This window comes from Centroberyx affinis, unplaced genomic scaffold (genome assembly GCF_046629955.1).
Source record: "Centroberyx affinis isolate AG114_WGS23_722 - 3 ecotype Tasmania unplaced genomic scaffold, CSIRO-AGI_Caff_v1 ptg000827l_1, whole genome shotgun sequence".
Lineage (NCBI taxonomy): Eukaryota > Metazoa > Chordata > Actinopteri > Beryciformes > Berycidae > Centroberyx > Centroberyx affinis.
The window spans coordinates 131,309-192,256 of NW_027279426.1; the positions used below are offsets into that span (position 1 = coordinate 131,309).

Consider the following 60,948-nt stretch of genomic DNA (forward strand, 5'->3'; position numbering starts at 1 on the left):
GCTTGTATATCTCTCTGTTTCATGGAGTTATATATCATACTTTGGAGACTACATGTCAAAGCCCAAAGCATCTGTGATTAAATATTTAAAAAGATACAAGAAAAATAGCAAATGCAGGTTCAACACAGCTCTAAAGAATATCCATCGAAAATGGTGGTAATTCCCGCAAGACCAAAAGATTCATCACTGAATGTGAGGGAAAACTACAACCAGGAGGCAGATTTCTTAACTCTTCCCTGCTTCTGTTAACTAATTAAACTTTAATGCATTAACACATTGCTTTGCATTCCATTCATTTCCATCACATACTGAGAGCAGCAACATAAAAGAAGCCACAGGGCACAGTATTGTTGTATCTCACTGTCTGTAGCCCTGCGAGTGTCACAGGCATAGCATGGAAAATAGGACATCCATTGAACACTTTCAAAATCCACTGTAACAAAAATGAGTCACACAGATTCTGTTCAAAGCTGCAATCTTTACAAACTTCTTTTATAGATGATCTCATGTTAAAAAGAAAAAGATTTAAATGTTTTTTCCCCAATAGATGGTTCCACAGCCAATTAAGTAGATGCTGATTTTGCCTGGGTAAGTTAAAAAGGAGGACAAGGAGAGTGTAACTAAACTATCAATGGCAGCCAGCATCTTGGAGTGAGCACCTTATTTATGGCTGCTGCATACTCCTGTGCTATAAAGCTGCACATACAGTCAAGCCAACACAATTAGACTTGTATTTCATGGTTACAACTCCTTGATACAGTGCCTTGTGTGTCATAAAAAGGCACAGCAATTAAAACCTACTGTGCCACTGTTGAAACATGCGCAGCACATGTCTCATAGCATAATGATCCTGGATTAATGGGCCAATATGCTCAATGTACAAATCATTATATTAGCTCTCTGGAGAAAGGCGGGTGGGCTGTGTGTGCACCATCCAGCAGAGTGGGTATGTACAGGACACAAGCATGTTTCTGCACATACCCATGAACATTATGTATGTGTGCCTGTGCCTGTGTTCAGTTTAAATGGAATCTTTATACATGTGTGGAATTGAAAGAGTGAATCACCTTGTTTCAAACTTGGAGGTCTGGCTGGAGAACGGGGGACACACAAAAAATGAACAAGAGCCTCTGGCTATCTCCGCAGGCCACACTACCCCTCCTTGTCTTTAACTGAAGAGGGAGGGATGTGGCTTAGCCGGCGAGTTGGAGGGAATGCAAATGCAGGTGTAAGGGGTTAGTTGGGGTCCAGAATTGTCATTTAGTGCTGCCCCACATGTGGCTGGAAAAGGGGGCGTTATCAGAGCCAGAGACACTCTCCTCCTGCAGACGGAAAAATAAGCCTGCGAGAGCGTAAAGGTGGCGGGGTGGCCTTTCCTTGATTGAAAGACGAAACAGAGAGTCACTCTTTGGGTCTGAAGCTCTTATCTGGAATTGAGCAAAGTGTTCACTTGTGCAGTCAATCCCCGGCACAAGACCGAAGCGCCAATGTGTGTCCACTTGGAGAAAGACCTTGCAAAGCACTTGGTGTGTTGTTGGAGGAAGCACTATTCTACCACACAACAGGCTCTGACTCAAGTCCTCTTTGAAAACAAACATCACAAACACTAAAAAAAAAAAAAAAAAATTTATTCCACTGAGCACACTGTACAGCAGGTAGGACGGACAACAGAGGAGCACAGAAGATATGTAAGAATGAAAGCAGAAACTACTTATGACTGGGCCTCCAAAACATTCATTAGTGACCTTTCCCTCAGCAACCTACCTAACATATCCAGGTTGGTCATTAAAGCTTGACCTTTTCTTCCAATTTAATCTGTCGAGCCATTTATGCCACCGTGAGCACGCTCAGTAGCGGTCTCTCAGTCAAGCTTTGAGCAAGGAGCCTTTGTACAGTTGTTTGGGAGTATCAGGAGCTGTCATACCGTTCTGACAGGGTCAAAGACAGAGGTATGGCAGGTCAGATAGAAAATCCAGGGGAACCACATGACATGGCATCTGTATAATTCTCCATTAGCCTATATATATATATATATATCACTGTGGCACATTTCATCTGATGCAGGTCTTCTGGAGAGATTGCAGTCCTGCTGAGCTCACACAGATTTCTTTGTAATTATGTGTCAATCAAGCCAACAAAGCTGTCTGGTTCACTGCATCAATGCAAACTAAAGTCAGAGCCAGTGCAGTGAATTAATGTGCAGCTATTATAAATATATTGTTATTTTCCTACTCTTTAAGATGCAGATGTAGGCCTATGTATGTTCTACGATATCACTGCCTCATTATGGCAACATGGAAGAGATCCTATAATTAAAACATTCCCTTTCTAATTTTCAGCACACTGTGTGTGACCTACAGCTCTCATCATTATCTCCTGTATGTTATTTTCTGAGTAAAAGAGAATACAGAAATATACTCCTATAGAGCCTTATGAAGTGCTAAAGATCAAACTTAAGATAAAGTCACTTTGAAGATGTGGAAGCAATCGCAAGAAAAATATATTTAAAAAGTTGTTAATGAGTCAATGTTTAACGCTGTGTTTCAGGCTGATTTTCATCATTTGAATCACACACACACACACACACACAAAAATTATAATAAGATGAGTTTCTAGACCAAAATACAAAGAAGTACTGGTGGCAGAAATTCCTTTTGGACATTTTGTTTCTCCTAAGTACTTTGAGGCTGAATGCTTCTGAGTGCAGGGTTCAGTGACGTGAATTGCGTGCTTATGAATCACAATAGTTTTCAGTTTTTGATTACCACCAACAAGGATAACATGCAGAGCCCATATATTGTTCTAAACCTATTTTGACACTGTACTCTTCCAATATTTTGGCAGACTGACATAATGAAATCTGTATATGCCTCATCATTTGCCCTGTGGCGACCATTTCCCTCTGTCAAAGCCTATTGGCTTTCTGTTGGATGGGCTGTCTACTTTAGCTGGCTGTACAAATTGAATGGATGCTTTATGCTTGCAAACTCACGGTCATGTCTGTCCCTGTGGATAATGCCTTTACTCTATACATGGGCGGGGAGCAAGAGAGTGTTATCTCTACATAGGTATGTCTACCAGGGGAGAATTCATCCCAGTGTACCTCATACATGTAATCAAGTGATATAAATATAATATTTAGAAAGCACTTTCGCTTTCAAAAAAGTTTGCCTTAAGCCAAGTTTTTCGAGCTGAAAATGTGATTGGACAAGCGGCAAAAGGCCATGAGGATTAGGTTGAAATGGGTTGAGTGCTATATTTATGTATGAGGAGGTTAGATATGACCAAGCACGTTCTTCATTGAATGGTGGGGTATTTCCTTGAAAAGGTTTATCTCTATATACCTTTTAGAAAACCTTTTCAGGTTTTTTCTCTCATACTGGTCTCTCACCTGGTGTCAAGGTGATAATTTATAACGGTTACTTATAAATGCGTTATTTGATTTGATTTTCATCTTTATAAAGGTGAAAAGAAAAATTAATACATAACAGGATTCTCCTCTTAAAGACACTTGCATATAGACAGAATGTTAAAAAACATATATATATACAAATATATAAAATGAGAGGTAAAAAGGAGAGCTAAAACAAAAAAGGAAAACAAACCAAACAAGCCAAAACAATATCAAAATACAACCGGCAATTATGAAAATTTAATGACTATATGTGTGACTTGATAGGTTCATGATTTTTTTAAGGTGCATATTGTGTCTTAGTATAGATGGTGTTTCTATAGTCTATTGTAAGATTTGTGTCTCTCTGTGGCCCATCTCTATCACTTTAAACGTTGCATTGATTAAGTGTCTTGCTCTCCGCTCTTATTTGTTTGAAATGATCTTGTCATCCAAACCTCTGCCTTGCTAAAGTGAAATCTCTTTATGTATACTATTGATTAATAGTTTAACATAAATAAAACACGCATATAGATTTGTATGTCACCATGACAACAGTTACTCAGAAGAAATGATTTGTACATGATCCAGCTGCGATTCTCTCCCTCCTCTCCCATCATTTTTCTGAAAATGGACATCTTCAATTGTGATATGTGGCCAATACTGTCTCATGATAGGAGGATAAAAAAGATGTTGATATATATATGGATGAAGGAGGAGAGCCTTGTTACCAAAGTCCTATCAAATCTACACAGCTAAACTACTATCAGAGAGGATGGCACCTTAACCTTGTCTCCATGTAAGTTTCTTTAAACATTGTGAGGATAATCACCTCTTTAGGCCATAAACAGCATGGACCGCTGCACAAAGCTTTCTGTATTCAGCCAAACCAACAGCCATAAAGAATGTTATTTACTCTGCAGCTGAGGATAAGGAAGAGGTTAGGCCACAAACAGGCTACTGCAGCCACAGGTCAATCCCCCAGAGGAGGGATCTAGATTGGGATTTTGTGCCAGGGTGAGCAGCCATTTCTGGGAGACTCAGGGGGGTGAAAACCTTCTGAGGTACAACTTAGCTGGCTAAGAATGGATAGCCGATAGTCAGAGAATTAAGCAGAAATTTTGGAGCAATTACCACTGAACACCTTGGGTAGATTTCTAGTCTAAATCATGCTCTCAGTGGTTTCTTCCTATCTCTTTCTATTGTTTCTTTCTTTCTTTCCTTTACCAGACTACAGGTAAAAAAAACAAGCCTGTGATGTCATGCAGGGGAATATTATGGTCACTTAAATGCTGTCTCCTCAGGGCACCATGTCAAAGGTCACATTCGGTATGTGACCATGAATAACCGCATGGTTCTATTAAGGTAAGGTTGGTCAAAGAAGACTTTCCATTTTGCTGTATGGGTGAGAGGAAAAAGTCCAAGAGTGACTGCTACAGCTGGAATCTGACCTTTCAACCCATTAACCTGCAAAGTTGATATGAGGGCAGGGTTAAAGGTTACGGACTGATGGTCAAGTAAAAGGGTTGCCCAATTTAGCATTCACTGTAGTGATCGCTTAGGTGGCTTTATAACAGCTAATTTTCTTTTTAAAAATTCTACAATTGTTTACAATAATGTCGCGAACTTGAGAAGGAATAGTTGGCTGCTTGATCGTTGAGCAGATCATTCAATATCACCAGAATTATGTTTTCCACTGTTTTAATCTTTGGATGTCGCCCCAAAAACCCTTTTACCATGTAAGTTTACCCATACAGAGCTTTAAGTTGCAACAAACTCACATGGAACAATTCATGACTTGATTTGTGGCCAGGTCTCAGCTAGCCAATTGGGCATCTGACCTTAATATTCGCCCATATTTGGTGAGCACTGCTTTCCCCCATCAAAATTGTCTCTGCTGGGTGACAGATGTCTCCCTGGCCCCGGATGTCAGCACTCCTGGTAGGGAGTGGAGGGCTCCACTGCCGGCCAACAGCCTAGGTGAGCAGGCTGCAGCTCCAACCCCAGCCTCCACTGGACTTGGGAAAATGATGCTGTCAGATCCATGTTTGATAAGTGGTGTTGCCAACAACAACAGCAGCCCTCACCCCCTCCTTTCTTCTCTCTCTCACCACCATCATGTCCACATCCACTCACCCCATCTCCACCTCCCTCATCCCAACATGCTCGCTGCCCCTCCACCCCAGCTGGCGTCCCTGGTTTCCGCAACTGGCTGAAAATAAAAGGAAATGCATGATGGTAGCAGCACGGTCAGAGCATACATCGCTACTATTTCAGGTATCAGAAATGCCAAAACAGAAGCACTTCTGAAAAACTATTTCAATAATTGTGATATTTCACATCTCTTGACTACTCCAGTGATGAAAATGATGCCTGGCAGCTCATCTTTGTGGGTACTGAGGAACCAGAAACAAAAATTACATTTGCAGAATTTGAACAATGATGAGACAATTGGGGTAATGATCATATTCAAAAGGCAGACAATGCCATGGGTGAAGAGAGGGAAGAACCTTGCGATTTTCCAGTCACTCATAAGAGCAGAGAAATCTAATACATCTTTAATAACCAGGCTTCGGTGAAGGAGGGACAAGGAGATAGAGTAATTCCATAAGGTTGAGGTTAATCTGTTGTGTTTTCCCACCCAAATAGAATGGAAAAGAGTGAGACCTTTATCTGCTTAGGAAGCACTCGGTCTGCTTGTCGGAATCCGCTTGGGAAGATGAACGACTGGAACAGAGGCAATTTGATGGTCAGACCCTGTGAGTGATATGTCATGTTGTACTGCTGCCCTTTGATCTCTAATTTACCGAGCCTTTAATGGATCCTGAGAGCATGAAGACACACTGAGTGGCAGGGCTAAGCTGAAAAAAACATCTAGCGGGGTTCATATTTGTCTAACCAAACCACATATGTATATGCATATTTAGCTTAACATCTAATTTGTATTTTTGTTGTCTTTTGTGATGCCAGCTATGTTTACTTTTACATATTTGTCTAACTCAGATGTTATCAGACTGTAAAACTGTAATACCACAAGGTCCATTATCAGACATATTAGTGTAGAGCTGGAGCGTATGCAGATTAAAAAAATTTAAAGTGTCTGGCATATTTACAGCATGGGATCCACATGACCTGGAAAGGTGAAATTGTAAATTTAAATTCTCATAAATTCACATTTGTGTTGTTTTTTATTCATACTCACTTTATATTTGGCCTAGCCTATTTGTTTTAGCTTAGTAATTTGTAGCATTTCCTACTTTTGTACTGTTAAATAGGTCAACAAGTGACTCATAAATAACCGAATCTCATTAAAGAGCCATACTTTGCAATACTAGTGTGTTCAGCCCAAAGGAGCAGAACTGCAAAGAAATCAACCAGTTTAGAAGCATCGTCCTACTGAATGTGGAGGGGAAGATATTCTTTCCTGTGTCGGACTCCACAATGATCTGAGATCAGATTCAGTCAGCCAAGCGTGAGAAGGCCGACCTCCATGTTGTCTGGCTTGATCTTGCCAGCGGGTATAGATCAGTTCCACATCAGCTCATCACCTTTGCCTTGGTGTTCTTCTATGTGCCAGACTTCATAAAGGGGTTGATCACTAGATATTTAAGTGACCTATAGCTATGCTTTGCACTATAAGACTTTACAACAGCGTGGCAGCAGCTCGAGCTTAGGATAACAATGGAATGCTCTATCTCTCCAATGCTGTTTGTGGCAACCTGTGAGGTCATCTTAACTGGAGCAAGGCAGATGGTAGGAGGAGTGTGCCTATGTCCAGGCCAAAGGCTACCCCCATTGCAGTACAAACAGCAGCGTGCACAGCCGGACTCCTGCAAAGGCTGGAAAAACTGGTGGCGTGGGCAAGAATGAAGATTAAGCCCTCCAAGTCGCACAGCCTGGAGTCAGAAGTGACCACACATACTTCACGGCAGGAGGTGAAAGGCCCACAACAGCAGAGCAACTCATGCAGAGTCTGGAGAGTCTGGAGAGCTCTCTGACAGACAGATGGGGAAAACCTATGGCTGGGCGATATATTGAAAATTTAGCAAAACCGACACTAGCACTCTCTCACCAACCAAATTTTTTACATGTCGGTATGTTCAGTAAATGCATGTCAAGCAGCCAACTTTGCATAAACAGTTCAATTTGTGTTGGTTCAGTTAAACTGAGTTGTGCTTCAAAGTAGCATAGCTAGTGAACAATTAGCCGCAACAAGCCAACCAGAGATGAACAGAATAGAAGGTTTTGCCTTCAAAATAAAAGCATACTTTTAATATTTATTATGCCTTATTGTTTCATTTATTATTATCATGGTAAGTGACAGTATATAGTGATATGAATCTCAGGCCATATCGTCCAGCCCTAGCAAAGCCATCCTGAAGCAATTCTCAGATGACCTGGCAAGAATAGATCAAAGCCAGCTCCCAGAGAATTACAAAGTGTGGTGCTGCTGTTTTTCCTTGTATCAATGGATAATGTGGCTTCTGAGGATGTGTCACTTCATCTCATCATCAACTCATCTGAAGTTGCAAAAATGGAGGCCAGAGCCAACAGATACATCCATACGTGGCTTGGGCTACCAAGATGCCTCTCTGATGCAGGCTCAGCTTCTTGATCAGGTCTACATATGACACCCTTGGCCCCGAAACATGCGACAGTTTGGCATTGAAGAGACCTGGCCATTCTGCTCTGCCCCCAGTGCAAGTCTCCAGCATATCCTGTCAGGCTACAAGACAGCTCTGCATCAAGGCCAATATCGATGGCAGCATGATCAAGTACTGGCAGAGATTCTGGAGGCAAGCAGGCAAGAGGCCAATAGAAGCTGTCCCCATCCACAGGATACCAGACTCTCTTTGTGAAGCAAGGAGAGAAGGTTCTTGTGGTGAAGGTGAAGAGTGGAGCATGAGTTGACCTTGGAAGAATGCTCCAATTCTCAAGTGACATCACTGCAACCGCTCTTCGGCCTGACATTGTGTTGTGGCCTGCTGCAGCCAAGACTGCGTTCCACTGAATGCAGGGAGGCAGGGTGGAGGACAACAGTCTACCCAGTGGAAGTAGGATGCAGAGGCTTCATTGGACAATCAACTCAACAATCAACTCTACGCCTGTTCCGAAACATGGAAGAAAAGCAACAAGAGAGATGGCTGAGGATTGTTTGGCTGTGGTTGAAGAGGAGGGACAAGAATTGGGAAAGGAACAAGGAACACCAGTGTGATGTAGAGCTGTACGGGGGTCAAAAATGGGTGAAACATCAAGGAATGGTGGTCGCCGGCCGATGATCCAGCTGATCAGTGGGCAGCAGTGGATGTGCGTCAAGCTTTAAAACAATGATTCAAACTCTTGTGACTTGCCCACTCTGTTGTCTCCTTTTGATTGGCTGTGTCACATTCAAATCAAACTGAATACCCAAAACCCAGGTTTATTGGGTATTTTACCCAATAAACTATTATTAATGCACTAACTAAAAATGATCCACCCCTATACCAGCCACTAAGAAGGAGAACTTTAGGTTTGAGGAGTCTGTAGTTTGCTAAAGATACATTACATAATTTCTGGGTAATGAACTCCTTCAAACTTTCAAATATTGAAACAATTATCTCCCGCTGCCACTAGGGGCACCAAAGGGTGTGGTTGCATTCTGCAGCTTTAATGTCACAATGGAACAGCATTTTGAGAGCACCTTGCTTCCTTAATTTGACGTATTTGATGGGAGGGGGGAACATAACATCAGGAAGGAGCATTCAAAAGAACCAATCGGTTAGGGAGAGAAAGGCAGTTTTTTTTTTTATGGGAGGGGTGGAGGGTGTGATGGTACTATTGGTTTATGCCTACAGGTACAGCATGAACCAACCATTAAACACACTGTTTTCCAGGAAGTAAATATACTGGATTTTGATATAAAAAACTACAAGAATTTGTGACATTGTGACTTTAGGGGCTATGATTTCCTTATCACTTTCCACCTGTAAGGAGGATGTTATATGTTTGTTGTGATGTTTCTTGTGTGTATGTGTGTGTGTGCGCGCGCGCGTGTGGTCTTGATTGTTTGATGTGTTGTTGTGATGTTATTTATCTAAAAAAAAAAAAAAAAAAAAAAAAAGTTCAAAAAATTGTAAAGGACAGCAAGAGTCCAGACTTTCCATCCCTTTTGCACTAACCATGAACTATAGTTAATCCTATAATAAGTATACCATATGCCCTATAGGAATATTATAGTGACTTTTAGTTCCGGTCCTTTGATGCCAACCGCACGCGCACACACACACACACACTTTATGTTTCTGAAGAATGGGCTACCTCCTCTCTCTCACTTCATCCTCATGGTCTCCTCCCACATTTAATTTTCATTAAAACAAGGAAGAATGGAGAAGTCTCATACTCCACATCGCCCTCAACCAGTCTACTGTTATTTAGCTCACACCCTCCGAGCTACAATTAGCACTCCCTCCATTCCCCCCCACAATTGAAGCTAATTACGATTATCTGGCGGCCATCAAAACAAATGCTACTGTTCCTTTAAATCTTCGCCTATGTTTAATTGCTGGAGCGAGGAATTGGTCATACAGAGAAAAACGAGAAAAGAAAATAAACAGACAAAACCACTGAAAAAAATCAACACTCGCCTTCACACATGCTTACTAACACACTGACTAGTGGTGTCCAGCCGCCTGAAGCAGAGAGCCTGCTGTGGATGTGTACAGCCCTCTGGACTTGGTGGGAGGGGAACAAGTTTCCCCAAAGACAAGCTTGGATCACTCAGAGAGACGATGCCTTCCTCCTCTAGCCCAGTCTCACAAGCCGCTCAGTGGATTTGGTGATTCCTGAGATTATTTCTGCAAGTTATTCAACGGGACTGAGAGAGATTTGAGCCAGATAATGCTCCCACAGGTCATTAGGATTCTGTATGTCTTGTCTTTCTGCTTTTTCCAAGGAGGCTTTATCAGGTAAGGTATACTGTACTTATAGGCTGTTTGCTATTCTCAGTGTGTTTGTGCGAGTTGTTTTTATTGCTTGTCATCAACTTTTGGACCGTTACAGTCGACGCTACTGGCTGTAACATCACATTTGCCATTTTATACTTTTAGACTTGATCATAATAAATAGCGGAATCAATTGTCGGATCAATTTGTCAATAGGCGCAGCTCTGAAAATTAGCCATTGTGTGTTAATTTCAAATTATAATGGTAACTAAGGCAAAAGGAGCAGGAAAGATTTTAGGCTACCATTAACTAACTGGTCCCTTAAGGTTTTGCTGCCATAAATAAATTGTGATGAAATGGGGGGAAAATGGCATTTATCAAAATACGGTACCTGCGAGCACGCTTCAATATAAGACATTATTTTAGGATTCTACACACAGAGCAAAGTCTTCGGCTATCTCTCGTTCCCAACTATTATAAAGAAAAACCAAAAAAAACAATTTAATAATGGTCGCTGACAGGTGTCCAGCTCAGGTGTCTCTTTAGGAATGAGCCGACATCAAGTTAAGTACTAAACTTAACATGCACAAGTTAACTATGGCAATAATAGTAATAATGACCTCAAATTAATGTGTCAAACCCTGTGGCCTTAGAGCTCAAAGAAAACCTGTCCTTGTCCGAAACTACCTGTGGAATTCCCGTTTGAATCACCGGGCTTTATCGGTGACTTTTTGAGGTGACATAAGGCACGGTGCTACCGGTGTATGATATTCATGAGGAGCAATTAATTATTTACAAACAATTGGTGAGCAAACATCAAGTTCATTGCTTATTGACCTAAACCTGAGAGATGTCATGCATAATAAACGCCTGCATTCGTGATGTTTCCAAAAATGGCAAGAAAGGAGTACAATATGCATCGCACATGTGCAGCGCTGATTAATTATTGTATGAAAACAGGGCCAGGCTCCAGTCACTGTGTATTCAGAGTGTCTGGGGACAGACACAACAAAAACATTTCCCTCCCTCTTGCCTTTCTCTCCTTCCCTCATTCTCTCACTTAGTCTATCTCTGCCTCCTTCCTCTATCTCTTTCTCTCTCTTTATTTTCTTCCCTCGTTCTCTCACTCACTCAGACAATCTCTACCTCCTCCCTACCCTGCCCCATCCCAGCTCCCTCTCTCCTCTTTTTCTCCCATTCTCTCACAGACTATCTCTACCTCCCACCTTCCCCACCCCCCCTATCTTTCTTTCTCTCTCTTTCCCTCTCTCTCTGTGTGTGGCAAAAACTTTTTTTTTTTACAGTGAACACTTTCCTTATTTCATGCCCTGTCAACCTCAGGTGTGAGCGGGAGGGAATTAAGATCTGCATAATCCTGGAGCGGAGCAGAGCCATGACTCCGTGACTCCGTGAACCCAGGGGCTAGGAGTGCAGCTCTTAGCCTGGAGAGCAGTCAACTGACAGCACCTCCTCTGAGAAATTTGATGCTCTCTACCCGCCACATAGGGAGAGAGCGAGGAGCAGGGGAGAAGGGAAGGAAGGGATTGAGGAGAGGGAGGAGGAAAAGGGGGGAGAATGGGCAGAGAAGGTGGGAGTAAGGGGTCATGTGGATAGATAGGGTTAAAAGGGGTACAGGCAGGCAAAGACCGATGGAGGTGTTGAGAGGTGGAGGGCGAAAGGGGAATGGAGCAAACCGGGAGCGAGGGCTGGAGGAGGAGAGAAATGCGGAGGAGAAACTGAGGGGGTGATTCATTTAGCTGGAGGGGGCAGGGAGATTAGCAAACTGGAAGGCAGCGCTGGGAGACGGGGAGAAATGGTGCAGATAGGGAAGGGGAGATGAGATGGAGAGGGGATGGTGGGGGCGAGTGGCAGGAAGGGTTTGTTAGAGATTTGCAGGGGCGATTGTAATGTAAAAGCAATGCACAGGCTGGATCAGTATGATGGGTTTTGGACTGACTACTTTTTGACAGGCGGAAATTTAAATGAGAGCGAGGAATGAAAAGGGTAATGAATAACAAAGTTCATATCATAGTCTGAGAGAGTGATGGGTGAGGGGGTAGGTCATATGTGAGTGTGCGTGTGTGTGTGTGTGTGTGTGTGAGAGAGAGAGGGAGAGAGAGAGAGAGAGAGACTGTTGTCTTTGTTGCAACACTGAAGGCCTGTTTCACTTGAATGTCAGGAAGCCCAGAATCAGTCTGGTTGCCTAAAGCGGGCCTGCTACCTCGCATACTGGAGTTTTCTCAGCAGGTTTTAACTTTTTAAATGAGCCTGTTTTCTGCTTTTTGTCCTTCCACACCTGACCTTCCTTTGTTTACGAGTTCAGTGCTATGAGGGGTTTTTTTTGGATTGAAGTTCACCTTTTTCCTAGAGACAGAATTACAAGCTAAAGTAGCTCACTGAGCAGTTTTCGTTCAGTCTATAATGAGCTGATTTGCTGTTGTAGTGTTCACCTCAAATCGATGACACATGCCGGGCCCACCAGTAGGCGAGAGGCTCCACAGTGGATACACAAATTGTGCGAATGTATGCACATCATCTAGTCTAATGTGTATCTGTACGATGGCAAATTGAAAGTGAAGTGCGGCAAATTTCATTGAGGTGAAGGGCAGAGAATCGCACCAAGGATCCCTGCTCTCCTTGCCTCTGGTCAGAGAGAGTTCCTTCTGACTCACAGCTGAACAGATCAGAGAATAAATCTCATCACTCAACGCTTTAGAGCAGGGTCCGCATGAGTCTGATTACTGGGTGTCCTCCTACAGTGTGTGTGTGTGTGTGTGTGTGTGTGTGTGTGATAGAGTGAGAGAGAGTGAGTTGGGGAAGGCCTAGTATTTTCCACTCTCAACTGCTCCCATCACATGCCTCAGCGAGTGAGAAGAAGGGACGCGCGAGGGGAAATTAATTAAATATGTACTGTATACTCGAAATGGGGCATCGAGTCAAGATGATGACTCAACTTGATCATCAACTTCAAGTCCAGCACATCTTCTAAAAGTGGGTCAGTGGCTGAATTATGGAAATGAGAGATATGAGTGAAGTTTGTAGAGATGAACATGGGCAAAAAAAATGCATAAACTGAGCTAGGGATATCTGAGATGACAGGAAAAGTTTGTTTACTGAGAGAGTCTTTATTGCTGCATGCTGCCACATGCTCTGTTTCTCATTCCTGAACAAAAATATTTGGTTTTATATAGATGGCATTGTTTTTCTGTACAGTCACTAGGCTTACAAGAACAATTCACCCTAAAACACTGTTAGAAAAGCAGCTATTGGTGATGTACCTTGCATTTCTGGGCCCATTTTGTTGTTGTTTTGTTGTTTGGTGTATTTTTATTATTCCTATGGATAACTGGCCAGACGTAGACAACGTGACATCACATCGAGATATTTCCAGCACAGCTACAATGGAGTTTGACAGCAGAACATTTGTCACCGATCTAAAACATCAACGATTAAGGTCAAGTTTTGGTGTCAAGCGAGGTCATCTTTCTAGACTCATCATTTTGTACCGACGTTCACAGAAGAGGCAGAGATGCCCATTTCTCCACCTAGAGTATGACTAAATAGACCAGAATGTAATGCCACAACTTTTGAGTTTGGTTTTGAATCAGGACTGCGGCTGTGATCATGGACACGCCCCATTGTTCACAAACTAGTAGGCCAGCTAGCTGTATTTATATGCCCATATGCCAACAGGTTCATGCCCGTTGTCTGGGGCTTGTCGAAAGGCATTCTGGGAAACAGAGGAAATCAGTAACTGAAGTAGAAGTAGACAAAGCAGGTTGAGGGAAAGTCAACACAAAATAAATCCTGGAACGCACTGAACATCACAGATTGATGATGTATAGCAGTGTAAGAGTATCCAAAGGTGGATTTTTCTCTTAGACCACTCATCAAAAAATCAGCTCACTAGATCAGTGGCATGATCTACTGTATATTATTTCAAATATGTCAGGTGTTGCCTTTGTTTTAGATAATTGTTAGATAACAACCTATTTTGCTAAAACCATGGTTTCCCATCTAGAGTCTCTGAAGATTATCTCACGTTCTGTCAACTGTATTTTTGCATTGCGCAGGGGTTTATTCTTTGTGCTGCTCTTTATTCTCTTTTATATGATAATTCTAGGGAGACAGAAATACTATCAGGTTTCCTATGGCTTTGACAGTTGCTCTTATAATGTTGTTGATCTAGGATTTGAAGCTTATTCCACTGTTGTACTCATTGTTAGCCACTCTGGATGGAGCATCAGAAATTTAAATGCAAAAGAAGAAGAAAGGTTAAGAGAGGCATTGCTCTAAAGAACTCAGACTAGGCCAATATGTGCTTAAAATGCTTGTACCGTTTTAATTACTAATATCAAAACGGTGGGATTTTCTTTTTAACTCAGTTCTAAGAAACACCTGTTTAACTGCAGAAAAACAAATTTCTCAGAGGAAACATTCTGGACTGAAGTAAACACTCATTAGCCAAGTCAGACTTCAAAAGCTCAGTCCTTAAGAGAGGACACAATCTTTCTGTGATAGCTTTTAATTAAATTCTGATGGCAGTCCCGGCTGGTATAGAAGCATCCGTAACAGCAAAGTAATGTCTGGAGGCTAGTAAACAGTGAAGGGAAGGGGACTGCAAGGAGTGTGTACCTTCACTTTGAATGAATCATAATCCAACTGGAGCAGAAAAATGTGGAATTGCCCTTACAAAAAAAAGTCACAGGTGAAAACCCACATGTGAATTCAAGGCACATGTGCTTTGTGGACACATGTTGGTTTTCATATTTGAACATGTGAAAATTCCCATTTCCCTTGTGAGAATTACATTTTCAACTAGAAGGGCACTCGGAGAGCGCAAACCTCCACCAAGGTTCGTGCTATTATTGCTTGTTCGTGAGTCGGATCCGGATCCGCTCCAAAATTTAATGGGCTCTTCCTTGGCCCATGCTACACCCTTCCACGAAGTTTCATGAAAATCGGGCCAGTAGTTTTTCTGTAATCCTACTAACAGACAAACAAACAAACGCCACCGAAAACATAACCTCCTTGGCGGAGGTAATTATGAATTGTGTCTGCATGTGATATTAAGTTTTCACAGGTGAAACAACTATTGTCATGTAATGACAGGTGAAAACGTGAAAATAAAATGCTCACGTGTGGGGAAAAAAAACCCACCTTTGACCTATGAATTGAAGTAAGTAAAAGCTGTCACATGATATCAGATTATGTGAAGAAATCCACATCACACACCAACCTGTGTCCAAAAATACATGTGCTTTGAATTGACGTGGGTTGTTCACACGAATGGAAAAAAAGCAGTAATTGCATGTAACAGAGACAAAATTTTGCCTTGAATTATTCTGTCACAGACACTTTGGGAGCTCTCTTGTCCTTGCCAAAAACCCTGGAAATCCCCACACACTTGGCTGACACACAGAGTAGAGCAATGAGGGGTGCTGACGAAAAAGCAAGTGTGAAAGGAGGACAGATGGGATGTTCACGTGAGTTAATGACTAAAAACTGAGAGCCAAGTTGGAGACAAGAGTCAAACAGACGGTTTGCTCTCCACAGCCAGCGCCACCTCGAAGTTTGAGGATAGACTCATGCGTGGAATATAAAGACAAAGGATACAAAGGAAATTTAATTGAGATAAAAACAAAGGATTCATGTTTTTTCACCGGTAAACCTTAAATGCCATTGGGAATATATTAAAGGCTTAATTTTCGCTAGGTATAAAAATTACTTGTAGTCATTTATTGTGCTCATTGTCAGTGCGTAGCAATGTCTGGCTCTTTTTACCACTGGTTCATCTTTGTTCCATAACCTGCTATGAAGCCAGACAAAAGTCACTGCACACACTTCTAAAAATATTTGTCAGGTCACTTGAGCAACTTTCAATAACAAAGGGGTTAATAAGCACAAATACTTGGACACACAGTCTAAGCCAAAAACCCTGACTAGAAAGCAGTGTCTGACACAAATCTGTCTAGTGCTTCAGTGGGCATTAGATTTGCGTTTGGATATATGGTGGAGGTGACAGCTTACTGATGGTCTCTAACAGCCAGCCAGCGTCCTGAGTGCTGGGCTGACACCTCCAGCCGGAGAGATGTGACTGATGATTCTCTACCCGTTTGACCCAACACCGCATATATGACACTTCCCTGTTTCTGTGAGATTAAATGCGCATAACAACCTCCTTTTCCCACATATGAAGGCAGCATAACTTCCTCTTGAGATGTTGAGACTGATGAGACTCGGTGAGTGTGAACGGTTATTTACGTTGGTCCAGTCAAATACAGATTGTCAGCCCTGAGTGATGCCACGAAGGGCTCCAAATCAAAACGGCTTGTATAATCACATGATTTTTAGATAAGGAAACTATGGTAAGGCTGGAGGAGTTTCAGATTTCGTATTTTCTCGGCTATTAGATGCAATGACCAAACTCCTTACATATGGAAGGGCAAGGAAAAAACAGTTTTGTACAATACTGAACCTTTTAAATCTCTAATCATTGGAGTCTTATACAATTACAATTCCCCATCCTTTTTTCAATTTTTTTTTTTTTTATTGTTAATATTGTGTACAATATTCAATGTTACAATATTACAGTATTACAAGGTACATCGCAGTTGTACAAACTATTGTTAGTGTTAGGACAAGTCATAGCACTATACGAACAACCAGAAATAAATAAATAAATCACAATAATTCAAAGTAAGTATGCACTTCATGTTCATGCAAATGCCCAACAATTCTATCTGTTGTTGCTCTTGAGCAGAGGCCCTGCACCCCAATATTGTCACATTTCCATCCGTGCCAAAATGTACAATGTTTCTCTCTGTGTATCATAGACCATGTTACCACCCCAAATCCAACGTAGTCCCTCGGAAATACATAGGCTTCCATGTGAATAGGAGATTACTATTAACTCCTAAATAAATAACTCTCAGGGTACAGGACCTCTGCCCAGCAGCAGCAAGCCTACCATGTTTGAGACTTATTGCAATTTTACATGATGCCAAAAATGGTTTCCTTCATTTTTCCATTACCATTGATCTCGAACATTTCCAATTGCGTAATATCATCCTAGCTGCTGTAATATTACCAATCATTATAAGGGTGAATTCATTATTGGTAACGTTTGGTATAACTGTCCTGTCCCCTAAAAGACATAATCATGGATGTAGAGGCAATGCTGATCCCAGCCATTTCTCCAAGGTTCCCAGCATCTTACACCAAAATGTGCAAACCAAAGAACACTCCCAAATCATATGTAAAAATGTACCTGTGTCCTTTTGACATTTCCAACATAAATCGTTAGTTACTAGTCCAGTTCTGTAGAGCCTAGATGGTGTCCAATAATATCTATGTACTATCTTGTAATGGATGAATTTTCCTCTGATTTCTTTAATATTTTTCCCAGTATTTGACAGAATTCCTAACCAATCATTATTCTTAATATTACACCCAAGATCTTTCTGCCATATTATTCTGAGGTTATTACATGAATCTCCAAATAACTGATTACATTTTCTGTAGAAAACCAATGCTTTTTGGGATTCACGTGGTAATTTTAAGTACTCCAACAAAAACATTTCCTCATTGAGGTTAAAATTAAACTTACTACTAATACAACTCCGTATTTGTAGGTATTTCCAAAAGTTTCCTTTGCCTTCAAACTTTTATTTCTTCATTAAATCAGAATATCAATAAATACCCCATTCACATACAAGTCACCTACAGTATTAACCCCTTTGGACTGCCACTGTTTCCAATACACCATTTTTTTCCCTATCCGTATTTCTGGATTGTGCCAAAGTGAGGCATAGGATTATTTAAAGAGAGATATTTTGCCTATTTTATGAATTTTACTCCAAATCTCCCTTGAGTGGGATAAGACAGGGTTTGAGTTTGACTTTAACTGATTTCCTGAACGCTGAGAAAACATCAATAGCGCGATATGGCAATAACAACTTTTGCTCTATAGTTACCCAGTCCATCCGTAAATCCTCTCCACAACAATGTTTGCCCAGTTTAGCTATTTCGAAAGATGTGTTATACATCCTCACATCTGGTAATCCAAGGCCTCCCCTTTCCCTTGGAGAACACATTTTACTCATTTTAATTCTGGGCCTCTTTCCTTCCCAAAGGAAATCCTTGATAATCTTATTGTATTGGTTGAAAACAAGATCTGGTATAGTCATCTGTAACATCATTGACAAATAGTTAAATTGAGGCACTACCACTTAGGGTTGGGTATCGTTTGGATTTTAACGATTCTGATTCCAATTCCGATTCTGCTTATCGATTCCGGTTCTTAACGATTCTCGATTACAATTCTTTGAGGGGCAGGGTCAAAACATGCTTATTTCACAGAAAAAACTGAAGAAAGGTATGTATGTTGTCTGTCTCCGGAGCTGTATGTGTGTGCGTACAGTTCAATCCTACCGCACTTGAAGTTGGTGTGGAATACGTGTTCCTTAGTTCACAGTCTTCTTACTGCAGGCATAACTCAATGGAGTTTAACGTAGCGAAATTAGCATCACGGCTAGCGGACTTTTAGATCGCTAACGCTTTTAGCATAACTAGACTAAACTGCATAACTAAGAAACAGGAAACTTCTTCTTCTTTGTTGGTTTTACTGGCGGACTACAAATCAAAGGTGCATGCCACCACCACGGAAACTGAAACTAGCGCGAGTGAAATCTGTTTAGGAACCGATAAGCAGAATCGAAATTAAAATGTCTTAATGATTCCTTTGGAATCGGAATTTTGGAACCGGTTCTAATTTGGAACCGGTTCTCGATGCCCAACCCTACTACCACCATCTTAATTGTTTTTCCCCATAAGGAGAGCCTTAGTTTTTTCCATTTATCCAAATTGATTTTTATTTTGTTTATTAGAGGTTCAAAATTCAACATCATCATTTCATCCAAATTTTGGCTTAATTTAATTCCTAGATATTTCATCCCAAAATTGAAATTAGTTACTGTATTTGAAAATTTGGATACTGGCATAGCCTCAGATTTACTCCAATTGATTTTGATTTTGAATATGACTGGATGGTATCCATTAATGAGGGTATAGAGTTTAATGGGTCCCTAGACAGTAATAAGATATCATCAGCATATAACATTAATTTGTGTTCCTTCCCCCCTCCTTCTACTCCTTTAATTCTCAAATTTGCTCTTATCGCAATTGCTAAGGGTTCTAGAACAATGGTGAAGAGTAATGGGGAGAGAGAACTTCCTTGGGGAGTTCCTCTTGATGTATTAAAAAATGATTAAATTATACCATTTGTTATTACAGCAGCCTTTGGGTTTTTATAAAGTATCGAAATCCATGTTTTAAAGCTATAGGGCCAAATCCAAAATATGACAGGGCAGTGGTTAGGAAACTCCACTCAACCCTATCAAAAGCCTTTTCAGCGTCCAGGGAAACAGCGGCGATTTGGAATTTGTCTGAAGAGTTTGTCGACATTAAGTGTAACAGTCGTCTCATGTTGTCAGCAGATGATCTTCCCTTAATGAAGCCTACCTGATCAGTGTGAATTATGCTTGGCAAGACATTTTCTAAGCGTGAAGCTAATATTTTAGTTAATATTTTACAATCTACATTAATGAGACTGATTGGTCTAAAATTAGAGGGTTCAGTTATGTCTCTGTCTTTTTTAGGGATCAATGTTATCAGTACCTCATTAAATGTGTTGGGTAGAAATACAGTTTTGAATGCCTCTAAATATACTTCGTTCAATATAGGAGAAATTATGTCATTGCCATCTACACCTTGTGATTTCCCTACTTTCATTGACATTATGGCAACCCTGATTTCATCCTGTGTAACTGGAGTATCCAAGAATCTGACCTGTTCTGGTGACAAGTTAGGCATATCTATATTAGAGAAAAAATGTTGCAACTGCTCTTGTTCAGGGCTAATTGAAGATGTATATAAATGATCATAAAACTGTTGGAAAACCTTGTTTATCTCCTTTGATGAGTATACCAATGAATCCCCCTTCTTTATTGCCAGAATAATATTAGAAGCATTCTGTTCTTTCAACTGTCGAGCAAGGAGTCTACCAGCTTTTTCGCCCTCTTCATAGTAGTTTGTTCTCAATCTAAATAATGCATATTCTGCTTTTGTATTATATATATTATGCAATTCAATTTGTGCAATCATTTTCCCTCTTATATATGCCTTGGAGGCTTCCCATACTATAGATAACTTTTCTGTAGTCCTCAGCCAACATTCTGCTAAAGGTGTCATCCTGTAATAGTATGGTATTCATCCTCCATCTTCTTTTCCTACTTGTTTCTGCATTTAAATTAATATAAAGTTCTACAGGCACGTGGTCTGACAATGCAATTGCACCAATTTTACAGTCTACTACCTGTTCAATCAGAGAGTTTGATATTAGAAAAAAGTCTACTCTTGAGACTTGTGACAATGAGAATAAAATGTATATTCCCTTTCACATGGATTCACCAACCTCCAAATATCAACTAAACCCATATCCTCTATTAACATGTGGATAGCTGTCCTGTCCCTTGGTACTGGTGATATCCTATATTTACTTTTATCAAGAGCAGCATCCACCACTTGATTAAAGTCGCCTGCTAATATTATTTGTCCCTCCATGTTTCCCAGAGTACTGTTTATCTTATTGATAAAATCAGAATCCTCTTTATTTGGTGCGTATATATTGCACAACACTACTTTAATACCATTGATAAGGGCTTCAATACAAATAATCCTTCCCACGTTATCTCTAAATTCTAAAAAACAAAACAATATTCAAAACAAACAAACAAACAAAATACTTAATTTTTGTCCGTAAGGCCACAAGTCAGCTTACCAACCTACTTGGTCAGCTGTAGTAGAGCAGCACACTGTCCAATGGGCCTGAACCCACCAAGCCTACATGACATATCCACATTAGTTGTTCTTATGTTCAGTTTGTGTACAGTTATTCTTTGCAGCCCAATGCTCCCGAATGAAGTTCTCCACCTCTGTATTAACCTTAAAACTTTTGTTCTTCCCGTTCCATGTGAAACGGAGAGTTGCTGGATATGCAAGTGTGTATCTCACGTTGATCTTCTGAAGCATTTTCTGTGCAGATGCAAATGTTTTAGGTCTTTGGGCCAACTCTCTGGACAGATCCGGAAAGAAGGAGAGTTTGCAGCCTTCCCATTCAATGTAATTTTTTTCTTTGGCCATTTGTAGCACTTTCTCCCTCGCCGATGATCACAGAAATCAAATTAGTACCAGCCTAGGTGGTTGATCCTTATCTGGTCACGGGGCTGGTGCGCGGTGTGCCCTCTCTATCTCAAATTCTCCTTCCACCTCAATGCCTAGTCCCTCTGTCAGTATGTTTTGCACACACTTAGTCATTCCTCCCGCTTCTATACCTTCTTTCCGTCCAATCAATCTGACGTTGTTGCGCCAGCTCCTGTTCTCTAAATCCTCGATGCAATTCCATAGTATCTCCATTCCTTTGTCATTTTGTTCACCGTCACTCATCAGCTGTGATATTACCAGGAAGAGAAATGGTTTCTCTCCCTGTCTTGTCTCTTCCCACACTAAACTGTGCGTGTGTGGCGGAGTGACACATATCTGCTGCTAGCTGAAATCAAAACCCTGAGCCACTGAATAATAAAAGCATCATGAAGTGTAACTGATGCGGATGAGCTCAGTGTAAACTTTTAATCTCTGCAGATACTCCCTAGTAACCAGCTAGCGCTCAGCTGGAAGGCCATTAAAATACAACATTGTCAACTGGTCATGGAATGAGCCGCTGCAGCCTTGGAGGCAGCAGAGCATGCACTCACAGAGGCTCAAATCAAATGTGTGTTCACTTGCCTCACACACATCCAGCCTAAATCTAAGTTATCCCATAGGTAAAAGAAAGCATTGACTCTGTTTTATCACCACATGCCCACAAATGTTGTCCTGTGTGTGTGAGCTGTGCTGCAACTAGACTTAATCCAAGATTAACAGAATAAGTAGGGAAGGGAGAGAGACAGAGTGATGTAGCTCTTTCCAAAGGCAAAGTTTCATCTAATTACATAGTGAGAAAGGTGAGAAATGTAGGGAAGACAGGTTCAAATGCAGTTTAAGTGAGATTGTCTTGCTACTTCACACAAATGCTCACCACAACATTTCATATGGGCAAAATCCCTCTCTATATGTCATACAGACCAAGACATGAGTTCAGAAGATCAGGAAAATGACCCTCTTCCATATATAGCTTACAAAATATGTGACACATTGGTAAGTTAATGCTACTTAAGTGGATCTCCTACTCTCTCCTTCTCTGGCCCTGGCAGATTAAAATGGCCACTTATTGACTGGAACAGCACTTTGGCTCTGAGGTTCATCGTTGTAGGTCATTATGTTCTCTGCAATTAGGAACATGAAGTGGGACCCATTATAAAACCCTCCATCATGTCATTAAGTCTGACCATACAGTTCATGCTGATTAAACTTCACTTTGGGAGGAAAGGAAATGTCTGGCCTAAGAAAACCGAGCCTCACAATACATAGCTGAACAAAAAGAAACAGTTGGCAATGGAGTCAAACTGTGGCTCTGCTTTGTAACTGAATCAAAATCTCATTAACTGAACACCATTCAGAATGACCATAGTGCAATTACTCGGTAATTACACAGAAGCTGTAATTTATCAGCCAAATATGGCAAGCTAGTGCCAGCAGAGGTAGAGCAAAAAAAACACTTAAATCGTTAACTCAAGTAAAACTTACACATCAACCTAACTCACCGTCTTGAGTTTTGATTACTGCTATAGCTGTTTTATGACAATTCAATTGTAATTTGCTATTAATTAATTAGTTATTAATTACCAATGTACAATACTGTGCAATTAACTAATTTAAGGCACTTATATGGATTTGATGGCAATCATGTGATATGACAGGAGCCAGTTCAGGTGCAGTCATACTAAATCTGACCAGGGATCAGAAGTAAAAGACAGAGAGAAGTGAAATAAGCAGCTTGACTCCTATGGACTAAGTGAGAAGTCGTCAGATCGGTGTGTGTTTAATGCAGAATTGGTTAAACATGGATTGGGCAAAATCAGTGAGAGGATTCTGAATCCATCTTTAAGCTGTTAATGGAGGTTGGCTCAGATACTTCATATCTGACATGGCAGTTTTGTAGAAAAAATAAATAAATAAGGTACAGTATTTAGGAAAAGTTGGAATGAAAGAGGAGGTGTTAGCTCATATTGCATTCTTTGCAACTGTGTGCTTACTTGAGTCACTGAAGACAGTAAATTCATCTGACTGTGTATCGCCACAGTACACTGATTAAAGAGCCATCATGTGGCTCATGCATATGTGACACTATCAGCGATGGCACATAGCATGATACCAAGGTCACTCAGATTAGGAAACGGAGGACTAGCTGGAGTGAAGGTAAAAGCCAAAACAACAAACAAATTTCTCCTTTTTCTCTTTTCCTTCCTCCTTTTCCAGCCTTTTTCACGCATGACCAGCGAAGCAGAATTTCTTGAGAAGGGGGGCGGGGGGGATCGTTGAGGGGGATTACAACTGTGCTCGTCAGATAACACAATGGCAGTGCGCAGGCCGCTCCTCTCCAGCAGCATGAAATGAGAGTGAGCCATGCTGGGATACGATGCGGGAGCCTGTGTAATTCCTCCACACGCTGTCTGGCGTCAAGGCACCCCTTGACTCCCGCCCACTACTGGAAGAAGCAAATTAAATCCAATAGCACTAATCACAGTTTCACCACCGCTAAGTAAAATAAGGCCTGACTTGTGTGCTGACCTCCATGGGTTGCCTAGTGTAAGAGGCAGAGTAGCTGCGGTATTAAATGTTTATCTTATTGACATTCTGCTCACTCCTCTGTTACAATAAGAAAACCAATGGGGTCTCCAATAATCAGTTTCCATAGAGATAGGGCTGTATTGATTAAATGGGTGTTGGTGTCCATTATCCAAGACTTTGTGATAGCATTGGTGTGTTGGCCATTAGTGGCCTACAGGTGATAATCTTTTATAAGCAGGGAGATGCTTTTTCAAGGGTAAAACACCACAGATCGAGTATCTCCACAAACCCAATGCACTCTGACCTCAGGTTCACTAGCAGATTCTCTTTTCCCCACATTAGTGAGATGACTAGTTGTCCTTGAGGGGGGAAGTGCAGTATTAAACTGTAATGTTATTGTGATGTGTTCAATTTGAGGAGACATGACAGTAGCCTGTATAAATTGCTGAATGAAAGCTTTTCTTAGTGTGAAATCTCAAAGGGGAATACTACAGAGTTTTAGCTTTGAAATGTGTTGTTCCTATGCCCTAGGACATTGTGGGTTGTATTGGTGTACAGCTCCACAGAGAGAATAATTCGGAAAGGATGGAACTGTGACTGTGACAGCACCAAGGATGTTTTCTGGGGATCATTGCTTTCTCCACTTTAGAACTAGCAGCACTCCTGTAATATAAACCCCATTTGGATGTAAAAGTTTAGACATTCTGGCTGTCTGCAAAGTCTCATTCTCTCAGTCACTTTCAATTTAGTATTTTCAGGGCAGGCGGAATATCAGTGTGACATCAGTTGCTTCTTGGGTTTTTAGCTTTGAGAGAGATATCCATGTTCCAAAATGCTGTTTGGGCTGTTGTAGATTATAGAAATAATGTGGGAATTGACTTGACACACAATAAAGAAAATTCAATACAGATCTGGTAGAACATAGTACTGGTAAACCAAATTAACAAAGCTAGAGAGCTCATTCAATTACAGAGCACATTTCCTGGACAGGAAATGTGGGTTATTTGAGACCAAAAAAGTATTGTCCTTGTACAAAAAGGTTGCGTTGTGCTGTCTTACTTTGTTAAATGCAGTTATGTTTGGTGTTGTGTTATATATACTATTACTAATGGTTTCAACACAGGGGAAAATATCTGGGGCGAAAGTTGACACCTTTGTTTTGCACTTCTGTTTGTAACATGGATGGAAAAAGCATATTAACCAAGTACATATCAATATGACAGGTTGCGCACAATGGGCCTCATGCAAGAACCACTCATATGAACAGATTCGTTCTTAAATCACTTGTACGAGCGATGGTAAGACTTTACAATAAGGGTACACTAAGGTTAGTTAATGCTTATTAAGCATTAACTAACCCTTAATTAATGTACCCTTATTGTAAAGTGTTACCCGAGCGATTTAAGAGAACTTGCCGCATTCACCAATTTTCTCGTATTTAGAATTTTCTCTTAGGTACGAACAAAATTTAAGAGTGGTCCAGACCTGTCGTACGAGTCACGTACAATCCTGCCGTTCTCCAAAGCAAAAAAAAACCTTTGTTGTTGACTAATGGATTGTATCTCTGTCACTTTGAAGAAATGTTGAGTTTGAATATATAAATTACACTGTAAAGAAATGTATAATCATGTTGAGATTAACCAGTACAGTGGTTATAGTCATAGGAAAAATAGCAAGGGAGCACTGTTGGCTTTTTCAAAAGAAGGTAGTGCGTAATTTATTTTACCAGAGCTGCAATAAATCTCACGAGTATCCATGTGGGTTACATAGTAGCCTATAAGTGTGTTCAATACAAAGACAAAACATTAAACACTAATTTGCCAGGTTATTTGACAAACATTCAGATAAGACAAAGGCAAGGTTAGATTTATCTCCCTCTATAATGTATTTCCCCCAATACAAATTGGGGGAAATACATTATAGAGGGAGATAAATCTGATTTCTAGGCTATTTTACTCCAGTTGATTACGTTAATGTAGGTGCAAGTGAATCTAAACTTTACAAAGAGAAATGGCTTTAGGTCTTACCAGGTTGAGATGCAAGTCGCTGTCCAGGGCGACATCGCTGAACACCTGACACTGCTATATCGGCAATTATGGCAGGTATAGGCCTATTCTTTCATCAGTCTGTGTAATGGAGAATTCCTCCTGGCCCCCTCCTGTTACAGTCTTGGATCGCCTTGCTTATTGCATCTAATTTCATGTCAAGCCATTTCTTTTTTTTTATTTCTGTGACGGTGCCCTAACGACAAATCACTATAGTGCTATAATATTCTATAATACCCCGATATGGACTTAGAGTGTCTGTGGTACTCAACAGTGAGTTTATAGTGACTGTGACTTTATGGTATTTTTGTCTTCTGTAGTATCACTATAATATTCCTATAGGGAATTATAGCTTTGTTGGGATATTTATTTAGTATTCATCTAAAATGTATATAATAGAGTTGTTTTTCGTAAAGGAACGCACAACAGACAACACTGCATTAACAGCACAAGTTATTTTTTCCCATTCCTTGGCTTTAGCAGGGCCTTTGATTCCACTATTGAATTATATTAAATATCATATGCTTTGGTTGACTTATTTCTGATAGTAGGACTTCAGTCTCAGAGCTGGTAGACTTCTTCTTAGTCCTCCGTGTCATTTTTATGAATGAAGCTTCCCGACATATGGGCCAGACGCATAACCTTATATGGCATTATTGGGCTGTCAATTATGCAAATTCACAATTCTTATGAACGTGCGTTCATTTAGAACAGGTGCCATTCATGATGTTTACGCAGGTCATTTACGACAGTTTTCTGAAGATACGAGCGTTTGGTGAATCTGACGTGGCACACTCGTACAAGTCATGAAAAAAGTACGAGAAATTTAAGATAAGAATACGAAAATGTTCTTGCATGAGGCCCAATATGTGGCAAATTTCAGACCCGTGTTTGACTGTCTGAGTCATACGTGGGGATGTTAAACTATTAGATACTGTCTATAACCTTTAATTGTTATTAACTCTGCCTGTAGAAAGCCTACGTGTTCCCTTTCCTCCATTAGGGAGGCACACTCCATTAGACATGCTTGGCCATACTGCCCATGGTTATCTCAGCCCACACACTAGGCCCAGAGCTTCCTAACCATCCATAACATGGCCGGAGACACATCTCTTTATCGGCTTGAACAGACACCGTTTGGGCTCCTAATGTTCGTCCTTGTATTCCCTCTCTCACCTTGATGTCTGACCACTGAGACTCCCTCCATTTGTCTGTGTCCCCACAAGACGCCCACATTGTTTCCTGAAATCAGGTGTCTGAATCCCACGGTCCTCGAGAAATGTTTGCTTTTCAATAAATGGGTGGCACGCTCAATAAACATGTGTCAGATGGACACTGCTTGTGGCACTGGGTTATGCTTCTGCTATTTCTTCCACAAGAGATTTCTGAGGCAAATACTTTGTCTTCACAGTTGGTTACCTTTGCATTGTCTCTCTGCAGTCTAGGACATATTTCAATCACAAAAACATTCCATTTACACTAACATCTAAAAAGAGTTGCCTCCCTCATGCAGATCACTGACTCCCAAGAGTCATTAAATCCACCTGATAGGAGGTCATGGGGAAAGCACAACGTATGTAAAACAGGATTAGTTCCTAGTCTGTCTGAACTTGTTTATGCTTAACAGGCTAAAGGCGAACCATAGCCATATGCCTTTGTTCTCTGTACAAATTGCATGACATGCACTGCCATGATGTGTGTCCAGCACACCAAGGGGATGATTTGTGAATAAGACATCACTCTAGAAAAAGCGCACAAAGCAAATGGAGCAGTGCCTGAGCTGGGCCTTGAGGCTATGTCAAGGAGCCAATGTTTGTCCTGCCTCTGAGTTTTCCACTTCTACTAAAAAGAAAACATGAGGACACATAACTTTATAACCATCAACCATATTTTAAATCAACTTTGCACTGTCACAGCTTTGTGCACCCAAACTTAATCAGCAGTATGATAATAACACCATGACAATGTAATTATTCAGTCAGACTGCAGTTAAAGCCTCCCTAGCGTTTTGTTGCATGGGTTGCATTGGTGTAATTCCAATTAGAGGGTGAGTTTGCGAGAACTGTCAGTGGGCTGTGCGGCATGCTGAGATCCATGTGTCTAGTGCTATCAAGCTGAGAGGGAGATATGGAATCCTTAGTCCTCTGCACTGGCTAAATAGTTTATACCATGATTCCCCTAAGCACTGCACACAGCAAAAAGAATTGCACATGAACAAATGAAAAAACAATGCACAAACACACACACAGAGCCTGGCTCTTATAGAGGTGCGCCTTCCAAGCACCTAAAAACCATCCATCCATCCATTTTCTAGTCGCTTGTCCGGGTCAGAGTCGGGGGGGCAACAGGGCGAGCAGAGCAGCCCAGACGTCCTTTTCCCCAGCAACTTCCTCCAGCTTCTCCTGGGGATCTCCAATGCTCCCAGGCCAGCTGGAAGATGTAGTTCCTTCAGCGTGTCTTGGGTCTATACCCCGAGGTCTCCTCCCAGTCGGTTGTGCCTGGAATACCTCCAGGCATCTGGGGAAGGAACCTTATCAGGTGCCTGAACCACCTTAACTGGCTCTGCTCAATGTGGAGGAGCAGTGGCTCAATACTGAGGTTCTCTCGGATCACTGAACTCCTCACCCTATCACGCAGTGTGAGGCCAGACGCCCTGCGGAGGAACATCATCTCGGCCGCTTGTGGACCTCATTCTTTCAGTCACTACACAAAGCTCATGACCATTGGTGAGGGTCAGAACTGCGTCTAAAAACACAGATGATTAAATGTGTTAAAGAGAGTTAATCACTTCAATAAGAGGAAATGAGTCTGAATTTCATGCTAGCAATTAATTTATACAATTATGTATATTATATGAATTGCAATGAGTTGTTTAATTTGATCCTGGTGGAATGGATTCCAAAATTTAAAAGGCTACCATGAGCAATATGACTACTGCTATTCAAGTTATTAGACAACAAAACATCTGACGGTTTGGTTTAAGACTTTATCTCTTATTAGAGCTGGTTCTTAAATAATTTATTGCTTGTATTGCTGATGCAGGACAATCTCTCAAAAAAGCAGCATGGCACTTTCCCAATGAGAAATAGAAAACATCCCCCCACAGTGAGGAAGAGCAAACATCTCTCTGTTGATGAGATTTTTCTTGATGGCGTACTTGATAATGACTAAAGTGGGTGAGTGCATTTATCTTGTGCTCAGGATTGTGGAATTACTGAAGATACAGTCAAATTAACACAAGCAATATCGCCACCCTGACTGTGTTTCCCTCCAAAATTTCCAGAATACATTCCATCCTTTATGGTGGCCATGAATACATCTGAACAATAACAGTGGACAAACTCCACAATATGTTTTTATCATCCCAAACCAACATGATCTCATAAAAAGTCATTTACGTGCTGTGGAGACGAATTATTAGCCTGGTAAGACCATCCTGATCACGTGACCTCACATTCTGTTTCGCTCCACGGATCAGTCTGGACTGCTAGCCGCCCACATCGATTTCAGTGGGCAGGAGTACTTGCCTTGACAGACAAACTCCTTCAGCCAATCAGCGTAACAAAACATGTGACGCCATCACGGTGCGCTGTTCAGTGGATACACGGGATAAACACGGTAACGTTAGCAAGGATTAAACAAGCTATGTCTTTTACAGAAGTGAACAATTTTTGAGTGAGTCTATTTCTGCAACAACTGCACTTATGGCTGTGTTTACTAACGTGAACGTTAACGTTACCGCTCGTTGCTTCGGGAGACGCCATTACTGCTTTGCCAGTGGTGGCCTGTATTTCACGTCATCAACTATGACGCAGTCCCTGATTGGCCCGGTTACATTGTAATTTCAGGAACAGGAAATCGATGTGGGCGGCTAGCAGTCCAGACTGATCCGTGGAGCGAAACAGAATGTGAGGTCACGTGATTCAGATTGGCTAACAGTTACGTTTAGGCAAGTAAAACAGGTTAAGGCAGGTTAAGGTTAGGGAAAGGCTTTGGTCATGGTTAAATAAGAAAAAAATGTGCTAAAAATTTTTGTTTCACTCACTGTAGAAATTTCATTTGTAGAAGCTGGAAACTGAACCTTGGTCGCTGGCACTGAAAGCAAACACATAAGCCCATCCACCACCCCAACCACAACACCCTTACTTTCCACTGCGATACTTCAATGTGAGACTACTTCTTGTTTATACTTGTGCCTAGTTCACGTAATTGTTTTGTGCTGGGAACACAGAATTTTAACATTTTACTTACCACCACTTGTAGTCATGTTCATTTCACATATTTGTGTGAGATCAGCTTGTCCCAAACATTGCACCTGTAAAGTTCTCATCAAGGGGGAAAACCAGACTTCTGCCAAACTTTAGATATAGTGAAATTCTGCATTAGCTGCATGAGTGAAATGAGAAACAGACAGTTCACGAAGCTTTGTTTGCCTGTCTCCTTCATGGGTATGATTCAGAAAATCCCCGGTAGACCGAGCTCCATGGTGGCTTTGTCATGACTCCGTTGATTCCAGCCAGCGGTCTGATCAAGCGAAACAGACCAGAGGCTATGCCTGAAACTTCTTTTCTCCTCACTGTCATGTCCAAAATATGGGTCATGTAGAGTGCAGTGACTATGTGTGTGAGTGTCTGTGTGTGTGTGTGTGTGTGTGTGTGTGTGTGTGTGTTCTGGGCACCACTTTTTGTGTGACGATCTGCTTCACCTCTCATGGGCTGAAACCCCTGTTCCCTAGAGATTGGCAGCAAACCCCACTGGCTCTATTCTTTGGTTTAAGGCACAGGTGGACCATAATTGGGGCCAAGTGCACGCTGACTCACCCGCTGGCAGTTGGCTTTCTCATGTCCCTCTTATACTGCAGTAACTGTGCTATGGTCCCCGGGGCGAAATGAGAAGAAGGCCACCTAACCTCTCTTCCCTCTAAGCAGCAACTCTAGCCAACCTAAGCAGCTAACAACCATGTTACTCAGCCGAGGGTGTAGCCAGAGAAATGTTACAACTGTGGAAGACTGACCAAAGCATCTATGGAAGGGAAAAGAGCAAGAGTAAGAGGCTTAAGGGACAATTTCAGTGTGATTTGAGTTTTTGCACATTTTTTTAACATTTTGCACCCCTTCAGTGTTAATTGTGTTTTTATGTGCATGTACCATCAGAATGCTAATATCAAGCTAGAAACGCTTACATTTTGAAAGAAGTTCCATTTCACCGTTTCATATTATGCACGCATTCCAGAAACCGGTCTCTGCTTGTAAACAAGAAGAGCAAAGATACTTCTTCCAGGTCACTATATGTATGATTTCCGTGTTTTCCTGGCCAAAATAAATCTTTCAACCAATAGCTAATCTGTCAATCATAACACATTCAAGCCAACAAAGCAAGACCCTTCTGCCAGCTATGGTCTCTAAAATTAAATGAAAAATAAAACTAGATCTTACACAACTAAGGCTTAAAATTGCCGCCCTCTTCTTTACACCTCGTAATATTTAGACAGCGTTTATTTCAAAATATTTACTTTGAAAAACAACTAAGATGAGGGAAAAGTAGCAAATATCTCATAACGTGACAAAAGCGCTGGAAAGCGATATACAGTGATCTAAAACAGTAAGGGAATGTCAAACTCCAATAATGCTGGAATTTTCCCTTAAACAGCTAAGAATCAAAAGACTATGACAGCTAGCAAAGAGCTAAGGGCAGCAAGGGAACAAGCATATGCTATCAGACAATGTGATTTATACTGAGACTGATGGCAGCTGACGCCTCCATCCATATTCATACAGGCACAGGTAGCAAATGGAAGACATTAATCATTACACTCAAGCAGACTACAGCTTCTAATTACACGTTTACTGTAGATGGACTGTAGTCTGTTTCTGTGGGAATCCAGCTGGAGAGATTTCCCAATGGGCTTTAAAATCAGAGAAGGATGGGGGTGGGGCAAGTGGAGCCCAAGACATGGAGGTGCACACAGCTGCTGAAACCCTCTCATTTCATACTGAAAACACACGCACGCAAACACACACATACACACGCACACACACAGGCGCACACTCACGAGTGCTTCATTATGTCACACAATTACCATCCCAGTTCAGCTGCATCGAAAATCCAATCTTACTCCTCTAATCACTGCATTTCATTACCATGACTAGATCAACAAGATGAGAGAGACAAACACGCTGCTTTGATCATGGCATTTATATCTCCTGCGTCTAAACACAACCATTCAGCTTACAGCGAGTTTCATATAAACAGCATAAACTGACATGCAGGCATCAGCTGTGATAGCTTCATGAAACCACGAGAAGTGTTGAATGTGCAGAAGATAAGAGAGACAAGACATGTAGGTTTTATTTGCATAACTCTAGATGTGCTGTGCTGTGAGTTTGATCATCCAACAGAACACAGTGGACAGTTATTTGAGGAATACAGTGCACAGCAACATGACAGCACACACCTGTACTGAGGCTTGCGGCGGGGGATCTATCCATGATGATAATGCCGCAGTCCATCTCAAGCCCTTAAACAGACACATCAAAGCAATCTTTTGCAGTCAGTACAGTCCCTCTCTCTATCTGAAGTCCTGCTAGCTGTGTTTCACAGAGACTGACAGGAAGCAATCCGTGCTGATATATCAGATCCAAGATGTGGAGAAGGCGGCCTGAATACAGAGAGGCTGGGAGAGACAGGAGACATCTGGAGGACGGGTAGGCCTGACTGTGTTCCATGCTAGATTCATCTCCTTTGGGGGAAAGGTCGATTCCACTCGTTTATTACTGAGATTTCCATTCAACCTGCCACTGTTAGAAACTTTGTAGCCTTGACTTGGTTTTCAGGGAGAGCCCTGCAGCAGATAAATACGAGGGGTGATCGGGCAAAACGAGTATCCGGTGCAGATATTGTGTTTTTTTGTCCGAGCATGACTGACATCATTTTGGGCTTACATCCGTGATCTGAGAAATTTTTCAGTTGGTCTCATTTGGGTACCTCTGCTGTTTGATACAATCGCTGCTGTTGTGCACACAATCACACTATTACCGAGATAGAAATGGGAATGGAATAAGGCAAGGCAAAAGACATAGAGGCGAGTTTCAAGTTATCAACAATCTCAAACACAGCTATAACCTCTGTGTTGTTAGAATAGCTCGATTCAGTGATGTTGTTTTGGCATGTTTTGTACTGATGTTAATGATGTAGCTAAATTGATTGAAATAGCTTACTTAGCCAGCTAGCTACTATATGAATAGCAGCCATATTGATATGAATTTTACTGTAAATTCTGTGTATGATGATTTGGTTTTCCAAGGGTTTTTGATCTCCCATCCCTCTCTCTTCAGTGCATTGATCCATGCGCAGCGCCTTTCATCATCCTTCGTGTAAACATTCCTATATTTGAGAAAACCCGACCACACAACAACACGAGCCACAGGATTTTTCAGCTATGATCTCCAACAAACTGAAGTTGTTTTCAACTTGAAACGAGCTTGCCACTTCCTAGTGTAAACAGCTGACTGGATGTGTACAAGGGTTTTCACTCCTCTCCTAGTAACACAAAAGCATTCAAATTAAACTTTCTATACTAAAGTAATCAATATAATGTACAATTATGTACTATAATTTAAAGCACAGGTAGTTTCAGTCAGCAGCAGTCTGTTTACGCAACTTCCATTGTCTGGTCATACGATCTTGAGTATTGGGGTTTATTGTATGGATCCAACTATGGACTATGAAGTGATTGGCTCTATCCTAATAAATACTTAACATTTTATACACAGTTGAATACATTTTTCATTCAATGTTCAACGTTAATGCACAGCCCTAACCAGGGATCTAGTCAAGACCACCAAGTCAAGTCACATTCAAGTCCAAAACCAGAGTAGGCTATTTAGTTGAGAAGATATACTTAATATTATGTGCAGTCCAATCATATGATTTCGGATTATGGACTAATACGCTTACTGGATGGAGAAAATATGGCTAAGCTATTTTTACATTTAGATGTGTAGATTTTGTGTAATGAAGCTTGAGGATAGACTACTACAATCCTGGTTACCTCCACCAAGGAGGTTATGTTTTTGGTGCTTTTTTTTTGTTTGTTTGTTTGTTTGTCTTTTAGCAGGATTATGGAAAAACTACTGGCCCGATTTTCATGAAACTTCGTGGAAGGGTGTAGCATGGGCCAAGGAAGAACCCATTCAATTTTGGAGCGGATCCGGATCCGACTCACGAACAAGCAATAATAGCACAAACCTTGGCGGAGGTCTGCGCTCTCCGAGTGCTGTTCTAGTTCTAAAATTGTTTGACAATTCCCACTGCTACAGTACAATGTGAAGTGAGGATATACAGTAAGTCTTATGACTCCTGAACCTTTGATCTTAAATTTAGAAACAGCGGATGCTTGACATTTAGGCTTGTGTCTATTGAAAATTGGAATCCAGTTCTTTTTAATTAGCTGTTGGATTCACAAGTTTCAAATCCAAGAAAAAGTAACTGGTGAGATGACTATTAAAAGAAAAGTATTTGCTAGATAATGCGTGTGGGCTGAACCAATTCACCCTCTGTCGTGAAATCTTGACAGCAGATGTAGCAATTAGGAGTTGGAGAAACCAATGTGGTAGGAGAGCTCCCTTCAGTTCTAATCATGGAGCATTCAGGAACCCAGCAGATAAAAGAATTAAATCACAAAGAGAGGAATACATCACATAAACAAAATTAAAAAAATGTAAGTCACCAGACTGAAACTGTATCAGAGCGCTGTAGATCAGCTGAAGCTGGACGGGAAAGGCCTGCGGTGGTGGTGGGAGTTCAGTCTAGTAGAAACGGGGGCATCATGAACATAAATCTGTCATCAAGCTGCAGCCCATTGTGCCCCTGTCTACTGTGGCACAAGCTTGGAAACATCATTTCTGCTGGGTACTCTAGAGATGTCAAGCCTCACTCCCACAAGATTAAAGATTGCATTACAAATTAGAATGCATGAGCGACGGTGCGGAGTTGGAAGCAGCGATTGACTTTGTGGGTTAGCATGGATTAGTCTAAATCATTAAACCCCAGGGTTCACAATGAGACAGCTAAATGTACTTTTCCGTGAAGCTAATTCTGCCATTAGCATTGGCTCGTGGCTAAACTAATTATTCTTTACCAAAAAACAAAAGATTAAAGTTAAGACTGACAAGAATATAAATAGTTCAGACAGAGGGGGGAAATTGAAAGCGAGCCCAGTAAACACCACAGCAAATTCTAACGAGAACGGGTGAAGTCCCACTTTGCTGCTCCGTAAAATGCACTTAATCCTGCAACTATTTTTGTTCTTCTATTCTTCCAACTGTAGGAGCTGATTTTTTTTCTATCTAAATTCATACTGAGGTTTGTAGAAGTAGTGTTAGTTTTGCAGAGCAAGATAACGTGTGTCCTTCTCAGCCCCCTGAACAAGCACAATAGGAGAGATAGTGTAACAAAGCAGTAAAATGGAGTGTAGTGCCATGTCTCCAAGCCTGTCTTTTTAACTGGATATGTAAACAGGATATGATGTCATACAAACAGAAGAAGTCTTTTGCTGGTCAACCTACTGCTGCATAATGGTAGATAATGCTCTACAGGTGGAGGTCATATGCAAAAATGTACTGCATGAAAAATTCACTGAGAAGTAATTTCAAATCCATCCATTTTACATTTTAGCTACATAGAATATGCATGTATGCCCTGTAGCTTTTTCCATGACATTAAAAACCTGTGGTACAGTTTCTAGTCATTTGCCTTGCAAAGGGTGCCTCTGTACTGAATGCTTAATTTTTATGCTATTTCTCATTCCATCCATGGTCTTAACTCAACATTGCCTTATTGTTGTTGACATAAGTTGTTCATGTACCAAGTATGTCACTATCTAAATTTTACATACAGTATGTCTCTGCATCTTTGCATCAATGCCCTCAAATGTGTGTTTCTGAGTGTGTGTGTGTGTGCGAGAGAGAGACACATAGAGAGAGAGAGGGAGAGAGAGTTTGTTGATGCTTTTTTTGGGGAAGATGTGCAATGTGGATGTCATGCACTGGATTCACCCCCTCTGAGACTAAAATCAATTAGCTAACAGTGATGAATCCGTCTGTCCAGAAAAAGTTAAACTGGGTTGAATTTTCTGTCTGTCAAAACGGATGGAAATCTGACAGAGATGGACGCATCATCAGTCCTGTCCGGACAACAGACAGCTCTCATTAAAAATGAATTGAAATGAACAGAGACGGACAAACACAACGGATCAGTGTGTCCGTGGCCTAAGCAGGTTGCCTTGGGTCTTCTTGATTTTTGTTGTCTGTGTAATGTTGTCATCAGCTTAGCCTAGATGCTGGGAATTATTGGTTATTGAATGTATAATTGATATACTTTGGTTTGATAGTTAAAGCTGTTATACTGGTCAGCTTTACAGACAAAACAGGTAGTGAGCTTGAAACTAGCACTGAGCTAGTTTTCACTCGTTCACCATACATCCAGCTATGGTTTACCAGGTGAGGTTATCCAGGCACAGTTGGAAGGCTCCTACTGTAGGAAGCTCCATCTCTGTATATGTTTCCATAGCCAGAGGTGTCACTGTACAGGAGTGGCAGTGGTCACATCACTGAAGATAAATGTGCAAGGGTAAATTGCAGTGTGCTCCAAATCCCACTCCCCCAATGAGGCTATTGATCATAAGGGGACAGCTGTAGCCATAGGCCATCATATACAGCACAGTAGGGTGAAGACAAGGTCTGCACAGGTCATTAAAGACAAAAAATGACATGTCAGTGTATTACCATAAAGCTTAGTGTGGTTGTATGTACATTGATAAAAGGCCTGTCAGTGGCATGAGTCAATTTGTATGGTTTGGTAGGCCAGTTGCCAATGGAAAGTTGTGTTGCCTGTCAAAAAGACTGGCATTCAACCTCAAAGTGAGAGCCTGTTATGGGAGTGAAATCTAATGCTCAACTGGACGTCAGGGGCAATTTCATTGGCGGGAGATTAGAGCAATGTGTTTCAACAGGCAGTTGAAACACATTGCTCGGTTTTTGTTCAGTCTCCCATTATGCTAATGACACTAAAAACCTGGTATGTTCATGCATGGATGTGTAATGGCACTGATTTCCCCCCAGTGCTTTCATGTAGGCATCCAAGTGACGGCCATTTTCCCAATTGATATGCTTTTCTGATCACCAGCTTCCTAATGAAAAAGCAATTACGAAGCATATGCTTGCACTCCATAGGCAGAACGTATGCATTATCTAACTAGATGTAATTTTGATCAGTGAGTTCTACTGTACACTGAGGCACAACAAAATTGAGCTATACACAGTAAAGTAATGGAGAACTTTACAAATACATTAAGTGAATACTAGTCAACCAGTTCTGTGGTTTGTGATGAAGATCAAGGTACATCCAAAGGCAATCATTTAACATTTAAGTGTGTCCACATCTGCAGTATCTAATGTCGGTTTAATGTAAGGAGAAAATAGAGCAAGAAGAAAATTTCATAGACTGTAAGGAATTGCTGGTTTCTCCCTGACCTTGCCTCCCTTCCCCCAGTCCATTTATGTCGTTATCCATTTCAGCCATATGTACTGTGTATGCAGGATGACAGCTCCTTTGCTTTTACTGTGTATGATTATATATTCCCTCAAACTAAGTGATGCACTACACTGGAAATGGGCACCACTTCACTAGTTCTGCTGCCTCTCATTCTTTACCTGAGCCTTCTGGCCACTGAAATTCAACATTATTATCTTATTACAGGGAAAACTTAAAGTGACATTTCACTTTGGAAGAGCATTTGCAGTTTTTAGTTTAGTTCATGAATCGTCAGTCACTATAATTTGCTGCTCATAGGACCCATTTACCCACATTGCGACTCGATCACATCACAGGAACTCAAAAAGCGTCTCCAACACTAGCTACTAAGTGAGTGAATGGTCCACTGGACCCTCTATCAGCCCTCCATGCCCACTGACCATCTGATGGTCTGTCAGTCACCTGCAGTAGCTTGCATTGTCTTAACACTGCAATCTAGAAACGCTATCCCACAGTACAAGAGGGTTGCTGTTCATGTTGTTGTTAAGCTAGATTTGCGTCTTTTTAGAATGTTGGTAATCTGAGTGTGTGCCGTCTAAAATCATAATTTAATCAAAACACAAAGGCAACAATTGACTGCTTTGGAATGATCAAGCTAAGAGGCTTGATCAATGTCAAGTGGCCAAGTATTTAATTGTAGATTTTCCCTTAAAATTCATACTTCTAACATGTACAAAGATCAGTCAATCCAGGTCACGTTATTTAAAACAGTGTCCCAGATTATACTTTTCAAGAAGTAGGTATCCTCATTTGCAATTATCAATATTGCGATTGGGAGGAATTCCCTGTGACGGTAGATCCACAGGACAGCTGATGTTGCTGGAGGCTGACTGCCCCCGAGTTTCTATGGAGGAATGTGTGTTGAAAAGTGAATGTTCTATCAAAGTGAAATATCTCTTTAACAAGACAAGTCAAGCACATGCAGTATATTATTATAGTGTTTTCGGGTGTCTTCTTTAAATTGATTATTGGCACTACAGGGCTGTGGTGTAGTCAGTCTCACTGATGCACATTTTATGCTTTTGGCTGTAGAGTGGTAAACAACACCTGTCTTCAAATAAACACTGTAGGCCATCAAGTCCAGTGTGATTCCAGTTTGAGCTGGCTGATTGCTAGCTATAGCACTAACATTGTGTCAGTGATAGGCAGGATATTTGGCAATGTTAGCACATGTTTGGGTGTTTATGGGTAAAGTTGTCCATAATTTGATGGACTTTTCCATGTGACAAACGAAGAAACAAGGCAACCATGGTCAATATTGGCCAATGCTTCCCTGAAAATTAATGCTGGCCAAGTGTGCACATGATAGGAGTGACCTTACTTTGACTAAAATTTATAGCTGGCTGAAAATTTTACCAGGGTGGATTGAATAGACCATAGATGACAAGCTGAAATTCAATCAAATGCTGACTAGCTCCCCAGATGAGTTGCCTGTGTTGTCTTCAGACGGTGGTTTACAATTTGCTGACGCCGCACTCCTGACAGGTTTGACATAACTCAACACAGTGTTTTCCTCTCATACCTGAGACTGTCAGCAGACTACACTGCCTTGACTTACTATGAGCAAAGGATGAGAAACCGCCATACAAACTCCTGTTGAATATTGTTCCATCCAGAAATTAAATATTGAATCTTTAATTCTGTGTTATTGCTTTGTGGCTCCATATTTGGAAAGGATACTAACATATCTACCAGGGAAGTTGAGTCTACAATGTGTATTCAGCAGTTTAATAGTTCAGAAATTTGAAGATTAAAATGGAAATAAAATGTTAGAAATGAATGGTTTATAAAAACAAAAAAGATGGCATACTGAACTTTTGAAGACAGGCTCTCGTCTTCACCAAAATGAATTCTCAGCAGCTGTGAAGTTATGATGCAATTCTCCTCCTTTTTTTAAAAACGACTTTCTTCACAGCTTTTGTAGCCTAGTACTTTTTTATCTTTACAATTGCATTTCAGCTGTGGAAATACATAGCTTTTTCTTTTCTGTGTGGAGGAGTTACAAGATTAACCACATTGCTTTCATTTTTCTTTTGGTGCAAGCCAAATAAAACTACTGTAAAACAAGATTCTGACTACCACAAATTGCTCTAAAATAAAAGAAAGAAAGAAAAAGAAAGAAAGAAAGAGAGAGAGTTGTTATGTATTCTCGACATCAATCTGGCACGGACGCTCGAATGAAAGGGATGTAGGGGCAGCCAAAAGGTCAAGCTCATTAAATGTCGCCAGCTAGCATCTTAATAATTGAATCCTTCAGACAAAGAACCACATAAGTGCATTTTGAAGGTTTTTGAGAAGCCAACACACTTGCAATTTTATAGTCAATAGATATAATTTGGAGTGTTGTGTGCATAAACTGAAAGTGCTTAACATCTGTTTTCTTTCATTATGAGTGTATGCAAATCTCCAAATGATAATATAAAACTACTAAAATTGGAAATGTTATTCATTTGACATATTGACAGCCCATGTTTCTTTTTAACTGGTTTCTTACTGCATCTTAAAACCTCTGTCAGGCGTCACAACCTCTGACACAACTGCAAAATCTTCAGAGGGTTATTTGTGTGCCAAAAAAAATATCAAAATCTTTCGACAAGCTTGTAAATAGGCCTGCTGATTTTTCTTGGGTTGTGTCTCTCTTCAACTTTAAGTCTCTGTGACATAAAATGGCCAGGACTCGAGCGCCGATGACACTGGCCAGAATAGTGAGGAGTCCTATTAGAAATGCATGAAGGCTGATGGAGAGGTGATGTAGGCCCCGAGGGTGGAGGCACACAAACCCCTCATCTCCTCCCACAGCCTAGGGTTAGAGATTCAGCTGTGAACCTCACCACAAATTGCAAGAGCTTACATGTCCCATGAACAACTGAATTGCAGACAGGTAAGAAATCAATGTAATGCTTCAGAGAATAGCATAAAAAAAATGCTTTTCGTCAGTATGAAGAAATGTCATCGGTAAAGTTCTTTTAAAGGCTGACAAGCTTCCACAGTTAAATTGGTTCCAACAATGGTAGCAGCTTCATAAAACTCATTTTAACAGCTGAGGAATCTCCTACTGAGCTGTTTCTTCAATGTTTATTAGCACCAGCAAGCAGAAATGACTCACACACAGTCAGCTGCACAGATCCAGGCTGTATTTCACCAGAATTTGCTCTGGAAATGTATGTCTTGGCTAATAGCTTTGGCTTCAGAACATTGACTCTTTGATGTATAGGGGGAAAAGAGCCTTGTCTTATGGGCTTGGCTTACGCTGTCTTGACAAGACTAGATTGATAGTTTTTTGACTGTAGTGAACCCTTTCGCGATTTTCTTGACAGGAACGTCATATAATGGACACCCTCCCGAGAATTTATGTTATGTTTTCATCAGTCAGTCTGCGAGCCCTGTCAGAAAGCATCCAGAAATCTCTGCCAACATGTGCAATTGTATTAAAGGAGACCCATTTTTCTTCTGTCAATATTTCTTGAGGACTAAATAGATTACTGTCACAGCCATTTGTTTTTGAATGCTTGTGGGCAAAATAAGTAAATAATCCACCGTTCAGAGAAAATCAGACTTGAACAAAATAGGATATTATACTCTTGTGCTTTGGTCTGCTTTAAAACAGGCACAACCCAGAAAGACAACAAGGGACTGACTTAACCATCTATCTAACCATCTATCCATCTCCCTGTGTACCTGTGTGTGTGTGTGTGTGTGTGTGTGTGTGTGTGTGTGTGTGTGTGTTAGTGTGTGTGTGCACATGGGCACGCATGAGAGAAAGAAAAAAGAGAGAGAGAGGGATGAAGAGGGGTACAACAATAGCAAAACTATAGAGTACACTTCAGCCAGAAGCAGTGGACTGAAGTCGGAGGAGAAGAGAGAGTTGAGTTTTAAAGTGTAAGAAAGACTGAGATATGGGCTAAGCTCTGCAGGGAAAATCATCAAAGGCACATATATGGAATTCTGGTGTGATTTCGTCAACTTTGTGTGTGAGAAAGAGCGAGTAAGGGAGACAGAGTGAGAAAGAGGACATGTGTGAACAGCGTATGAGTGTGTCTATGGGTACATATGTGAGTATGATGTAAAAGATGCATGTTTTGTGCCTCCATAAGCTCAAGAAATGGAAAACTTTGGAGCAAAGCAGTTATGTTTTCACCCGTCTGTATGTCTGTCTGTCAACAAGATATGTCAAAAAGTAAACTGATTTGGATGAGATTTTGTGAACAGATAGCCCTTGACCCATGGATCAGCTGATTCGATTTTGGTGATGATTCTGATCTGGGATCACAAGATTATTGTTTTTTCCTATAACTGCTATGCTGCACTCGTGCTGGTGGGAAGGTCAGACATCTGGGACTTCCAAGTCGGCAGCATTGCACTCCGTGCTTTTGTCAGAAAATCAAACTCAGCAGACTCAGAAGGTAAACAAACATGAACCGTTACAGAGGCTGCAGCTTTGCAAGCTGGAGAATTGTTCAGTGTTTGCGCTCTACTGAATTCCTCCTAGTATTATTATTGCAAGACAAACACTTAAAAAGATATTCCTTGATTTGGCTACTCTGTGACTTAATGTAACATTTAAATAGAAAGACGTATTTATCTATGCCACTGTAATATGCAACAGCATATTAAACCATAGCTTCATAAATATAACATTGTGAAGAAGTCCCAATGATTCCCATTCATCACCATGGTCTAATTTCCAAACTATAGTCACAAAGTGCACTCTTTTCTATACAATTACAAAAGGCAGATCTCAGGGGATCAGCACAACTCCACCCTTGAAGTCTTTAAAAATCTTCTATCCTGTAATCCTTAAGGACGTGGTCTGTGTGGCTTTACATACAGCAAAGAGGCCCTCGGATCGTTGGATGTGTGACTCCACACTCATAAGAACATAGGGCATCAGTAAAGCTCTGCCTTAGGGAGGGGATTGGACCCGCCATCTGTACTTCACAGAGGTCCGGATTATGACAGATCGTGAACTATTAACAATTGCATCAAAAGCATGTGGTGCAATCAGCTGTACTACAGCAGGGGCCAGTCAGAGAAGAGATCCATCACTGGCAGGGTCCATGGGCTTGAAGAGGGCTTGTGTTTCTCTCTCTCTCTCTCTCTCTCTCTCTCTCTCTCTCTCTCCCCCCCCCCCTCCCTCTGCTCTCTCTCTCTCTCTCTCTCCTTCTCCATGCCCTGTTGGTTATGCCTGTCAATGGCTGCCTGAGCCTCTCTGGAGCTGGTTTCAACACCTTCCTCTCCCTGGTGTGACATTCATAGCATTTCAATTGAGCCATCAATCTGTCAAGCCTTACACCTGCTAAGCCACAAGCAGGAGGAGGCACAGGGGAGGGACAAGTTTACCTTTGCTTCTATTCTGCCTCTCTGTAGTACGGGCCTAACAACCACAATAAGTCTCAGACATGATGTGAAATAGATGAGCTTTTAGTTGCCAGCTGAGGCAAGCCGTTCAATCCTCATTTTTCACCCTCATTTCCTCATCCACCGCTGGGTATTTTTTGCTGATGACTGACTTGCTGATGGCTGATGGCTGATGGCTTCTCATTCTCTCTTTTCACCACCCCAACCCCCTACCTCTCTATCTCACGCACACACACACATACACACACACTGCTCCTCTGCTCTGTTTTCTTCTTCTTCTTTCTTCTTCATTCTCTTTATATTGGTTCTCTCTCTCTCCCTCCCTGGGTAATGTCAGACTGAGCTCCTGTAAGGAGGAGATAAAGCCCCCCAGCAGGGCAGGACCGCAGCTGTCGCCTTCTGACTTCCTGGACAAGCTCATGGGAAGAACGTCAGGATATGATGCCCGCATCAGACCCAACTTCAAAGGTAGTGTATGTCGAGGCAGACCATTGCAGTAGCCCTCTAGAAAATCACTTTGAATGGTCACAGTATGAACATGAAGAGGCATTGATTTCTCTAAAACCAGGACTAGTGCATCTGTGCTGTGAAGGATAAATAGCCGTTAGCGCTCACATATGTGTATTTATGTTTATTTTATCATCCAAAGTAATGCAGACACAGATTTAAATTTAAAAAAAGCCACAGGAGATGCATAATAGTATTTTCAGGCTAAATGTGGACATACAGCAGTTTGTCTCATGAAATGCAATCCGATGGGAATGTTGTTTAATTTCTGTTGTTTTTTTTCCTCAGGCCCACCTGTGAATGTCACCTGCAATATTTTCATCAACAGCTTTGGGTCCATCACAGAAACTACCATGGTAAGAACATCCTGGGAATTTGAAATGAGGCACTGGGGAATGTTAGTAATTTAAGCATGGTTTCTTCTAAACATCATTATCATTACATTTAATAATCTTGTTCTGAGATAATACATTTTTGTGAGAAGATATGATTGTAGCTTTTCCCATGATTTATAAATGAAGTCTCGAAAAACACTCCCACCATCATCTTTCCGACTTTTTTGTTAATCCACTCAGTGCTGGAACCGTTCCCTCATTTCTGTTTTCTGGAGCATATCAGCGCAACCTTCAGAGACCAATGGGTCACTGACGTACTGATAATGAACTGTCCACTCTGCAATTAAAATGAAAAATTGAGAAAATGAATGAAAAGGGGGAAGCAAAAGAAGAAGAGAGGAGAAGGGGAAAATGGTTGCCCTGAAGTCTGCCTTTGCAGGGTTATAGCTGCTGGGTCAGCACAACACAGCAGTGAACTGTTAAAGAGTGTCCTAGGGAGGCCCAGAGGGCCAGACCTCCAGTCAGGTCAGCCCAGAGAAACACAACACTAATGATGTCATTGTAAGCTTTAGTGAAGCATGCTTTTTATTGTGATAAATGTGGGGAACAAGCCCTCGATTTGTTATTCCACATAGGATTCAAGCAAAAAAAAAAAAAAACTAACAATCTATAACACCCAAACATAAATCTGAATTAATTGCACAGAGTTACAAATGTATTTAAATTACTTTTGTTCAGCCCTTGGCCTGGCTTACATTGCTAATCCTTCGCTCACAAAAGCCTAAATGTTTTTCTTGATTTTGGCAACACCTTTGGTGATTAGCGGTCGTTGTTTTGGTGTTTTGTATGGCATTTGGGCACTGGCCAAACGATAAATGATAGTGAAGCCTACCAGTCCAAAAGAAAGAGCCACTGTACAAAAGAAAAAGGGTCACGTCTGCATCACTCATCATCGTCCCTTGTCATCTCGGAGATGTTAGTGTTCACTCTAGTTTTGGCTCGGAGATGGACACTTTCCTTTCCGAGCAATTAATCAGTATCTTTTCCTTGGAGTTGCTATTAACGAAGTTTGAGTTTATGTTGGTACTGATCTTTTCTTTGTCTGTTCAGCCATGGTGGATATCACAGCTCATGCTTTCCGGATGCTGTTGATGCATCCGGAAATGTAAAACGCAGCACTCATTTAGAATAGCAAATGCAAAAGTTTTCATGAACTTGGTAGGTTGAATCATTATTGTATGGTATCAATTGGTGATAGAGAGTAGCAAAATGGACATTTATTTATATGAACAAATTGCGGATAATTACTTCAAGTCAGTTCATGTGAACTCCAAGATCCCAGGATGAACATGACACAATATGTCATATAGTGGTATGCACTAGTACCTCTTTTGGATCATTTAGGGTACACTCACTGAGGGTTTACTTACTTACCAATTAGTTTAATTACCATTGTGATACATAGCATATGATACATAGGGTTACAGCATTCTACAACTCTGATGACGTACTTTCCACTAACTACCATGAGCCCTTCCACAGGACTACAGGCTCAATGTGTTTCTACGGCAAAAATGGAATGACCCTCGTCTGGCATACAGCGAATACCCAGATGACTCCCTAGACCTGGATCCCTCCATGTTGGACTCAATCTGGAAACCTGATCTGTTCTTCGCAAACGAGAAAGGAGCCAACTTCCACGAGGTCACCACTGACAACAAACTGCTACGGATCTTCCAAGATGGCAGCGTTCTGTACAGCATCAGGTAATGTAATGGCAATTCTCACAAAATCAAGGGTAGGGGAGCCACTGAGTGTTATTGTCATGGCTAGTTAGAGAATTGTATCAGGGATTAAAGGGCTTATTCGTAAAACACAAAAGCAGCTGCAATGACAAGTGGAAGTCATTCATAAATTTACCATGGCAGTGATTAATCTGACGTAATCACATTACTGTTGCCTTATTCTGAATAGTGATGCAAGTTACAGCCAATTAATTAAGTGTTCCATATTAAACATGTTTTCCACTGATTTTCCACACCTTCGTGTGACTTGTGTTCAGTTGACTGCATTCAAGATATGACAGAGTGTCAAAGAAAGACAGAGTTCTTGCCTGATGTGCTAGAAGAGAATAGGAGGTGGGAACATTCCACATGTTCCTAAAGAAACTGTGACACCCTGATGCCATATAACATAGTTTGTTTTTAAATCAACAACAAGAAACATCAGTAATATTGTAACTAAAACCACCGAGTAGCACATTTCATTTTTTGTGCTTTTATGAAGCATTTAAAACATTCGAAGAGTTCTATTCCAAAACATTATATATCCATTTTCTAAAAATATCATCACCTGAAGATCTTTTGAATATCCCCCAAAAAATAGAGGATCCAGTCTGTAAATGGTTCAGATGGTGGACACCTTTTGGAACAAAACTCTTCATACCCAAATGATAAATGATCAAGTGGGGTAGTGGCATTGATAAAAGTCCGATGGAGGGGATTGTTACAATTTCTCTACAATTTTCTCAACAGTTTTTCCAATATCTTCCAATGCCAATCACATTGATTAGTTGCTTTTTGTACTATTGTTATATCAGACGTACTGAAAGTGACATAAGAATTAGGAAAGAGAGGGGAAATGCAACATAAGTCATCAGTTGTACTCGAACCCACAACATTGCAGATCATCGCCTAATACTGCTGCATGTTTTTCTTGTTTCCAATTTGCTTGGTAACAGTGATTTCTAATCCTGGAGCAAACGTCACCGTGTGCTGTGAATACATGACACAAGTTAAGAAACATTAGGGGATTCAGTCATCAGGGTATTTGTGGTTTGCTCTTCGGTTGCTGAAAAAGATATTGTGTCATCATAACACAGTAGCAAGTGGGTGCCTGTGAGTATAGAGCTGGCGGCTCTTGTCTTGCCTCCGGGCGATGCATTACAGCAGGTAATTACACAGCTCTCTTCTACCCAGACTCCCTAATAGCTCCCACTCTTCTCTGAGGCTTCTTGAAGGCTTAGTGCATCAGCACCGCAATAAATAAAAGTTGGGATATCTTCACCAATTACTTTACTATTACTGTGGCGCTGTGTAATCAAATGGCACAGTAACTCACTGTATGCTTTCCAAGCTACCCTTTTCTGATAAAAGGGAAAACACTCAGGTTGTTGAACATGTTTCCAATTTTATTGCATTGCACACTGCAAAATAGAATGCTGTTGACATGCGAGTTGAAAATCACAGCTCTGTTCTGATAATTTATTTTGCTGTTCTTTTCATCTAACCTGTTTACCTCTACTATAATTTCTCCTTGTGTTTAGTTATTTTCCTTGAGCCCTTTTGTGCCTTTTGCCTTCACCTATGGCTACCCTTCTCTCTTTCAATCTGTTTCTCTATCTCAGGCTGACTCTTATCCTGTCCTGCCCTATGGACTTGAAGAATTTTCCAATGGACATTCAGACCTGTACCATGCAGCTTGAGAGCTGTGAGTCTCTTCCTCCTCTTCCTTTTGTCGCTTTCTCCTCTTTTTATCTCCCGCTCTTTCCTTTTTTCCTCCCTTGTGCATGCTTTATAAAGTGTCTAACCACGCCATATTCCAAGAGATAGCCACTGTATAACAACTATAAAGTTGTGACATTGTCGAGGTTATATTCTCAAAGTCCATACAGAAAAAATGTTAGCAAGAAACGTCTGGCCTCCCTCCCAGCTAGGAGTCTAGGAATAAGGTGGGTCCATCCACAAAGTGAAGGGTCCAATCACAGTTTTGGAGGCTGATCTAAGGGGGGTGATGTAGGCGAGGCGTGACACAGCAGAAACGCGAACAACTATGGCGGCGACAGAGTATGGCAGTGGTAGCTGTGTTAATGAAGCAATGTTATTTCAGAATTCAAGGGCGTAAAAGCATTTGGATCTGTAAATGTGCAAAACTGGGTATCACTGCCATCTCAGATATCATCCATGGAAGCTGCCAGATTTTTTTCGGTAGCCTGGACGCTTGGTTGCTGAAGGCGGAACATGGACTCATCTACACTGCATCAAGAAAATCTGATTAGGGTCGCTCTGGATGAAGTTCACGTCACATTCAAATAGTAAATATTGCTCTCATGTGCTAAGCTACTTAATATTGTTTACCAGCTAACCTAGCGGCGCACTGTGTCTACGTCATAGGACACATTGTTATGATTGGTTTGAACATTTAAATAATGCAAGGCTCCTGAGTGAAATCACGGGAAGCATCACCAACAAGTACTGCCCATTAGATGAGGCCTGCAGTGTGTGGATTTGAGAGGTGCTTTTATTTAGAGCGGGGATTAGACTCGTGAAGCTCGGCTAATTTAGCTAATGTTAGCCTGGCTTGCAGGCATCGTTCAGTGTTTACACTGCTTGGAATAATTGAAATCAAATACTCACCGGTTGCCCCCACCGCCAGGCTTACAATCTGCCAGACTCGACTTTTTACATTCAGGTTGTGATAATCCTTGTGGAGACTTGTTTTGAGTTAACTCTTCTGAGCATTTCTTTTTACTATTAATCTAGATTGCTTATCAAAACTTGATATTGGAGAGCCTATTCTTTTTCTTGTTGTTTGTGTGTGTGTGTGTGTGTGTGTGTGTGTGTGTGTGTGCGTGTGAAAATTATGAGATTGGGAATGTGATTGTTGGCATCAAGTTGGCCAGTCATTCATGTATTGTGGTGTCACAGAAAAAAAAACAAATTGCTGAAATTGCTTTCAGTCATACATATATATCGCTTCTACATTGTGAAATTCCTGTGCCATGAGTTAAAATTGGAGAATTTGTTCAAGAAATGTACATTATAATATGGCTCTGAAACATTTGTAACATTTTCTTTCTTATTACACAGATAAAATGTAAGGGAGAATAATATTTTAAAAAGTCCTTTCAGTCCCCCTTGCCTTTAGCACCGATAGCATCTGCCCTCATGAAACCAATTTCCAGGATATAAATAATAAAACTTTCATTTTGTGTCCCTTTTATTATGTGACCCACCCCCTGTGCCTAGAGGTGACCTAATTTCACCTCATGGAGACAGAAGAATTTAAGTCTAGCAAAAGGGGAAACAGATGGAGCACACATACTATGGAGCCACTGTACCTTTCCAGCGGCATTTCTCACAAATAGATAAGTCAAGCTGCATGCTGGTATCTCTATTTACCTCCTTATCTGATTCAGCAGGGACAAAAGGTGTATAGAGCGAGGGACTCCATCTTGGTACAGGAGGCCGCGTGTTTTATTTCTGCAAATTAGCACAGGCACATACAGATAAAATATCCAATAATGGTAGTGCAGCACTTAACGTCTGCCACTGTAAAAACACGGGACATTTTGCCCTTTAGTCTCCTATTCCTCTATATACTTCTTTGTGGTAGTCCAGTTCTAAAAGTATAATTAGCTGCAATAAAAACTGTACTTTTTTAAGTGTAGTAAGGGGAGAGCAGACATTCTGGCAAGCAGAGGTGTGCTTAAGGCAGTGGGGGGTGTGTGTGTTTGGATAGGTTTACCACCTGACACTGCCATTAGAGGAGACGTAATCATTTCTGATTAAAGGCCTAGTAGGGATACTTGGCCTTGTTTTGACAAGTGTTAGCACGCCACCCAAGGGTGTGATCACCTTGGCTGGGGCTGGATGTTAAGAGGACATTATAGGTTTTACTGCGACTACTGTAGCTGTGCCAACACTGTCCACTCAACATGAGAGAGAGGGAGAGAGGTGGGGGCTGCAAAAAGAGAAATGTCTTTGGGGTTTAAGAGAGCCAAGGCCAATGTTCTTTTCTGGCCTTTTATGCCATGGGCTTATATAGATATAAATAGAACCAACCATAAGATTCTGCCTTATTCTGACACATCAAAGTCATATATATGCAGTTTATCCCACTTCACATTGCCTTTAAGCCATCACTGTTCAGTTGCCCCAAATCCACTTTGTAACTTGGGCATAAGTGAAAAGCAAGCCTAAGACAGCAAATCTGAAGCATGACTATAGCTGCATTGAGACCGTAACTTTCATCAAGTGAACAAGTGAAAAAAGAAAAGAAGCTTCCACACCGCCAGGATATTCCAGACATTCTGCTTCATAAACTTCATTTTTATTGTACCTTGAATACTATGTCAATTACGTTTTGACACCTCTTAGCTGTAGCTGGCGGAAGGATAGAAGACCATTTCATTATCTTATAAAAACATTGGTATTCCCCTTGCTCGTTAGAGCAGGATGTGTGAATGACAGTGAATTCTCCTCAGGAACGAGATAAGTGTGTTTTAGTGGTGTTGTTTTTCAGGCGGGTGGTACGGGATAGGGGATAACATCTTGAATAATTGATGTCTTTGTAACTCAGGCCCCCTATGGGTCCCGATAGACATCAGTATTATTCAGATGTGTCAAGAATTGTGTATTGTTGTTGCATGCTCCATGCATTTTTAATGTACCTGTAATCAGGCGCCTGTGAGGAGGAACAGAATCATCAAAAGTGCAGGCAAATCAACAAGGGAATTGGTGGGTTTGGTGTGTGTGTGTGCGTGTGTGCGTGTGTGTGTGTGTGTGTCTAAGTGTGAGAGCATAATAATTATGCCCTCTTTCTGAGTGGTCATTTCCGACTGCTTTGTTAAACTGTGTGTGTTCTCTTACAAATATAGCCTAAAATATAAATACCTCGCTGGTACAGTTTGGATATCTTCAGTGATGCATCTACATGTATGGCAGAGTGCAATGGCAAGTTTGCATCCAGTAAGCCATCAGCTCAACGTGTGTGAAAACATCTCCCGCTGTCATGGGCACACATTTTCCTCACGTGCGCCCTTATTCTGCAACCTTCAAACAACCGCGACACCACTAGTGAATCTGTGGCGTGTGACCTTTACTGTGACAAACAGGATGGTAGCTGGTAGCTGGACAGATGGACATTACATCACCGCAATCTTTCAAGTTCCATTCCCCCTCTCTATGAGTCTCACTAGCTCAGGATTTTGACACAGATTTTAAACTTGTGACAAAATAAGTCAAAAAGTCCAAAGTTGTGGTATGATGGTGACGATGATGACAATAAGACTAATAAGAATAATTTGTCTTTGTTGAGAACTTTTTAAAAACAGTTTACCTAGTGTATTACAATCAAATAAAAGCAAACATCGTACAAAATAGTTTAAATAAAACCAAGAAGGCATAACGAATTAGAATATAGGGTAAAAACATTACCAAACGTAAGTCTGTGAAAATAAGATTTAAGAAGTGACTTAGAGTGACTTAAAAAACAATATTGAAAGGGGAGGGCAGTTTTATATTTTGTATATTATATGATGATCTTGTATTATGTATACCAGAACCTTTTGAAAATTCAATAAAGAGATGTTTAAAAAAAAACAAAAAAAAACAATATTGATTCTGCCCTTCAGACAGGTCCGTCCAAAGCCTAGGGACCCTGATGGCAAAAGGCCAGCCACCTTCAGACTTTAGACTAGACTTTGAAACAGCCAGAGGGCCTGTGCTTGAGGATCTGAGACTGCACACTGGTACACAGGGTTAAAAGGTCTTTGATACAGCTTGGGGCCAAACCTAACCACCTAAATTGAAACCCAACAGGTAACCAGTGAAGAGATTAAAAAATGAAGAAATGACTAGCACTACAAGTTTATAGACTAATATTTCTTCATTTATTCTTAAAACACGGCAGTAACAACAGACAAATACGTTTCAGCCATCAGCCATGAGACATATTAGTATATACACTTGGAGTTCTTTGTAATTCAGTATCAGTTGAACCTTGCACCCAGTCTAAGATATATTCTTTGGCATTTGAACGTTTCTGAGTTGTGCACACTATTTCCTGGTAATAAGTGAACAGATCAATGTGATTTCAATCAATCAATGTGATGTGATCAATAGGATCTGTTGATCTTGTTGCCAAAATCAGTTGGTTACATTGAGTTTAAAACAAATTTTTGTCATTGTCTTAGGAATGCAATAAATACAAGGCAATAATAAACATGTCATCCCCTATGAATGATGCATTCCCCCTCACAGCCAATCAGTAACAAGTATGTCACCTTGTTCTGACCTCCAGTTGTCGCACCCTCCTTGGGCTAATCAGTATAATTTTGGAAATGCTGGAGTGTGATTGGGGGTGAAATGCATCATTCCCCCGAGTTTCTCCAAAATGTGATGGTGATGTCTGAGATATTATGTGTGACATGTTCAAACAAACAAACAAACAAACAAACAAACAAACAATGCCCCACCCCCCATCCCATTCTCCCTCTGGGTTAATCTGTGTAATTTTGAAAATGCCAAAATGCAATGGTGAGATTCATATTTAAGTTTCATCAAAATATGATCAGGAGTGTCTGAGATATCGTGTGTGACATGTGGACGAAGAAATGAACAATGTAGCTCCCCACCCACCCCTTCGGCAAATCACTCAATCATATTTTTTTTAAATGATCATACAATGGAATCTAAGATAAAGTCAAAGTATGGGATAAATAAAGTTTTCTGAATCTGAATCTGAATCTGAAACAACATTTTTATAAATGAGGCCTAATATCACCTCCTTCCAAACCTACGTATGTTTTTCACTGCCTGTATATGTATTTTATTCCACCTGCATCTCTCACCCTCTGTCCTTTTAAATATCTTATTCACTCTCCCCTTAGCTCCTTTGTTCTCTTTTCACAGTTGGATACACCATGAACGACTTGATCTTCGAGTGGTTGTCCGAGGGCCCTGTTCAGGTGGCTGATGATCTCACCCTCCCCCAGTTTGTGCTGAAAGAGGAGAAGGACCTGGGCTACTGCACTAAGTATTACAACACAGGTACATCATGAATTCCAGTTGAAGTGTTGAGAAACAGGGGCACCATGCTCAAATTCCAAATAATAATTTAGTTCTTCAGTTGATGTCTGATCTAGAGGGACTTGCAGTGAGTGAGGAGGAAGGGCTTTAGCGCCTTGCTCAAAGACAACATGGGTTGTTGTGGGGATTGAACCTGGGACCCTCTGGTTATGGGACAGTTGCTTTAACCACTATGTCACCCTACCACACCTTTACCCTACACTTAACCCTTCACTTTGCACCTACACTTTACCTTACACCTACCGTCCCCAATACTGTAATTCAAAAAAATATAAACAGAAATTCAAGACCTATCGCTTTAAGCAGGACAGCTGAATAAACTACGTTGTGCGTCTGCAGGTAAATTCACCTGTATTGAGGTGAAGTTCCACCTGGAACGTCAAATGGGCTACTACCTGATCCAGATGTACATCCCCTCCCTCCTCATCGTCATCCTCTCGTGGGTCTCCTTCTGGATCAACATGGACGCTGCCCCGGCCAGAGTGGGCCTGGGCATCACCACTGTGCTGACCATGACCACCCAGAGCTCGGGCTCCAGAGCCTCACTGCCCAAGGTGAGAGACTAGTGACTAACATGTTTTCTTTACAGCAGAATAAAATGTAACTAATATTGCGATTCATTTTTCTACCTGACGATACCTATTATCATATATCTGTGATATATTGAATTTCAATATATTGTCCCATCCCTAATAGTTCAGCTTGGTATGATTGCGATACAAGTGCGCTGGTAAGGACGATGCCCAAGTGTATTTGGTACCAAAGGGTGCTGGCAAGGATGTGATCATTACACTCCTACTCAGGACCACATACAGATGCTGAGTATTCCAATAGAAAACTAAACTGCACTGATACTGTGCCATACCCATAGCAGACCCAGTACGGGTATTGAACCGCACCTTTGCAATGGAAAAAATCTACAAGATGAGGCCCTAGCTAGTTATACAGCAGAGTTATAAACCAGCATTCTGCACAGGTACAGCTACGTCACTAGCGATGCTCTTTCTGGAGTCCGCACAGTTTAGACTGTCCAATCCACTTGACTCGCATCTTTGGAATGAGGGAGAAAACCAGAGCACCTGCAGGAAATTCACACAAACAAGGAAAGAACTTGTAAACTCCACACAGAAAGGGCTGAGGCTGCGGATCAAACCTGGGTCCTGCTTGCTGTGAGACGACAGTGCCAACCACTGAGCCACTGTATATCTGTATCATATCATAATGCCTGCTTCCATTGCAAAGTCATCTATTCTTACCATTTTACAATTTATTGACAGGAGAGATATACAAGTAAAAGCTGACATGGCTAACATAGATGTTTAGATTTGGTCTACCAGTGATCTAAAATTATGTGATTTGGATGGGAATCTAAGAGTCTGGTGTGTCATTTCCTGGGTTTTTTTCCCCCCTACTTCTCTGTGTACGTATATTTATACCAGTCAGCAAACTGCTGCTGTATCGTACTTTCCACATGATGCTGACTCAGTAGGCGTTCCTGATATGTTTTGACATGTCTTCTCTCATGAACAAGCCGGACAAGGCTCTCCCTGAGTCTTAGCTGTGACCTCTCTCATGGCTATGTGTCAACTGCCCGCATCCTACTGACTCATTAGAATTCTAGGCCATCCCAAGGATCTGGGTCATTCGATGCCAGAGCTGAGGAATGAGCGGAGTGTGAACAGCCTCATTGATTGGTCATTGACGATTCTGTGATCTTGTCTCTCTCCCCAGGTGTCCTATGTGAAGGCCATTGACATCTGGATGGCGGTGTGCCTACTGTTTGTATTCGCTGCCCTGCTGGAGTACGCAGCAGTTAACTTTGTCTCAAGGCAACACAAGGAGTTCATCAGGCTGAGGAAAAAGCAGCGGCGGCAGAGAATAGTAAGTAAATCACACCGTTCACAGGCAGGGGCACAACCACACATTCATGCATACACACACACAAACACACAGTGGCACACACTGTAGCTTATTCTAAGACGTAAGCACTAGGAACACACACACACACACACACACTTGCGTCCTTGTCAGCCCCTATAACATTGACTTATGCCTCTTGTTATTGTGGGCTGCTGTATATTCAGGAACTGACAACAGCAACACGCTACAGCTGGCTGTCATATTACATGAGGAAGATCTACTCATTTCAGTTCAGCTCGTTTCCATGGTGAGCACTGACCTGTTAAGAGCCTGCGTGATCCTTTCTCCCTGTCACTCCATTCGACACAGAGCAACAACCTGTCTAACAACCTCACATCACTGGGATACCCTAACCCTGGGTTCACACTGCGAGCAACTTGGTCGATGGGTCGCTCTATTCTGACCAATTGTGGGCAGCGTTAGAGCCTCTGATTGCATCTACTTAGTGGCGTTGGACCAAGAAAAAATAAGCTATCAATTTATTGCTGCTTTGGTATTGCCTTTCACAACGTTGTACCATTTTGATGAGTTACTATGGCTAGCTAGGAAGCGCTAATTAGGTAGCTTTTATAAAATAAATAAATAAAATTACTCCAGAGCTCACCATCGACCCCGATAATGGATGTAACTGTTCTCCAAGCATCATTTTTGAGACGTTGACTCCTTTAGTCTTTCAAGTAAAAGTTCCAGACAATTGGGAAGCTTTGAATTGCTGTAATCAGCTTCTCATCCCTTCCACATTTGCCAGGCGGAGCTGTTGTTCATGAATCGGTAGGGAAACGAGAAAGGGCGGAAATCTGATTGGCTGTTGGGAGCTGATGGCCACAAAACGTTCAGGCGTGGCCAACTTTTCTTGGCCGACAAGCTTGTTGACCACACATCGGCTGGTGGCTGAGCTCCATAGGAAATTAATGGACTTCCAGGGATTTGTTGACCATGATGCTTGCAGTGTGGATGCACGGTAAGAGTAATAAAGGTTGACAACATAGAGCCAGTTAACCTGAAGGTATACTGTTTAGAAATGTTCAAGTCTCGTCATTCAAGAATGAGAACTAGACCCACTCCAGAGCTGAAGTGTTACAGTTCCCTAGTAAATCTTACAGCTACTCCTCTGAACAAGCTGTTAACATTAAAAAAAATGGTATTGCACTTCTATTTGCCCCTGCTGTCATATCAAAAAATACATCCCCCATGAATTGGATGTATTTCATATTCTGTTTATCTTGAAGCACCATTATCCAGGCAAACAGCTTGTAAGTTGACACATAAAAGCATTTATAGAGAGATGTGAGACTTTTTGCGAAACAGAGGTTAATCTCAAGAGTAAGACAAAGACAGTCTTGAATATCCTATTAAAGAGCTCTAAGGCTGAGCAGCCTCCCAGACTTGTGGCAAAGTTCCCTGTCCAGGCAGAGGAATTGAGCAGATTTAGTGGACAGTCTGCTGGACCTGAATCGATATGGAGAGTGAAAATAATGGTCGACGGGGAAGGACTTCCCCTGTCCACATCAGTTGCACAATTACTCCCACTGAAGAGTTTGGCTTGCAAACTATCCATCTGAGAGGTATTGACGCATGACCTGATGTGTTGTACTAGAGAGAGGTTGGGAATCTGACGGAGCATACAAACCCCGGACTGACCAGGTTTAATCAATACACTTTCCCAGCCGTCTGCTTGGCTTTGAAAACACCAGAGAACTGCACTTGTGTCAAACTGCTTTAGTATGAACGTCTACAAAGCCTTCAAAACTAATAAAGTGAGATCTGTGCTTCCAGTTTGTGGTGTTTGCAGAAATAACTTGAACTGGTTGCTTGAGGATATGTTCCTCAGTCTCCAAAGCTAATTCCCCAAAATAATAGCCATGGATGATGTATTATCACATTCTCACAACTCTTTCCTTGAGCGCCTCTTTAACTTATAAGCTAAGTAGCACGGCTTATTTTTGTTTATGTTAAACTCTGCACCAACATGTCTTATGAATTTGAAGCCCGCATCCTTTATCACTTTATTTTTGGCATGACACAGGTAGTTTGCTGAATTTGAATGAAGCAGAGGGAATTCTTGCCCTCAGCAAATAAAAAAAGAAGGCAGATGTCCAAAACAAATTCAATTCAACACTAATGGATTTCTCTTACAAGAGCCGTCATACCAGACGCTTGCTTTGTTGTCTTACACCCACAAAAAGGGGCAATAACTATCATTTCAATTTGTCTACCTTCCTTTCCAATGGAGGTGTTTGCCAGTCAGCCAGGGAGTGTCGAGTCGCTGCGGAAAGTGAATGATATCCCTGGTAACAACTCGACCTACGGGACCCTGAATCAGCATTGCAGCGCCTGTGCCAGGGTAAAATTGAACCCTGTGTCAACCCTGACCTTCAAACCCAATTTTTCATGCCTCTAGCCTCCCAAATCGACTATGTCCTGCAACTTTAACCTCAAACCTGAATTTGTCCTGGCACCTCTCCCACAACCAAACCTCTACCCACAATGTGCCATTCTTGCCCTGTCACCAGCCCTCTGTGACCCCGCCCCCCTTACCCCAACTTGCCCTTTATTCCTTCCCTTTGTGGAATCTGCTTTTAAGGCTAATGTGAAGTCAAATGTCTTTGCTTCCTCATGTTCTCTCCTTCAACTGTCATCACTTTGTCGACAAATGTGTTTCACCTTCAAGGTCTTGTCAAGAAAGTCTCCTTTTTTCAGGACACCCTCCAAGAATGTTGGCATGTACTTTGTACAGAGTAACCTTCAGAGTTTGTTTTTTCTTTTGGTTAAAGGACACCTGACTGTACGGCTTTAAAGTGTTGACAACTGCTTTCTGTTTACTGTTTATTGTTGTTTATGTTTGCTTGGCATAAAAATAGGATGCCAAAAACCAAGCCCAGAACTTGATAAAACACAGACTGTCACTTATCTCTCATTGGAAGCTAAACCATTTCCACATTAAATTCACTCTCCACCGTGAAGAACACAATGTGATGACCAGAGAGGTAGCAATTGAACTTATACCAACAAATCACAAAGAGCACAGCCACCGCTGATACCTCACAGGGGCTAAGAGCACGGACCAGAGACGATGAGTACCTATTATCTTTAGAGAAACGCACCATTAGACTTTAGCACATGATGTACTGTATCGTTTAGATAGTAGAGGGGATAATTAAGCTGTGCTAGAAGAGCTACAACTCCCTCTCCCCCTTTTGTATGGTGCAATTTGTCATTGGGGCAACAGATAAACGGTTAGTTCCACTCGCAGCCAACCACTCTTAAGAGCAGAGGATGACGACTAGTAACTGAAAAAGGGACTTTGGTCCCTGGCTATCAAAGAGTACTAGATTGCCAGCTGCCCTTTGCTAGCTCCTGCACAGAGGTTAGAGGTGAGAACGATTTTTAAAGGCTGCGTGAATATACTATGTGAGAGAAATTGTAATAATAAGCAGGCAGTGGAGACAGGTATGTAACACAGAGTAACTATAATGGACCTTTGACAGCAAATGGTAGTGTTTAACTGCCAAGTCTGTCCGGCACTGGGGTGAGGCAGAGTACCAGAGAGTTGCCAGGGTCAATGAGAGAGGAAAGAGAGAGAGGGACACAGGGGTCAATGCTTTCAGGGCATCTCACACTGACTACTAATCACCCAATTTAGATCCCACATCTCCGCTTTCCCCCGCTAAAGCGAATCTCTCAAAGTGTCAGAGGACTGTCAGAGTTAAGCTGCATGTCTATTAATATTCTCTTCAGAGAGAGGGAATAGTGTCTCTCATTCACTGTGAAAAAGTGGCCCCCTGCCATCCATCAAAGCATAATGCCTTGTGCAAGTTTTTTTTGTTGAGACTGTGACTTTTCACTAATAGGCACTTTGAAAGGTCTATTATTCCAGAACTTTAAAAAAAAAAGAGTGTGTGCGTCCTTAAACTACAAAAGAGAGACGGAGGTTAATTTTTTGATTAGCTTTTCGGAAATTATAATTTCCCTTTCTATTCTAATGAAGATGCCCCCACTGCCCTCTCTGTGTCATAGAAACCCTGATGAGTTAAATTGATTGAATAAACTTGATCTGAGGCTAGTGGCTATATTAAATACCATCACTCACAAAATCATTTAGTTTAAAAATAGCTTCATCCCTGAAGTAAAATTTTTTGTTCATGGGGAAAGGGGGGGCATGTTTCTGTTTTTTTTTCTGTGGATGTTCTCACCCTTTTGCACACTGTTGCCCTTTTGCACTGCTACACCCAAAACGCATTTGGGAATCAGCCACTGAGAGGAAATGTGAAAAGCTGTGAGCTAATGCTAGTTGACAGTGAGAGGCCAATCTGTTTTCCTTGTGCTTCACTCCACAGGAAGAGGAACTGGTGAGGGAGAGCCGTGGGTTTTACTTCCGGGGTTATGGACTGGGTCACTGCCTGCAGACCAAGGATGGTACAGCTGTGGAGGGGGCCACTGTCTTCACCCCCCCGCCTCCGGTTACCATGTACGATGGGGAGGCACTCCGCAAGCGCTTTGTGGACCGGGCCAAGCGCATTGACACCATATCCCGAGCTGTCTTTCCCTTGAGCTTCCTCATATTCAACATCTTTTACTGGGTCACCTACAAAGTGCTGCGACATGAGGACATCCATGCAAACTTGTAATACGCTCTCTGCCTACCCCGCCCTCCTTAATGTTAATTGCTACATTTTAGTTTTTTCTCAGAACCAAAACTGCCTGTCAGATCTACATTACAAGTGAGGAAAAAGTGTGTCAGAGGCATATCTGCTTCGTAAACCATTGCTGTTGATGCTATAAACTTTGTGCTCAGGTGCGTCTTCAGGATCTCAGACAAAGAGTGAATGAGCCGAAAAACAAAAGTTAAGCTGCGTGGATTCAGACTGGTGTTGTTGCTGTTTGTGATTGCCCTCTCGTATCTGTCTTGGTTCGATTCGCTTGGATTACGACAGAGACAAAGCACTGCTGGTCCTTGTGAGTTCATGACCTTTGTTTGAGACAATGGCTAAAAGCAGAGATCAAAGAAGCCGATGTTGGTCCTGGCTGGATGAGATATACTGACTTGAATTTTGACACTACGCATCTTTAAATGAATGTTTTTGAAAATTCAAAAGATATTGGCTTTTTTACACCTTTAGATTGCCAAACAAATGGTTTGTGGGGGGAGGAAGGGGTATTTGATATTTATGAGTATTCAATGGGTGGTGATAATTCATTTTAACTACTTATAACAAGAGATTATATATATAACAGTGTATAAACTGTATATAAACAAAGCTGTTCATTGACTGCACAAAGCACAAATGTGTATTTCCTTTTGTCTAAATTTAAATAAATCGATATTCTGCCAGGAAATCACAAATTCTTTTGCTTCTCTTTGCGTAAAGCTTTGGTTGATGGAAGACATAAATTTCTCACTTTAGAAAAGGATACAGTGGCCATAATCAGAAGATGACTTCTAAAGCATACAGGGAATTCCCCAACAGATTAACTGCATCAAACACAATTGCTTTTCTATTGCAGTCCTTTATTAGTCCCCAACAGCTCCAAATCCCCGCAGGGACGGGGGGAAAACATCAAACCAAAGGTGCATATCAAATCCTATAATGTTGAATCAAATGCAAACAGTAAATGCAGCAAATGCTAAATCAGTAACCAGCTCACATCAGTGGTTCCTCCTCTTTCTAGGGCTTTTTATCATAGCGGTAATTGTTAATTGTGTCAGCATACATTGACACATTACATCTTAGAGGAATTGCTGACAAACTTGTTGAGGAAATTGTACAAAAGCTGCCATTTGTTTCCTAGCCCCAGGAGTAGCTGGGAAGGTGTGGAAATACAGGGGGGGGAGGGGGGGCGTCGCCAGCGAGGGAGGACGAATGGGTTTTTTAATGGGAAATCAGAGGGTTGTTTTATCAACTAATGAGTTTGAAAAGGGCTTGGTGTTCCACTGTTAATGACAATGAATTCTAGAGCCAGCTGCAGCCTACTGTCCTTTGTCGGAGACTAGGCAATCCTAATCAACTCCTCTGTAGTCTATGGTTCCCCAGGTAATGAAGTGTGTGTGTGTGTGTGTGTGTGTGTGTGTGTGTGTGTGTGTTGGGGGGGGGAGTCACGCTCGCCTACGTCTCCATTCTTTCCGTCATTCTCTCTGTTGCTCTCTCGTTGATTTTTGTTGTTTGTTGATTTTTTTGTCCAGTATTGTTTTTTGGTTTAGAATAAAAAACTCAGTGGGGGAAA

General features: G+C 41.3%; 1 protein-coding gene across 1 annotated transcript; it reads left to right on the top strand.

Moving 5' to 3' along the window:
* The first annotated feature begins 10,267 nt into the window (after positions 1 to 10,267).
* On the top strand, positions 10,268 to 59,382 carry glra4a (glycine receptor, alpha 4a). Its single transcript, XM_071520812.1, has 9 exons — positions 10,268 to 10,335; positions 43,432 to 43,577; positions 43,890 to 43,957; positions 45,479 to 45,702; positions 47,343 to 47,425; positions 52,630 to 52,767; positions 53,146 to 53,360; positions 54,538 to 54,687; positions 59,064 to 59,382. Exons 1-9 carry the CDS (start codon positions 10,268 to 10,270, stop codon positions 59,352 to 59,354), a joined length of 1,383 nt encoding a protein of 460 aa, XP_071376913.1. The 3' UTR covers positions 59,355 to 59,382.
* The last annotated feature ends 1,566 nt before the right edge of the window (positions 59,383 to 60,948 follow it).

Coding starts and splice junctions, on each gene's coding strand:
- glra4a (XM_071520812.1), top strand. CDS start 10,268: ATGCTCCCACAGGTCATTAGGATTCTGTATGTCTTGTCTTTCTGCTTT. Junction 47,426..52,629: donor TACCATGCAGCTTGAGAGCT/GTGAGTCTCTTC, acceptor CTCTTTTCACAG/TTGGATACACCATGAACGAC. Junction 53,361..54,537: donor CCAGAGCCTCACTGCCCAAG/GTGAGAGACTAG, acceptor CTCTCTCCCCAG/GTGTCCTATGTGAAGGCCAT.